This window comes from Gordionus sp. m RMFG-2023, chromosome 2 (assembly GCF_954871325.1).
Source record: "Gordionus sp. m RMFG-2023 chromosome 2, tfGorSpeb1-WG-v2, whole genome shotgun sequence".
Taxonomy (NCBI): domain Eukaryota; kingdom Metazoa; phylum Nematomorpha; class Gordioida; order Chordodea; family Parachordodidae; genus Gordionus; species Gordionus sp. m RMFG-2023.
The window spans coordinates 53,423,466-53,495,554 of NC_088776.1; the positions used below are offsets into that span (position 1 = coordinate 53,423,466).

The 72,089-nt window shown below is 23.6% G+C and overlaps 1 protein-coding gene across 1 annotated transcript; it reads left to right on the top strand.

Moving 5' to 3' along the window:
• Positions 1-7,707: 7,707 nt before the first annotated feature.
• LOC135924463 (uncharacterized) lies at positions 7,708-56,095 on the top strand. Its single transcript, XM_065459519.1, has 28 exons — positions 7,708-7,905; positions 12,281-12,420; positions 12,580-12,706; positions 13,923-13,943; positions 15,591-15,736; positions 17,226-17,346; positions 17,752-17,778; positions 21,276-21,362; positions 22,377-22,448; positions 22,540-22,635; positions 23,266-23,295; positions 23,363-23,395; positions 23,565-23,591; positions 23,669-23,692; positions 23,754-23,798; positions 29,318-29,335; positions 31,032-31,049; positions 31,106-31,126; positions 32,437-32,457; positions 33,686-33,706; positions 35,678-35,698; positions 36,359-36,379; positions 40,803-40,820; positions 41,332-41,352; positions 45,938-45,958; positions 46,514-46,534; positions 47,899-47,913; positions 55,890-56,095. Exons 1-28 carry the CDS (start codon positions 7,794-7,796, stop codon positions 56,093-56,095), a joined length of 1,551 nt encoding a protein of 516 aa, XP_065315591.1. The 5' UTR covers positions 7,708-7,793.
• Positions 56,096-72,089: the final 15,994 nt, after the last annotated feature.

A 72,089-nucleotide genomic window follows, 5' to 3' on the forward strand; every position in this document is an offset into this window, starting at 1 on the left:
TTGGTTAATTTATTAAAAATCAAAATTACATTAGGCACATATAATATAGAGATAAATTTTTTATTTTATTTGTTGATGGTTTCTTCCATTTTAGAAATTCTTTAGAAAAATCAAATATGTATTTTTTGCTATAATAGCAATAAATATTTATTTTATTTTAATTAATAAAATGTAATTTTTCTTTTATAATATATTTGTGTAACTTTAAAATTTATTTTTGCATATACTGCTAGAAATCAAAAACATATTCTCTATTATGTTATCAATACCATATTTAATATTTTATTTGGTGATGGATTATTAAGTTATTGGTTTAATATTCATTGATTTATAATGATAAATAATTCATGATTTATTTGTAGATTTATTTCATATACTATTTTGTATTTTTTTAAAAATATCTAGCATATTATAATTATAATAATTAAAATATATCTATTGAGATAAATTTCTTAAATATAACAAATTTATTCATATTTATATTACCATGAAAAACATTTGTCACCTAAGACTTATATATTTCCAAAAATTAGTAACTTCAAATTGTGAATCGTGACTTTAGACAAACTAATAGCTACTGGTATTCTTATAAATACCGATTTTTATTGTTAAAAATAAATTCCTGCTTCACATTAATTTAAATCTAATTTTAATAAATATCTCTCAACTTCTGATGTGAGTATACAACAAGAGACCTTTTTCGGTCATCTCATATTTAGCTTAGCCTTAATAACCTAGTTAATTCTTTAAAAACTCTTTTTAACTTTAAACATATGATATATGGATGATGTCACCTTTGTCACATACCCTAATTCTCCAATCTTTATTTTTATGAATTCCATAATAATAACATCATAATAATTAGTCCTATAAACGTTACTACAAAAATGAAACTCGTTACCATTACTCATTATGTCTAAAAAGGGAACGTCATACCGTTACTCATTACCTTTTTAAAAAAGGAACGCGCGTTACTTTCTATTCAAAAAGTAAAAGGTTACTCTTTACTTAAAAAATTAAATAAAATATACAAAAAAATTATTTATTTTGTTCCTACAAAATATAATATAAATAAAACTATGCGAAAAAATATATAATAAGATAAGATCTTTTTGTGAAAAAAATTATCATTAAATAAAATTATACATAATATATTATATAGATGACATCTTTTTGTAACAATTTTTTAATTATTTTTACTAACAATTGATTTTCAATTTATCAGACAAACAAGAGCGCTAAGTGCTCAACAAAGCTTTAATCATGCTAAACACTAGAGATCTGCAAAGTTAGGCCCGGAATTCTTTTTAAAATAATCGGGTTCCGGTTGGGCTTAATATTTTTATAAGAATTTCTGGCTGGGTCGAATCGGACCTTGGAAATTTTATTAAATATATCTAAATTTATCAATTTTATCAATTTTATATTGAATTTTTAAAATAAAAATTTTTGATTTAATTTATTGAAACTAAACGCTATATAACATATGTCTTTTATTTTAAGTAATTATAAAAATTAATTTCTATATTTAAATAAATTCGGGCTTGGCCGGGCCTATAATTTTTTTTAAAATAAATTTCGGGTTCGGGCTGGGCCGGCAAAACTTTTTAAAAAAATTTCGAGTTCGAGACGGGCCGGCAAAACTTTTTTAAAAAAAATTTCGGACCTGGCTTGAAAAATTAGTCCCGATGCAGATCATTACTAAACACACTTTCAATTGGAAGCAGAGGATGGGAGAATTGCATTATATTTGATTAATAAAAGTTTTAATCGGGGAATTTATTAAATATTTAAAGAATTATTTTTATTTCGAAACAAGCTTAATAGATGAGTTTCACAATTATCTTCATTCATTTCCTCATCAAAAATTTTTTTTATTTTATCAGAAAATATTCTGGTATGTGTCTTAATAAAGGAATTTAGTCTGCTCTTTTATCAAGATATTTCATCATACTGAAAATAAGTTCTATCTATCTTTCTTTGATGACCTCTAATTTTATCCAGGAATCATTTTAAATAGGGGGTGGATTATTACGGATAGTATATATTCATCTTTATAGATTAGAATCTAAAATATAAGATAATCAAAATATAAATTGTAAGCAATATTTGAAGTGTTACCTTTTATCTCTGCCTTCCAAGATTAAATTAATAAATGGCTTACAAAACTTAAATCTTTTTTATAGAATGATGGGCTTAATTGTTTTTATTATATTATAGTTTATGATTGGAATATGGTTATATAATTATAAATTAATAAATATATGAGATTGCAAAAATAAATTACTAAAAATATTGTCAGTATTTAGATGTTTGATAAAATTGAAGTTTCCTTATTATTAATTTTATAAAATTTATCTTAAAAATAAAAAATAACTTACGGACTAAACTTTAAATTTGCATTTAAAACCTTTTATTAGCATATTTATGCTAAACACTTTGAGCATCATAGAAGCATTTTATTAAAATAAATTGTCTTAAATTTAAATATCAAGGTATGTTTAGTTATATATTATATGAGATAAACTATCCTTATGATTTTTTTAAACTTTATATTAAGTAAAATTTAAATATATTTTGCACTCATTAAAAATTTATATATAACCAAATAGTTCTATAGTTACCATTAGCCTTTTGTAATTTTAGTTTATTTGAAATAATCAATTCAAGGATATAAATAACCAAACCATATGAGTTGTTTGCCTCTTAAATAAAAAAAGTTAATCTCATTTGTACTTAGTTTTTTTTAAAATTATTTTTTCCAAATAAATTGAGATACATTTCAAGGGTAAAACTTATTTAAGGTAAAATAATTAAATTTGAAATCGTTTGATTAATAGTTTAAATCTTAGCACAAGAGCAACCACTTTAATTTATATTTTCTTATTTTATCAGAGTTTAGTGTTGTTAAACGGCTCGTTTTGAGCCGATTTTAAAAAACGATTAACTCAATACTTCACTTAGAAAAATATTACGCAAGCCTGAAGATTTTGCTCATAGAAGGAACAAAGGTCCATATAGATATTATCGAAATCTCAAGGCTTAGGCTATATTTTTCTGGCTAAAATATTGAGTTAGCCGTTTTTAAAAATCGGCTCAAAACAAGCTGTAACAACACTAGTTTAAAGGGTTAGAAATAATAAATAAATATGTAAAAATGTTTTGAATTTAAATTTTTTATATGATGATAAACATTTATACAATATTTTTATATAGTCTGATTTATATAATTAGTATTATTGATAAAAATTGAAGTATTTTATAATTTAAAGTTTAAAAAATATAAATAATAAAAGGTATTTAAAATAAAGCTAGCCGTTATTTTATAGATAATTGAATCAAAAAGAAGAAAGAAGTTATATAATAGGAATATTAATAAAATAAAATATCATATATTTGTTTATTAAATAGTAATATATTTAAATTTTATATCATGCACTCATTAAATTATCTTTATTTTAATATTCTAATATGTAAGAAACTTATTTTATAGCTATTCAGATTTGACCTTACTTTTTATTTTATATTTTGTTCAACCTTTATTAAAATATTATTTTATATATAGTGTTAATACTTACAAGAAAAATAGTTATAATTTATTTTCCTAAAAAGATACAAAAACTATGGGTTTTGGCAACCAAACCATTTGATAGTATATACATAGATTATGCAGGTCAGTTTTTCACAAAAAATTGGTTGATAATAGTCCATGCCTATAGCAAATTTCCAATTATTGTTCCTATCAAAAATATTACTACCGATATCCCATTAAAATAAATTTTTAAAACCATTTCGTTATATGGAATACCTGAAACTATAGTTACTGATAACGGCACTAACTTCTCAAGTAATGATTTTCAAAAATTTTGCTATGACTATGGTATTAAACATGTACTTAAGTCCGCATACCACCAGCAATATAATGGCCAGGTAGAACGTATGGTGAGAACGTTCAAAAAACATATGAAAAGAAATATATAGATTGACTTAAATACTGCACTTGACAAATTTTTATTCAATTCTAGAAACACACGAAATATACAACAGGAGTTAACACCTTCAATTTTAACATTTTTTTGGCAGCCCCGTTATTTTATTAATTTTTATTTAAAATAATTTTTTTGTTTTTAAATCTTAACATTACCAGCAATAGAAGCTTTAATGTAGGAGATTTTGTTTGATACAAAATACAAGATGAGGACAAATGGTGGAATGGTATGGAACACAAAGAAAGTGACATGATGTTCCAAATTAGACAGACTAGGGTGTATTAAGGAGACACTTAGATCAATTAAAAATAAGAGATTTTAACACATTTATAAATTATGATTCTAACTTTAAAAATTCTTTTTGGAAGTGTGGACAAAAATAAAAATTAATTAAGATAATCTAACACCGATTTCTATACTACGAATTAAGCAAAACTTATTTAAAAGATTATATAACTTAATATATAAAAATAAAAAAAATAAATATTGGATACTCGAAAAAAAATTTAACGCTAAAAATATTATATAATAATCTTATTGATCTATCATTCCAATATTCAATTAGTCAATTTGATTCATATTCTTACATTATTCCATATTCTATATATTATTCTAAATTTATATATTAATCTGATAATTCACTTCTGATATCCAATTTTATCAATTAATATTCCTAATTATTCACGACTTATTGATGATAGTACCACAAGCAAGCCTATATGACAAAATTGCGATTGATGAAAACAATTTATGATAAGGATAACAAAAACGATTTGGACAAATCAGCGCGCAAACTCAAAGACGATTTTAACAAACCGACGTATAAACTCAAGAAACTATTTGCACAAGCTCTTAATGACAGCTTACATTAAATTAAGAAAGCTTTTTAGAAGAAGGAGAATGTTATATAATAGGAATATTAATAAATTAAAATATTACATATTTGGTTTTTAAATAGTAATATGTTTAAATTTCATTTCACGCACTCACCAAATTATCTTTATTTTTATATTCTAATATTTTTAAGAAACTTATTTTATATGTATTCAGATTTGATTTATCCTTACTTTTTATTTTATATTTTATTTAACCTTTATTCAAATATTATTTTATATATATCGTGTTAATACTAACAAGAAAATTAGTTATAATTTATTTAAGAATAAAATAATATAATTAACCTACCTTGTTTATCTTTTTGCAACAAAAGCAGGGCCGTAATCAGGAATTTTCAGCTAGGTGGCCAGCTGCTTACTTGAGCGGGCCACTATTTTTTTAAAATTAAACAAAAAATTAAGCATTCATAGAAAATCTTTGCTATTTTTATTAAAAATTTATTAACGCAATATGAATACAAAATAATACTATAATATAATATGACGATTTTTATTTTTAAATTTTAACATAAATAAAAGGAGAAATTTTGTGTTATTTTTTTTTCATAAGTTATCAATAATAAATTTTGCTTATGTTTATCTATCGACTCTATATTGCTTGATAGAACTCTCTTTATTGTAGAGAAAGAGGCCATACAAGATGTTGGTACCCTAATGATGATGGCTGCTGAGTAGCATTTATACAATTCTTTAAATGCATAAAGATATTTTTTAATACATAATATTTTGGATATTTTCAAAATTATGTGTTTCTTAAACTTCTGAAACTAATAATTCTTTAGTTATTTTCATTTCATGATGTAAAATTTCCAATTTAAGTTTATGATTCTAATACGGCCATTTTATCCGATATAGAATAATCAGGGTCTAAGTAAAACATGATAGAAGATTATAGTCATCTTGTGTTAATCTATCTAAAAAACGATAAACACAAAGTAATCAATAATTTCGTAATAATTCCTTTATAAAGAAATCCAATTTTGGTTTCGACTAAAAATCTTGAAAATTTATAGGCATTTTACGTAACCTTGATAAATTGTGGAAAGTGAGATTAAATTTTGATCAAGGGCCTTAATTATAATCAAAGATGTATAGGCCCAGCCCTAAGCCGGCCTGGCCGGGCCGTATTTTAATATTTTTAAAATATAACCGGGCCGGGCCATGCCTGAAAAATTTATACAACATGAATTATTATATTCGTCAATTACATATGGTTATAATGATTATATATAGTTATGATTAATATAATGTTTGGTAAAAGTTAACACTAGCTAACACTCATAGTATCTATTACATAATAAAATTCTAGTTTTCCTTCCATGGAATAAATACGCAAAGGATTAAATACATTATTATATAATATATAATATATGTTATATTTTTTATTAAAAATATCATTTTTATTTTTTTTATAAATACATACTATTTATAATATATTAAATATCTGTTTATATAAAAAAAAAAAAAATTAGTGTTGTTAAACGGCTCGTTTTGAGCCGATTTTTAAAAACGGCTAACTAAGTTTTTTATTAGGAAAATAATCATGCAAGCGTGAAAATTTTGCTCATAGAAGGAGCAAAAGTCTAGATATATAGTATCAAAATTTTCAAGGCTTAGTCAATATTTTTCTGGCAAAAATATTGAATTAGCCGTTTTTAAAAATCGGCTTAAAACGAGCCGTTTAACAACATTAGCTAATATACTTGCTTATTAAATGATAATAGTCGACGAAAAATATGATAAAATACGAAATGATGAATTTTTTGAATATACCAGGTCGAATATAATTTTTAAAAGAAAGACAGTGTAAATTAATAATTCTTATTAAATTTTCTTGGACTTCTCCAGGAAAAATATGGCAAATAATTATTCACAGGTTTTTACATCCTTATGCATCTTTTGCATCAGCCTTAACACAAATAAAAAACATTTCACTTTTGTTATATTTATCTGAAATGTATTCAAGCACCATATCTGCCATAATAGATATTACTTCGTTTTGAATTTGGGGTGATGTATTTTGGGCATTTTAGGGTATATATTTAAATATTTTATTTAATTCAGAATCTTTTTGAATGGTGTATGGCTATAAATAGTCCAGAAGAATAAATTATATGCAACATCCGTAATTTTTGTTGAAACAATCCCACGAAAAGGTAGAATCTGTATGCTAAGAAATAGCATCAGATCAAATATTGATTTAAGATAGTAAAAATTATATTATCTCATTTATTTTTAAAAAACTTTAATGTACAGTTATAAAAATAAAACAAAACAATGACGAAAAACTATTTAAAAGAATATTAAAATTAAATTGACTTACTATATTTATATTCTATATAAAAATATAATATTAAAAGAAGAGAAATTAAAAAAATAATTCAAATTATATATTTAGGTTAATTTGGCAGGGCTTAATGATCCATATATGGATATCCAGTTGGATCAACAAATTATTGTATTAAATGATAACAAATTTAGGGAGAAAACGGATTTTGTTATTTGTCTAAATTTTAGATAGGTCAATTAAAAAAACATTCAAAATTAAAGAGATTTTACAAAATTGAGCAAAATCAATTAATTAGTTAAATTAAAATAATAAAATCAAATGAATTCTAAAATATCTTGTTATGCAATGTTTAAACCTGTTAAAAAAAGTTAAATAATAGTAAGTTTTCAAGATTAAGTTAAATCATAATTAAAAAAATATCGTATAGAAGGTCAAAAATGTAATAACCTTGTACATATTTTTTAAAATTAATAATCTTTAAAAATCTTTGAAATTAAGATTTGGCATTTCTTTTATTTTTGAATAAAAATTTTTTAAAAAATTAATAAGTATCATAAAATAATTTTCAATTTGTTTTAATAAAAGATTATAAAATATTTTTTAATAGTAAATTATATTATGATAAGTATGTTAAGGTTCTATAACACGAGGATATATCTTGTAGCGATAAATATCTATGTGATTTTGTGGACTTGTTATGGAGAAATGGATAACACTGCTCTATTAGAAGGTTAATATTAAAAATAATCTTCTCTAATATTTCCCAGGCTTTTATAATGTAAAATAAATTAAAAAATCATTAATTAATTGAAATTCCAGAGTAATTCTATTTATCGTTTTTATAATAAAAGACAAAACGTTATTTTCCAAATGTATTTATTTATCTAGCTAAGAATTACCATGTTTATAGAAATGAGCTGATAATGTATTTATTTTTGTTAACTAATATTTTTTAAAAAATCCCCATTATTTGGTTATTGCCCTTACTAAAATGATTTTATTTAAAATTAATTCATATATGTATTGTATTTATTTAATACTGATATGGATTAGATTATAAAATAGAAAATAATCATTGTTACCTTTGAAAAATGCAGTTACCAATAAATAAATAATAGTTTTTTTTCGATAAACTCATGACATTTTTAAGTATTTAATAGAAAAAAAATTCGCCCCCACACCTGGAAAAAAATACCACGGGCCACTAATAAATTTTATATGTAATCGGTTAATATGTTTTTTTCTAGTGTTTTTACCAACTTTAAATTATTTTTTGGGTTGTCGTCAATATTGGTATGTAGTCATTGGCCAATATAATTTTAAAAAATTATAACATGGACCATGGGTGAAGCCTAGATATTATTTTAAGACTAATGGTTATTTTGCAGATCCTAATCTTCGCACTATAAAATATATTTAAGCTTTAGAGATGTTATTAATAATTACTCAGCAAATAGATGCAAGTCTAAAAATCTTTATATTATATTAATTTTGATCTGTTACTTTCAGATTTTATAAAATAGCAGCAACGTTTAAAAATAACGTCAATCCACCTAAATTTACAATTAGCAAGAAAATATTACGAAAATTATTTATTTTTATAATAAAATGTAATTTAAAACTTTAAAGGGGTCTTATACAATTATAACAAGATAAAATATTGGAAAAGGGACAAATTTTTAGGATTAATGTTGTTAAATGGCTCGATTGCAGTTAATTAATTTAAATCCACTGGATCACGGGAATTTTTTTAAAGTAAATTATTATAAATAACAAAAAATTTAATACAATAATTAGATTAGATTATTCATTTCCAGGTAGACTTTGATGATTCTGATTACTTTTCAATTTAAAGACTTCTATTATTATTTATCATAATTAATAATTCATCTAACTGCTAGTGCTTATATTATAAATAGATCAAGTTTTATTTATTTATGATTTTTTACAACATCTGAAATATCAAGTTGAAGTTTTTAGTTATCAAAAAACAATCTCAACAGTTACATGACATTATTAAGGTATAATTTATGAACTGTCATCATAGAACAAAATATAGTTTGTCGATGTTTAAAGATAAAGATATTATAATCAATATTGTAGAATATATATCTCAAATACATAAATCCAGGGATGCGAACCCGACAAAATTTTTGCCCGGATTCGGTTCGGGTTCGGTTCGGGTTCGGTTCGGGGTATAAAAAAAGGTGGGTTCGGTTCGGGTTCAAGAATTTTTGAGTTGATAAAAAAAATTCTATATTTAAATCATAATAAAAAACTAGACATAAATTTGATATAAAAAATAAATTTTTTATTTTATTTATAGGCAAATATAGTTAAAAATACAAAGCATATAGTCATGTATCAATTTTAAAAATTTTGTTTAGACGTATTAGCATAATATCTTCCAAGAGTTGGTCACTCATCCTCGATCTATGTGGTGAAAGAATGAATTTCAAATGTGAAAAAGATCTTTCAACGCTAACCTATGTTAAATGTATATTTATATGTGAAAATATGATAAATTAACTTGGGTTGCAGGAACAGCAAATAAGATTTTAGATAAAATATATAATTCAGGGTGTTCCAGCTTAGCAGACTCCCAAAAATGCAAAATATTTTCTTTTTTATCTAATCTTTTATAATCGCTAAATCCAGTAATTATTGTAAGGATTTATATTGTTTATATTTAAATATTCCATAAAATAACAATTTTAATATAAATCTAAAATAATTAATTTACTAAGCTTTTAATTAACCTTGTATCTTGGGTCCAGGTATATGGCACCTAAGAGAATTTCGTTCTTTATAAACCTTTCTTCTCTGTTCTTAAGACAAGAATATAGTAATTGAGCAAAATGGTATGGATTTTTTTCCAGTTCGATGCAGCATCTTAACCATGCTGCATAAAAATCTGTCAGTGTTAACTGTTCAGATTGGAATTGTTTGGTTGCGATTTTTAGCGGTTTTAAAATTTCAACAATCGTTATTATCTCTTTCCAATCTTCAGTCAATAAATAATCAGATTGCTCTGAAAAAAAATCTTCGATATTGGGTATTAGTAAAATCAGCCTTTCTAACATATCATGGGTTGAATGCCATCTGTGGCAATCTAACACAGGCTTAAGGAGTTTCATATTTTTTAATAACTTTTGGTAAGTGGGATGTCTTAATTTTAAATTTAGGATCCTAGCTTTGGTGATAATTTTATAGCATCTTGAAGTGCCAGCTGAAGTGTGTGAGCTGCACACCGTACACTATAAATCGGATAGGATATAATAGTTGATAAAAAAGTATTTTGTATATCATCAATATCATATTTATATACATTTACATTCATATTTTCCTCATCTGCTGATTCACTCCTTATATCATAATCAGTTTCAAGTTGCAGGAGCTTTATAGCTCTTAAAAAATTACAACCAATCAGAAGTAATTGTGTATATTTGTTGAATATTAATTTTAAATTTTAGTAAAGTTTTTAATATATTCTCTTTTATATATTCTCCTGTACATCTCTCTTTCAGCTCTACAATTCCAAGAGTCCTCAAATTTATAATGGACTTTGATATAAATTGAATATTTACACCAAGAATTGACCTATCTAGTCGTTGAACTGCATCAACTTTTAAACTTATTAATTTTCCTTCTACCTCTCTCGATATTTTGTCTCTAATTGATTGGGCTGTTTTATTAATAGTTCTGGATAAATTTTTTTTGTTTATAACCAAATTGAGCCCAGATAGGAGTGGATTTATAATTCTTTGAAATCCCGAATCTTCAATAATTGATAAAGGCCGGCCATTTACAGTAACAAGTTCTAGTATAGAACTCATCAAATCATTAGATGATATATTTATACTTATATGCTTTTTTGGAAAAAAGGTTTCTATATTAATTTTAGGTTTTTTTGCCAATAAAAATTCCTGATATTTGGTTTTTTCATTTAAATAATTTAAATATTCATTGTTGTGATTTCTTTCCAGGTGTCTTTCTAAATTTGACAAGTGATTACCAGACATTTTTACTTTGCAATATGAACATATTATTTTTTTTCTATTGCATTAAGGGTAAAATGCTTATCAAATATGACTTTATCTTTAATCTTAAATCTATAAAAAGAGAACAATTTTTTTAAATAGCAATGATTTCAGAATTAAAAAAGAGATATTTATAAATTTAATTTCATTTATAATATGCACTTCATTAATATCTTGTAAAAATTAATCTGAACCAAAAATAAATGATTAGCATATATAAATTTTAAAATCATTTTAATAAGTTCACAAAAACTGCTCTACATTTAACAATTTTTAAGTTAGATGTTTAGAATTTTTTAAATTAACAATATAATAATTTTTACTTTGATTTGTTAACCATTTTCTTCTAATTAATAATCTTTAAGAATAATAAGATAAAAATTTAAAAATAAATGGCGTAAATTAATTCAATTGTTTAATTTTTTAACACTCCAATAGGAATCGAGAATAAATTAAAAAATGGCATAAATGAATTAAGTTGTTTAAAATTTATTAACACTTCATTTAATTGGAAATTTGAAAATATAATATTTGTATTTACATATATTATTATATGATTTTAAATAATACACTGAACCCGGTTGAACCCGGGTTCAAATAAAATTCTTGGGTTCGGTTGGGGGTTTTGAAAATTTTATAAATGGGGTTCAGGTTCGGTTCGGGTTCAGAGTTTTTTTCTAAAAACCCGGGTTCACTTCTCCGGGTTCGGGTTCGGTTCGAATCCCTGCATAAATCACTTTTATTAAATTTATTATTTCGCTTCTATAAAAATACAAATAACATGATGAGTAATTGGAATTTAACTTTCTTGAATGCGTAAATCAGAAATTAGCCTATCTTGAGGTGTGAATCAGAAACTTAATTTATTTTTATGATATTTAATATTTTTTTAAAAAATTTTAAGAATATTTATAAATTTAAAAATTATCTTCTACCATAGCGAATTCCCATGTTGGTTTATGAAGATTGAATTCAAGATAGAAATTGACAATATAATTTTAGTGAAAATATATAAATTCACAATTTATTTTAAAGCATAACCATAAAAATTATTTTTTTTAAAAGGTGTAAAGGTAGGAGGTAGAGGACTTTCCAAAACTTTTGAGGTTAACGATACAATAATCCAAAGATTGGTTCGAGGAATGCCTTATACAATTTTGATGAATGTCGTTTCTAAACTTGGCAATTTTGATTACAATAAAACAGTTAGAATAATACAAAATTTACACTTTTATTAATTAAACTTAGAAAAGTAGATTGATATAAAGCTAAAAAAAGAAGGCAGGAAAAAAATATACTAGGAAATTAAAGAAATAAAGGATTAAAACTAGATGTAAATAAATAAAAAATGTATGAATTTCAAGGTCAATAATACGAATACAATAGGACTTCATTTTCCATGTGATTTCAACTCTTACAACATTTCGTTCTATTTGACGTGCTCCAACTTGGTGAATTTGTCTCTAATAGCATTCGCCTATTTGAAATTTGGTAATTATTTAGAATTATATAATAATTATTATTATTGATACTATGAATTAAAAAGAAATATTAACATTTTTCAACATTAATTAATTCAATCACATTATTTATTTGGTTAATAGTTGAGCCTGCTGCTAAGATATTAGCACACTAAATTTAAATTTTTAGTAGCTTACAATACTTATAACGCCTTTTTATAAATAAAATAATGTAAATTGGTTTTCTATATTATTGCTGTTCTCAATTTTCCAAGGCACCTTAAATTTAAAATAAATGAAAATTTTTTATAATAAAGGTCAATTTTATCGGCCTAATACCTTTGTCTAATTGTCTTCCAGTTTCTTGAGATTTTCTGTATTAAATTTTGGGCACGATCCAGTAGATGAATCTTAGCAATTAGTTTTATAGAAATCTTGAAAATAAATAAATAAGATAAATATATTTTATTATGTGAAAAATTAACATATTCCCTATTTCCAACTTTCTTATTGAAATTATAGAATTAATAAAAAACTCTTATAAATAATTGTATCAAGCCAATACTATGACAATGCAACGAAATTTAAAAAGTTCGTCAAAATTCGATGGGTACATAAAAAAATTTAGGATGGAATATAGCGATACATTTGCTTTAGCTATTTTGAAATTAAAGATACCTTCAAAATGTTGGTGCTTTAATTTTTATTTCTATAAAAATAACCTGTCATCTTCTCTTCTCTCCTCTTAAAGAAAAAAAAGTAAAATGAAAGAAAAATAATGAATTCTGCAATGACTTAATAAATTTTTTTGGCGATAAAATTGACTATTTTATAAATATATATTATATATAATAATAATAAGTATTATTTTCTAACAAAAGATTGAAAGAAATGGTAGAAATTTATCGTTTTCCAATATTATATAATAGAACTCTATCAAATCTTTATTTGGTTGGAAATTAATCATCCTGATGTTTTCGAGCTGCATCATTATTGACAAATTTTTTGATTTATATTTATAAATATTTGAACTGTGATAAAGTAGAAACAATATATTATATACCGAAAATAAAACAACTCATTCAATTTTTTAAAATTATCTCTAAATTATAATAATACCCTTTTATTTTTTATAGAAATTTGTATTTAAATTTTGTAATTTATAATAATTAAATCTATTAGTATAATATATAATATTAGAATTAAAATTTATTTATAATATTAATATATACACTTATATTTTTTAGATTACAGTATATCAAAAATTGGTAATCTTTTATTTTATTTTATTTTTACTTTATTTTTTTTTATTCATTTCTTTCTTACCCTGATTAAATATTGCATTTGAAATATATAATGAAAACCTCTAAATCACCTTAATGTCAGACTTATATAGTTTACTTTATGAAGTACTTTTGCGATATTATAATTGATTAATTTTCATTATAATCTTTAAATATAAATTAAAAATAATTATTTAAATAATATAATTTAAGAATGTAAAATTTCTTAAATTTGGCATAATTTTTAGAGAAAAATGTCAGAATTTAGGAATATTTATAAAAATGCTAAAGATTTTTTAATTTTTTTGCAAAAATTAATAATTAGAATTTTAACTGTATTGGAAAATGTAATATATATTTATTGAAATCATATTCAATTCAATGATTTGAACTACATCAATAATTATATTAGTGAAATACCTTTGAAAAGTTATTAATTATTTACAAATGACAGCCTTGAAAAGTTTTTTCATAACTAAATTCTAAAAAGTAACCAATTAAAGTTACTAGAAAGGAAACTACTTACATTATACAAAATTTAAGTTTGAATAACCAGTTATCCAAAATAATTTTGCCTTACAAATTTTGTTCAGAGTTATTTAAAAAACATTTGAATGTTTACGGGCGAAAATTATTAGATTTTAGTTATTAAGATTTTATACATATGAATTACATTTCTAGTCATTATCATATTTTTTAAATTTAAAATTTTCCTCAGTAAATAATGCATTGAGAGTTCGGATTCCCCATGGATTCCATACCTAAATACAACATATACATTATTATTATAATTTAAAAAAATAAGGGTGGTAAAAAAAATGTTTAAAATTGATACATAAAATATATTAAAAATGATTACACGAAAAAAAAATTCTCAAAAAAGTTTTTCCAATAATGAAAATAAATAGAAAAAGAAAAACAATTTCTTGAATATCTAAATTCTAAATAAAAAAAATAGTTGGGTTTGAGGTTAGGTTTTAGTTAATGTCAGGTTCAAAGTATATTGTCAAAAATATTATTTGCAAAGCCAAACAATCTTTCGACGCAATACTAGATCCTAATTCTGCAAAAAAAATTTAAATTGAAAATAATAAATGAAAACATTTTAAAATTAAATAAAATAAAAATAATCAAAATTTTAAAAGCAATAATTAACTCTTTTCAAAATTGATGTTTAATATTTTAAGTTTTTGCTGGAATAAATAAGCTCTTTAGACTAATAAATATTTTATTGGATATTGATGTAAATGGAACATTACATTTAAAATATTATTTTAAATTTAATAAAAAGTAATTTTTAAATTTAGAAATCATCATTTATAATGTAAATATTTTAAAAAATAACTAGTTACATTGTTCGTTACAATCCAAAAATAATTTTTCTATTCTTATAAAATAAATTAATTAATCAAGCTTATATAGGTGTTTCAATGATCTATGTACATCATGCATTAAATTAAACAAAAAATAAAATATTAATTTATTTCATTTTATTGATATATTATGTGAAATGCCGGAAATTCCCCAAAAATTTAAATTTTCTAGATAAATATATAGAAATTTTTTTTAATGAGAATAAAGGTAAATGTTCTTTTATTAAAAAAACTCTATTCTTACCTAACTTTCACGTAGAAAGGATTAGTTATCACAAAGAAACTCCATCTCTTGTACATTTCAATTTCTCCGTACCTTTCGAGCATATGGTCCAAACCTTTAGGATGAAACTATTAGCAATCACAACATACAATGAAACAAGGGAATTAGTAGAATTTAAAGAAGTAAGTTAAATAAATAAAAATATTTTTGGCAATTGAATTAACTTTATAATGTTACCTTGCTTTCTCAACATTAAAAATCACATTAATTAAAAAATATTGAACCATTATTATTTTGATATGAAAAGTGAATCAGTGATATTGTTCAGACAAAAATATTAAATCCTTTTTGTTCAAAAGGATTTTAATTTTATCAAAGTGAATTTATTTATTCTAACTCAAAAATTTTTAAAATATTAAGTTGAACACTCCAATTCTGAACTATATATAAAAAATGTAGATACAGTATATTAATTTGCATTTATTTATGAATTAGATTGATTAATAGCTATTTTTCAAACTTTCTATTATATTTAGAGAACTATTATCAAATTTGTTTATCTTTGCTAAATTTGTTCATTTGCAATTAAATTTATTCATCTAATTAAATGTTTGCCCATTAGGATTTAAATCTGAACTTTAGCAATTAAATTTACTCATTTGCAATTAAAATTTATCTTATTTCCCGTTAAAAGCTGGAGAAATTCAGAATTTAGAATTATAACAAATATTATGTCAATAAAAAAATAATGGTTCATGATTCAAATGATATCGTCTTGGTTTTAATCTTTAATATATGTATACCCTTAAACATTATGAATAATAGAAATGTATTTGTTATTTAAAACATTTTTTACTGTAACATTAGATCATGTTGGAAAATTATGCTTTAGTATTAAATTTTCAATTATTCTAAATATCTTTAAAAAATTATAATATCAGTTTGGTTTGTGTTATAAGATGTTTGAAAATTATTTTAAATAAACAATAACCTAAAATAATAATAAAATCTTAAATTAAGTACTTTAATAATCAATCAAATCTCTATATATTATATTATATAACTAAATTAAATGTCAAAAATATAATCTAATAAAAAATTATAAAATGAAAATATTCGACTTAAGAAAAAAAATTAAACCGAAAAACTAAAATAAAAAAAATCTTTTAAAATGGAAAAATAAAATAGAAATAGAGAATTGAAGAAAAATGAAAGGGAAAATAAAGAAATTATTTGTAACTTGAAAGAAAAATCATAAATAAGAAGAAATAAAAATTAAGAAAAGATGACAATTATAAATTAAAAATGAGTTAAAGATACCTCCAAAAGTTAGAAATAAAATATGAAGAAAATTAAAATAATCAAAAATTTAAGAAAATATTATTGAAAAGGATTATAATAATGACAATTTTTTTTAAAAAATATATAAAAATAATACGATTTTCCTTCATTTTATGGGAATTTCCTACTTTTCTGTATTTTATTGACACTTTCCTTTTTTGATGGATCTTTTTACCTTTTAGATTGGGGATTTTTTTTATGGGGAAACTTGGACTTGGCCTGGAAAATTTTTGACAAAAGAAAAATTTCTGGCGTCTGTCTATAATTATTTTATATATTATATTTATGGTTATAAACTATATTATTTTTGTTTTTCCCCATATTATTAAGTTCACCAATTTACCGTTAGAATATCATTTCAAATCAAAGGGTATTTACAAGCTGAGCTTCCAGTTTAAGATATGCGATGTGTGGTTGGACACTATTGAAAAAATTAAACATGTCAAAATAAGTATTACAATTTTTTTTACATCATTATTTTGATTTTTAGTGAGAAGATTATATAATCTAACGAATTCAATTTATTTTCTTTCATAATTAATAAGTCCTATTTTAATCATTTTTTTTGTCTTTCAAACTAAAAGAAAAGGATTTTAATGAATACGGGATGGATAACATTTTTGGATCGTAGGGTTTATAAGATAAATGGACAAAATGTTTTTTTTTATAGAAAACATTAATTAAATTTAAAAAATAAGATAAAATATGATAAATTGATAAACTGTCTATTTATTTAGTTGACAATAAAATATTTCCCTTTTATATTTTCTCATATCGATTTACATTATTGTAAAATATATTTTAATAATAGTTAATTAAATTATATGTTTTTCTTATAAAAAAATAATTTATCTAGATGACAGACCTCTCAATAAATACTATGGTAAACTCTTATTTTTTTAAAAAATTTATTTTTAAAAAATTATAAGCTATGAACCTTTCAGTTATTATTAATTTACAAAATAAAAAAAAGAAAGAAGAAAAAAAAAATTTTTTTCAATTTTTTCAAAAAGTATTGATTTTGCTTTAACTTTGAATTTAGTTCTTAAAAAATTCAATTTTTTTAATCATTATTATATTTATATATAAATTTAATAATAAATTTCTAAAATTGTAATTAAAATTTAAAAATTATTTCCATAATTTAATAAACTATAGGAGATATAAAATACTGAAAGTTTAGAATAAATGATCCACAAAATAACCAAAGTTAATTAATTTATATTTTTTTAATAAGACATAGTTGTAAAGCAAATTTCAAAAAAGGCAAACTTAAGGTGGGGGGGGGGGGTAAAAAAGATAAAAGACATGGGTATCAAATAAAAGGTAATTAAAATATCTTTTGATTTTAATAATAATTTTCACCCTAAGTTTATATTTTTATTTGATATAAATATCGATATTTTGAGTTGTTAAAAATATTCTTGCCCCCCCCCCCCCCAAGACCTAGACCCGCTTGCTTATAGTAATTATTATTATTATAATAAAAAAAATATTTTAATTACCTTTTATTTGATACCTATATCAAAATAAAAAAATTTTTACCACCCCCATCTTTATCTAACCCATTCTCTTCTCGACCAAGTATACCCATCAAGACCAATAATGAATACTTAGTCAAATAATATTTGAATTAGCTATTATTTGAAACCCATATAGATATTTTGTTTTGATAAAAATATTCTTGACCCACTAGACCTAAACTCGCTCATTATTGGTGAGATGTTGACCCTCTAGTTGATTAGATCTTTTGATTAGCTATCGATTGACACCCTATACTCGACATACTTTTATACGTCCCCCAAAATACTTAGAAAATAAATAACAATAAAATTTTTAAAAAAAACGCGCGTAAAACGCTTTTCAAATTAAGATTCTTCTTTATCATGGTTCAAACTTGACAATACCGTTATAGTTCTTTATCTTTTATAAAATTGAATTCTTAAAGGGATCCCTTAAAACCCCTTGATGATCCCTAATAGTTCTGAACCCTTTAAAGATTTAGACATATATAATACGAATAAAAATTTAAAATAGAATAAACTAAGTAATATATTTTTGACTAAAAACCTATTACTATAATATATCAGGATCGATGGCAAATTATTATATATGAAGAATGAATTATTTATGTATGAAAGTTGAGTCTTGTATAACAATAATTTAAAAAGTGCACAAGACATATTTTAGATAAGTGGAATGCATCATTTGAATGGGGCATTATGGTCTCGGGCCTCACAAAAGTTTTAGAAGAGCTTCTTAGAAATAAATGGAATCAGGAATTTCAAAATAATTGATACATTCTCATTTATAATATTTAATGAATTATGAAACTCGTTTATTTTTTTTAGCAAAATGATTCCATATATCAAAAAAATAATTAATAAATAATGTATACTTTAACTTCTTCATTAATCATTTTTCTAGTTTTTGGGTCTAGAATAAGGTAGGGGTAATATCCTTTCTAATAAAATATTTTGAGATATGTAGTAAATAATAACCAAATAAAATATTATTTTTCTTGTATTTATAACAATTACTCATAATTTTAAGATCAAACAAATAGAAAAATTCTGAATTATGATAATTATCATTTTTTAATTGTATTAATAAAAAAATTAATTGAATATTCCTCCTAGAAATGGGGGGGGGTGTCGGTGGTATGTCTTATTTTAATATAATTTATAAACAATATAATATTAAATGACAATTCATATTAAAATTCAATTTTTTTATTAAATTTCATATACAAATATAAAAAAATATTATAATTTTAAAAATTAACATTATAATATAGAGAATATAATAAAATATGTCATATATCAGTTTAAGTTAAATAAAAAAAAGATTGATACAAATGTATATTTTTATAAAAAGAAGAAAAAACATTTTTTTTTTAAAAATAGAAAAATATCAAATGGCGAGGTCGGGCCATGAACATAATGTTTTAAATATTTGATAATTAGATCTAATTATAGATATAGCGATTTTCTGCTTGAGTTTGTAAAATAGAGAAAGGTATGATTATTTTTATTGATTTGGATATTAATTTGAATGTATCTTGTACAAAAGAGCAGGTTAATGTAGCTGCTATTGGAACAAAGTGGTTATCACACATTAGTTGTAAGTATTTTGTATTTTTTAGATATTCGGTTCTGTTAATGGGATCATCGGAAATATTAGATGTAGCCATGGGATCAATGCCGGTAAAATCCCACATCAAAGCCTTTCCCATGAAAAAAGGAACGACGGTTTTGCCGTCAGGGCGTTTTTTATCTAAAAAGAATGAAGGTTTCTAAATTACAGAGAAAATTGGCTTTATTTTAAAAAGGAAGGGAAGCTATTATTGCATATATTTTATCATGTAGGCTAATTTTTGCTATAAATTTACAGTGGAGAGAGTGTCTCCCATACGCGTCTGCCGATTGATTGCATTTAATGCAAATATAATGGTTTAGGAAAGGTACGCCCAAGCGTAAATTGATTGCATAACGAAAATGGTTATTTAAAATTCTGGGATATGAATCTAACCATTCATGGACAGAGTTGTTGAAATTAAGAAATCTTAGGAGGGTTTGATCATTGAGGTGATCTAAGGAACGAGATACCAATCCTTGATCCCAATCTTTTGTTTCGTTGAATCTGGTGGGGCTGTGTCTGATAAGACATTAATAATCCAACAACGTAAGGCTTCATCTAATAAATTATTTTTATCGATGATAATAATTTGCGCGGTAATATTTTTTGCTGATAAGGTTTGATGAGATGAAAGAAAATAGGGCTATACATAATACCTATCTTAGGACTAGTCCTCCGGATTTACAAGGGAGAGTTGCTTGGTGCCATGAGTTAGAATCGAGTTTGATGTTTAATTACTCTATCATCATTTGTAGTATCTTTTGTTCATATTCTTTTAAAAGAATTTCAAAAGAGAAGGCACTAGAAGTTTTTTTAACATTACTGGATTTGTGGTAAGGGCGTTTTTGAGAATGTAATATGCTTGATAGATGGGTAATTTTTTTAAGATCGATAGTTTGGGGATTAGTTTTTTAAATTATTTCATATAATCCATTTAAATTTGTTTATATTAGTGATTATATAGGAGCCATATCAATATCAAATCCTCAAATTTATAATTTTAATTCTATGGCAATACTTAAAATGTAATTTTAAAATAAATAAAATTTTAAACTAAAGTCGTGTAAAATAGAGAATTATAAGCATTAGTAGATATTCAAGAGTAGGTAACTTCTATTTCTTGTACAATTTATTTTAGAATATTTTAAATTTTTATCTTCATGATGCTAAAATTTGTAATATTTTTTAATTAAAATTTAAAAAAATAACTAAGTTTCCGCACAATATAATAATTATTAACAGATTGCAATTCTATAATATTCGCCAATCTATCGATTTACAATACCAAACGAAGCTTACTCATAATGGTTTTTCCAAAAAGTTTAAAGGGTATGATTTAAAAATGTTCCCGTATATTATATGTTCCTTTTCTTTACAATAAAAATAAATTAATTTTTCTTATGGTTAAAATATTAATTAATTATTTAATATACCATATGACGTATCAAACTCTACATATTATATGATATATGAGAGCAGTGTCTACATGAGCGGGGGGGGGAGGGGGGGGGTAGGAACAGTTTGCATCCTAATATCTATAAAGGAGTAGGGGGTAGGTGGTAGGCATTTTGGGGGGTAGGCTATAATAATCTAGAAAATTTTCCATTACATTTTTAAATTATCTATGGATAACATTTTGGTATTTTTAGGGGGGTAGATATATATTTTTGAGGGGGGTTTGCATCCTGTGAATATACTGTCATGTAAACGCTGTATGAGAGGTTATTGTCATTAAAATTTTTCTATATTGATTTATTTAAAAACTTAGTATTAATAATAAAATATACAGTTATATATTTGCTGACAGCTATGTTTTTTTTATACCCACAAGATGATAATTTTTAAAAAAAATTTTTTTTATTTAAATGGCAGAAATCTTTAAAATTATTAAATAGGAGACCCAAACGTCTATAAGGTTTTCATCTTAGGGCTTCACATTTGGTCAAAAGGAGTATTTCTTTCATATTGTACTATATGTTTATTAGTAGCGATAGATTCATATTCAATTATCATTCAAAAACAATTATTTAGCCCATGTTACTTCAAATTTTTTGATGAAACAAGATTAAAGACTATAAATTATATTTGGTCAGAAGATTTTAGCTCATCTTTTCTAGGATCTAAAATCATTACAGAGGCAATATTTGAACAAATATATGGATTCTATTATAAAATGAATTGAATAATTTTTTTGCATACTTTATGTTTAGAATCATGTAATAAAATTTTTTGACAGCTTACACATAATTTCCAACAATATTTTAAAAGTTAGCTTTTATACAAACTTTATATCAAAATTAGGCATCCATCTATGTTGCTAAAAATATAATATATTTTAAATAGAATCTTTCAAGAATGGGAATATGTCGAAACGTAATTGTAGTTTAATCTTATTTGTGATAGCCTATGATCAAAGTCGAATTATTTTTCTTATATTATGATATGCTATAAAATAAAAAAAAATTTTCGAAAATGTTTAGTTTTGATATTTTAAAAAATCATATAGCACCAAGAAATATAACTTATATGATCACATATAAAACACCTCAAATGAATAGGCCTAAGGGTAAATATATAATCCACCAGGAAACTAGATTTAAAAGTAATATTTTATAATAATAACTTTTATTTTTTTTCATAGTTAGAACTCAAATTTATTCCAATAATCATATTTATTTATTATTCATTTAATATATAGCTTTTTGGGGAAATGATATATGACGTTGGTCTATTTTAAAACGCAATAATACCCCTTTATTTTTTTTATATATTTACATAAAATTAGTCAAATTTATTATATATCATCCCTCCAAGGACGAAATCTCCTAGTTAGATTTAAAAAAGGATGGCCCGTGCTGGATTCGAACCTAGAGTTATCGGATTGTGCTTACCACAGTGATGCGACTAGATCACAGACTCTCGAAGGCAGCCAAATTTTTTATAAATAAGGATAAAATTACAACGCTCTCTAATATTTTAATGATACCCCCCCCCCCCCCAAAAAAAAATAAATCTATAACGTTCAAGGCTATACATCATTATCCCTATTTTCTTATTGACACAATAGTTTTTCAAACTCAGAGTTTGTTTTTTTTCAAAACCATATGTCCTATTCGGATCTAAATCTATTCAATATTGTAAAAAAAACACCATGAAATTGCTAAATGTCAGTATGTGTTTAAATAAAAAAACTATACGACTTAAAAAGAATATATAATATAATATGATATAGGGCCAAGGGATATTCCTAGAGCGAATTTCGGTAAAATTTGATATTATTTAAATGTTGAACAAATTTTATCATGTACTTCTTACTATGAAAAATATAGAAAATTTAGAAGAATTTTTGCAAGGAATAGAAGGTATAAATATATACACCTCTTTTTATAAATTTTTGCTTTGATAATCTAAAGCAATTAACTTATCAACATAAATATATAATAGGTTTTTGAAAAAAGTGTGCTTTGTATTGATGAAATTTATTTTTTAAAAATAAAATATTAGAAATTATAAATTTTTTATTTATTCAAGGAGAGGCTAATGACCATTTCCCTCAAGGTATTATATTTATCATTTTTTACCATTAAAAGAAGGATACATAATATAATTTTATGATTCCCTATTTATATACGCAGTGAATAATCCTGCTTTCATTGAAGGTTTTAATAAATATTTTAATTTTCAAAAAATAGTTATAATTTATATTTGCTTAAAATTTAGATTTTTTGGGACTTGCTCAAGATGTCGGGCTCAATAATGCAATAGGTTTACGGGCGATGTATTTTCTTTTATTTACATTATATCGAATTTAGTTTTAATTCAAGTATTATATTATTCTATATTTTGTTTCTAATAAAAATTAGATATTTTTAAAACTTTAATATATTTTCATTAGACCCCTTTTATTTTTTTGTATATCAAAGACAAAAAATATCTTTAGATATCCAGATCCAATGCAGAAAGATAAATTTTTTGTCAATTTACTGGCATTTAAAATTCCAAAAAACTTAAATAATAATAGCGATTTATTATCTATTTTTAACCCATACATTTTTGAAAAGAAGTTTGTTAAGATAAATCTATATGAATTTCTTCCTCTAGAGTTAGAAATATAATTACATTGAAACCTCTCTAATTTGGGCCTTGGGACCGGGAATTTTGAATTAAGACAGTTGCTCAATTACTTAGTTAAATCTTTAAATGAGATTTTATAGGAAATATATTCAAGCATGTTTATTGTAGGGGAAAAATGGGTTAACGTGGCATGAATTAGCATTTCCAAGAAAATAGATTAAGCTTTGGTTTAGAAAAACAAATATAATATCAATGTGTAGCCCAATCTCTAACCTTTACAATATAATATGAATCAAAGCTCTATCTATAATAGTGTTTGAACTAGATAAGATTATATGAAAGTTGTTTTTATGACTAGTCAAAATGGTATGTGCTAACTGGTCGTAATATATTATTTAAAATTTTTATTATAAATATAGAGTACTTGTAAAAGGATCTAAGTTAATATTTCTTCATTCTTTAAGTATTTAAAAACTTGATTATACACAATTTAATTAATTTATACTTCTCAATTTATCATTAGACTCAGCCATTTAATTAAAATATATTATAAATTATTTACTTAATTATCGGTTTGTTAAACATGCTTACTTCAATATAAAATTAACCACTTATATATTTAATGATTTAATAAATTATTATCTTAATTATCTACAAAATTTAAATGTTATTTTAATAATTTAACCATTTATCAATTTAAAAGTTAAAATATATATTTCTTTTTTGTTTATTAGTATTTTCTATTATTATTTAATGTATATTTTCTTACATTTTTATTTTAACATTGATGGTAAGAAAATATTAAAACCAAATTTTTTTTTATTTAATTGTCTAAGAGTGCAATGATAAGATAAAGGAGACAGAATTGCTGAATAGAATTATTTTAGAGACTTTTTGTGCTGCAAGAAAAAGACTGCAAAAAGCATGCCCGGTGAGATGGATTCAACATCAAGTGTACAGAATTTTTGAATTCAGAAAAGCCTATTTTGAAAGATCATTAGGAAATATCAAAATGACATGAACCAGATATTTCAAGAAACTGTTACATTTTCAATACAACATCCGATTTTTTTTACAATGGAATGTATTACCCAAAATTTTGTGCAATATTTTCAAAAATGATATGATTTGGCTGAAGTTTTAAGAATGAAAATATTATTATTTAATACAACTTAGCAAACTAGAAGATAATATCGACTAAAACTTTAAAGAGATTTATGTGATTTTTTAGGCGAAAGGGAAATAGCTTCGACTTTTACCTAGTCTAACAAATATTTGCAATATTAAAGTGAAATTAATCCTTAAATAACCGTTATATTTCCCTTTAAATATAATTTTGACTCAAATTAATATATGATTTGTAATTCATCATCTGGCTTTATCTAATTTACAAATATTATTACCGATAAATTCTTCTGGGGATATATAATAATATTGGCAATAAAAAATAAATACTTAACTATTCAGAGTATATAAATGTATAAATGATAATCAATTTCAGAATTTAAATCTTGGTATGAAATTTTAATTTTATTGATAATTCTCTTGCCATAGAATATTGCATACTTTAAAATATATTTTGGAGTTTTTTCCTAATATATTAAAATTATACTATATTGGTAACAATATCAATTAGTGCAAACACAAATGAAAGGATCTTTTCCTCATTATGGAGATAATAACTTATCTCAAAAGTATGATATCTATAAATTAAACTGTACTCACTACTTTGAGAATTAATTCCCAATATAGAACAAATTATAGAAAAATTGTTGCAATTAAAATTAAATTTTCTTTATCAACAATATTTTTATTAACTTTTTAAATTATCATCAACGTTTAATTCCATATTTTATTGCGATTTACAACCAGTTTATATAGCTATAATATTTATAAAACAATATTATATTCGCTCTTAAATAATATTTTCTAATATTATATTATCCTGTTCGAAATTGATATTTTTTTAAATATGATTGATCATAACAAATTTTACATGATGTTATAAATATTTATAATATGCCAAATAAAATTATATCCCCCCCCCCTCTACAGAAGAAAATTCCTGGAATATTTATTTGTACAAATAAATAAATGGTATTAGCATGTTCCCTTTCTTCACAATGCATGCATTTAATCCACTCTTCCCTTTTCATATTTGAATAACTCTTCCTTCTCGTAAATTTTTTTATGATTGATGAAGTAATTTATAATGTAACTCGTTAATTTTAAAATATATAAAAAAGGAACAAATGACATTTATAGATATCTTGTCTTATTCAAATGGATAAAAAATTAATAAACTCTCCACTTTTTAAAGTGGGCAGTTTACCAATTTATAGCATTTATAGTTGCCGTAATTATTAAAGGCCCAAATTAGGCAGGTTTGACTGGTTGATTTCTTTATAAAATAAATTCTGTTGTCCTCAAGAGAGAAATTTAAAATATTTAATAGCTCAATGACAAGCCCTAGAAATATTTTAGATATTTTTGGCTTTAATTTTCCCACCAAAATTGATCTATTCTCTACATACTCCAATTTTAGCAATCATAATATAAAATTTTAAATAATGTTTATTTTTTAATAATAGTCCAATTAGGTAAATTGTTATATTTTTATAGTATTTAAAAAAATGTAAAACTTTTCTTCAAGCGGCATTTCTGATTGATCCTGCGAGTAAAAGATCCTGAATTATAAATTTATTTGTTTAAATTATATATAGTTTTTTCTTATGTTTGTAGACAGGGATGTAATTATTGCTTATTGGGAGTTCTATATTTTTTAGAATATATATGTTAATAATAAGATTTCTTATTATTATATTTGATATGTATCCCAGGTTTGAGCGGATCTGTTTTATGTATTGAAACCATAATTGATCGGGCTCAGGTTAATTTAGTTAATGTATATGAATATACAAAAATTTTTATCAGTTATTTTCATATATCTGTTAATAATTACTTATATATACAATATCTTTTATATTATATTAGTAAATGTAGAAATTCTCTTTCATTTTTCAACATAATTACTTGGTCTTCCATATGGTCCTATTATATCAGTATGCTTGTCAAAATTCTTGCCTACGGAAAATCTCTTCATGCTCTTCGACATTTTAGTGTTACGAGCATGATATATATACTCATATCTTTATCAATCTAAATATTTTGATTGCAATTTTGGTATACTTTCCTTGAGAAATATGTCTTGATCTATTTAGAAATATAGGTTGTTTCACCGTTTTATGTAATTTTCTTCTTGGCATCAAAGACAGTGTCTATTGTTATAATAAAAAGTTCAGGGCACATTTTAATAACGCATATGTGGGGAAGAAAAAATCCCAGTTTTTCAACCAAAATAATTATATATTTTGTTTGATAATTACATTATAGTGTGACTTTTGTCTCTATTTTGTATTGAATATGAATATTGGGTTAAAGAGTTAATAGTTTATGATTCTTAATTATTCATAGAGTGTAACTTCTCTTTAAAACAATCTATATACACTTACATATTTTTTTAAAAAAATGTATCTTTTAAAGAAAGACAAGATATAAGATATTTTATCTTTTGCTAAATAGAAGTAGATACAAGATGTTATAATTAAATCATTAATCTGTTTCTTCTGCACAATAAGCCGTGAGGTGTAAGAGATGGTCAATATAATACAGAGATTAACAAAAAAATCAATATATTGCCACAAACTACTAAAAAATTTATGTGACCCAACAATAAAATAGAAACGGAGATATATATAAACCAACCAACAGAAATACTTAGTTCCAATAAATGTCATCAAATTATATGGCTTCTTTCTTCTCAGATTATTTTTTAAACAAATATAATCAAGAAATATTTAAACATAATTATTTTTATACCAAGTATATTGTACACAATGGGAAAATCAAAATGTTGAACAATGAAATATGAATAATATTTTATTGCACCCTATAAAATAAGCTAATAATTATTTTTAAAATAATGAATATAAATATGGAGAAATATTCATAAAAGATGACATCAAATTTGAATACACTATTAAAGTTGGTATATCATAATAAAATATCAATGATTTTTAACTTGAAATATAAAGGTAGGAAAGAAAGGGCAACAAAATTAATGTAATCCTATTATAAAATAAATATTAAATTTTTTAAACAAAATAATAAATATATATAGCTGTTTTAATCTTTTGTCAAGATAATGAAAAAGATGCAAGATTCTTCTGAAAAGAAAAAGTTTCAGATATGTGAATCTTATTAAAAATGTGCAATCTTTTATCTAAGATGAAAGTATTTTGGGTATATCTAACTATCATTATTTTTATCAAATCTAATTAGAGTTAAATTTGTTATAAATTCTTCAAAAGAATTAAGAAAGCATTTACTTATTTATTATTAAATTTTTGTTGTATAATTATAACTATATTTTTGTTTGTATTTTGAAACAGACGCAGCTGGTAGTAAATCTATATAAAATATATTTTTAGAATTTCAAATTGATATTGGCTCGGTTTAATAATTCACGCCTTAACCATTTAGAACTCTTAATCCGAATTTTAAAATCAAAATAATATCCTTTTAAATAAATTAATTAAACAAATTTTCTTATTTAAATGTTAATTAATTGTTTAAAAATATAAACAATACATTTTGTACATAGGTAATTAAAAATACATAGAGTAACACTTTTTGAAACAGGATCAATATATTTTTTCAATAACCATAGAGATGCAATAAACAGGGATCAGAATTTAAAAACTGTCAAATATTAAGTGTAGCAATTTCATACCATAATCATCTCTATCACAACAACGTATTCATGGAAGAACATCTTCAAAAAAAAATCCTGGAAACCTTGCGAAGGCTTTTATTTAAGACAAACAAATTATGTTGTTGTATAAACTCAATTACCCCCTAATGCTTACAATTTCCAATCCTATTTTTAAATAAAATTCCTATCCTATTTTTAAATAAAATTCCTATCCTTTTAAATACTTATATTAATTTTATTTGATAAATTTGGATGTAATGTTGCATATTTAATATTAGGCCCCAGCTTCAGACCGATTTGTTGTGTTCTAATTAATTTTTGAACTAATGTTTTATATTATTTCAGATGCTAAAAAAATTTATTTTTAAATAATTTTATATTGCATATTTATATTTTAAATAATTTTATATTGCATATTTATATTTTAAATAAAAAGTTGAAGAAATTGCTCCATGTAAGAATATCTGTTTTATAAAGACTCTTATTTAATCGCTTTGGAATTTTTTTTAATAAGCTGTCCGAATAAATAGTTAACTCTAAGAAAAAATACTGAATGCCCAGAATTATTTTTTAATGTTTGGTAAAAAAAAAACTAAATTGCCCATAAAAGATAATAATTGCTTAAATATAAAACTTGAAACGTTTAGATTAAAAAATGAATCCCTAAGAAGAATATTCCAAACGCTCAGAATAATTCACTTAATTGCTAAGAAATATTTTTTCAAGTTAATGTTGGCCCTTCCGGTTTATTATTAATAAAAATATTAAATATGACTTATTTTCATTTTTTTATAAAGCAGAATCTTTATAAATGTTTTTCCTCTATATAGAATAACACTGGGCTGTAACCTAGAATGATTATTAACTTTTTAATTCAATATATCTTTTATTACACTTAACCATAATGTTTAAAAATATTGTCAATCTCCATATCGCAGATCCGAATATTAACAATGACGATTAATAAGAATTGCAATCAAAGAATATATTTATTTTATTCCATTTAAATTCTACCGCAAGATATTTTGATTAAATATATTTTTTTTTTAAATATGACTTCCCTTATAATTATAATGATGCAGATAATTAAATTTCTTTCTTTCTTTCTTTCTTTCTTTCTTTCTTTCTTTCTTTCTTTCTTTCTTTCTTTCTTTCTTTCTTTCTTTTTCTTTCTTTCTTTCTTTCTTTCTTTCTTTCTTTCTTCTTTCCTCTTTACCCAAGCTCACCTTGAAAACTTAGAGTTGAGTAACAATTTAAACAGATCATAGATTTTTGATATCCATATCGTATTATTATAGTAATAATATTTAAGATACCTAACCTTTTCACCCCCCCCCCCTCAAACTAATCACTAAGGATATAAATAAATGGTCACCATGAAGCCAACATATTTGCTTTGATAACTACCATTGTCAAGATGATTTTTTAGAAAAGTTTTTAACACCCCCACCTTTTAGGACTTAAATCAAAGGAACTTGAATTATTTTAATAACAGTTACATACTGATTTTTTAACCTTTATATTGATGCCTTTGTCGAAATACATTTTTTAAAAAAATTTAACTACCCCACCCCCCTTCCCCCCTTAATCTAGTTTTGTGAAAATGATGATTCACTCAGCTTTCATTTGATACCCTTCATAGATTTTTTTAGAAATTTTTTTTAACATTTACACCTCACGAGATTCAAAATGGTAAAGATTAATGTTAATAACGCTCAAATATTTAGTTCTCATTAGATACCTTTGATGACATATTTGTAATCAATAAGAATCCTTAGTTGTATTTTAATTCTGAGCAATTAAGGAAATTCTGAAGGTTTCAGTTTTTTTCAGAACGAAATAATATTTTTTATAAAAATAAAAAATCACTATTATACTATAATTTAAAAATTATAAAATTTAAAGAAAGATAAAACAAAAGAAATAAATATCAGGAAAGAAAAGAAATTAAGAAATTATTTCATAATGATATTAGAAAGTTATTAGCAAAATGTTATTTCAGAATTTAGAAAATTTGGAATAATTGATTAATAAAAGATAGCAAGAATTAATGACTTTTAATTATGATTTTTTAATATATTTTTATTATGTGTATACTAATATATTATATCGATTTTTCTTAATATATAATTAATTATAATTTTTTAAAGTGGTAGAAGCTGTTCCAGGTAGAATATTATTTTTAATAAAATAAAAAAATTGTTTTATAATTTTTATTAACAAGTGATAGGAGAAGTTGCTGCTGGTAAAAATATTTTATAAAAATGCACTTAAAACTTGTTTTCAAAATAAATTAAAATAAATTCGAAAAAAATATTGATTTCAAAATATTAGAGGTTCTTTAAAGTGAACCTTCTTCGGACGGTTGATTTTAACTAAAGTTTTCAGAGTTTTGCCAGGTCTTGACTGTAAATTATATAATTATTGTCTGGCCCGGCCTTAAAATTTATTATATACGTTGCCCAGGCCGGTCTGTTAAAATTTATAAATGGCCCGGCTTTCAGGCTTTCGGAGCCAATCAGGGTTTTGCACTAACTTATATTATAAAGGTTTCCATATATTTAACATATTATGTTCAATATTTTATGAAGAATCCTGATCAAGTGGAATGTCATATATTTGTTGCTTATATTTAAGTTGAAGCCCAGCTTCATTTCTGGATTGTTAATACAATCAATTAGCATTTTTAATAGTTTTGATGAGTGGCTCTCTTTTGACTCTGTTATATTTTAATCTAATTCCTAAATCGTTCACATTTATTTCAAAAAAATTTGATAGTTTTGTAACCTTTCCTAATTTTTTTTACCCTTTAAATGATGATATTATTTTTTTGATTGGGAAAAATATTTGGTGTCCAAATGATATTTCCAGCAATTTATGTGGAAAGATAAAATTTTCTTGTTCGGCTTATAAAATTAGATTTTTATTGTTGTAATTTTAAAACTTTATAAATCAATCAATATCGAACTAATATCGGCCATTAACAAAAAATCACTAGTAGAGATCATTACTAAAAATCTGACGATTCCTGAATAATTTTACCGTTCTATATATAATAAATTTTTAAAATTTTATGAACAAGTTTCTGGGAACTAGTTTGCTTCTAATTAACAATCAGTTTTAAAGGGATTGCAAACATTTAACAACCTGTTTGGACCATGCGTAGACCGTGACCAGCCTAGCGCTGATAGTAAGTTTAAAAAAGCAAAATTTTTCTTAGTACATGGTTGCTCAAAATATAAATGATTCAATGTATTATCTATAGAAAGATTCACATTTAGCAATGAAGAGGCTGGAATATATTTTAGAATTCGTAGAACACTTACCTATAAATTCAGAAAATTTAGCATTTGAAACATTTTTCATTTACAATTTTTTTTTTTAAATTACTCGAAGATTCTTAATAAATCAAATTTAAGATATATATTTTAAACATATTTGCATTTCAAACAAAATATTACTTTTCTTAACTTACACAATAAATTTCAAAATATGACTGGTCAGTTGAAGTACGAATATAATTCTTACAAGATTATAATTTATATTATAAACAAGTTATGGAAGATATTGCTCCAGGTAAGAATATGTTTAATAAAAATCATAATATTTTAATTAAGATAGATCAATTATACAAGATATAAATCATTAATGCAGGCTCAATTTACACACTGTATATTATACATTTATTTCTCACATCATTAAAAAGTGAAAATAAGAAATATGATTCTGATACTTAGCTAGTGATATTTGGTTTTTGAGCTAGGACAGTTTTAAACAATGATTAAGACTTTATAAATATTTTTTTCCGGATCCTGTCATTTTCCTCATTTTTTAAAAAAGAAGAATAAAATTTTTAATTAGCATGAAATGTTTTAAATTAATTGTTAACTTAAAAAAATTAAATTGCAAGACACTATTTTAACAAATAAATTAAAGAAAAGGAGAATAGAAATATATAAAGCTCATTAAAATAAAGTAGATCTAATTTTTTTATCCTATTCAATCATTCAATTGGCACATTATAGATTTGGTCATTTATTTTTTTAAAAGTCATAATCGATGCCAACCTTTTAAATCAGAATTAGGAAATTTTTTTATGAGAATTGAGATTGATTCTAAAGATTTAATAAAAATATAATTGTTTTAGTGCTGAATTTATACCAATTTTTTGGCAAGGATGATATTAAAAAAATTACCAATTACGCATATGTGTAACCAAATTTATAACCATGGAAGCTGTAATGATTTTTCTTTGCACAAAAAAATTTGTATGATTAATTATAATGTCATTGCTACATAAAACTGGAAAAAAATATCAACTCACTATTCTTAATTAGGATTGCTTGTAACGCTTAGAAATTTTATTTAAATGGTTTATCTTAGAGTCCACTTCTTTTAGGGTGACCTCCCATCTACTTATTACGTTTATTTAGTCACTTTTTGGCTTCATTAAAGTTTTAAATCATTCTTTTATTAATAATTTTTCCCCTAATCATACATTTTTATAATATTTAATTCTTTATATATCAACTTTTTTATATATAAAATCTTATACATTTTTTAAATATTTATACTATTGAAATTTTTATACTATTTTTAAAAAGATATATTTATAGATCTTATACTTGTAAAATTATGAAACTATTGAATATTTTGGAAAGTAGAGTAATTGTGTTATTAAATATTTTTTATTAGTATTAAATTCGTCTTTTAAATGATCAACCCTTTTTCAGAATTTAAAAAAATAAATATGAATGAATATTAAGTAAATTAAATAATTTTATAATTTATATTTTATAACAAGTGATAGAAGAGGTTGTTCCAGGTAAGAATATTTATTATAACATAATATCTTAATGAAAATATGTGTCGTAAATGTTAAAGGATCATCAAAACGGGTTTATATAGGTCTTAATAAAATATAGGTATATTAAAATTTTTAAATACTAAAAAAAATATCCAATAAAAATTTACAAAAATAAATATCTACTAAAATTATTAAAAGGTAAAGTAAATGATTGACAAATAATTAAAATATTACCTTAAATTACAAAGTTGAATCAATTTAAGATCATCTTAACGAGCCAATGTATCCAATTCAAGAAAAAAGATTCCTAATCAAAAATGATTTTAGATAATATTTAGAAGGTAATTTTCTCCCATTTTTATCTAACCAAAAATTTAGTTTTTAAAATACGATCTAATTTATTTTGAAGTATAAATATAGATTCTAATGTTAAGAGAAAAAAATTTCTTATCTATCTATCTGACTATCTCTGGGCCTTTTATATATTTTTATGATGGATTCCTTTTAAAATTTTAGCGTTTCAGTTTTACTGAACGATTATATTATTATTTTTTCTAAGCAATTCAGTTTGTATCTGAGCATTACAAAATAATTCTTAAATTTTTCATAGAAATTTTACTGAGATTTTGAATTTATTTTGAGCTGAAGAGGATATCTTTTTTCGAATTTAAGTTTTTCTTAACCACCATTAAATAGGGGCCAAAAGAATTTTAGATAGAAAAATGGAAGAAAATAAATAAATTTCTTCTATCAGAGGATGCGCATAATCAGTCCTGAATTACGGATTGGAGTTAAATTCTATTATCCTAAATATCCATATGGCTCAGGAATAAAAGTTATTATAATTAATATAGACTAATCTTGAAAATATTTTTATAAAACCCTGGACTAGGAATGCCGAGTTTTTAAAAAATAATTTATGTACAATCATTTACTGCTCATATCTTACTTATTTACTCATCCCATTAGATCAGGTCTAACTTAGTAAAATGATGAATATTATGATTATAATCAAACGATATTTTAATTACTTTTTATAAATCTATATTAAATTTTATGTTTATAAATAATTTCCTAAATTACTGACGGCCCATGACTTAAACCAAAGTTTATGTTGATTTACATTGCAGTCAACAGATATATTAACTGTCATTTTTGACCCCATATCAAATTTATAAATCCCCCACCCCATTCCTCGTGATAAAGTTTTACTATATAAAATCAAACTGATTATCACTGCCATAACATTACATCTTAATTAACTTTTGTTGCTATTGTTTTTATATTACACATCTTTTAAAAATGCTTATGAACCCCTAAAACTTAGATTCGCTATAAATACCTGGCAAAAGATAATTCAATTACCTTTTATTTGATGCTCGTATCCAATCAATTGGTTATGAAGTTAATATAATATTTTGTTAGCCCAGAAGATCTAGACGTCCACTAAGATTATGATAAACATTAGAGTCAAAAGATATTTTAATTTTCTTTTATTTCATACCCATTTCATATTATATTATATCTTTGCCACCCTTCAAACCTTCCCTCAATCAAGGTAATACTTCATATCAGTAAAAAGATATTTCGATTGTATTTATTTGATAGAATATCCCCCTCCCTTAAGTCTAGACTTCTTAAGAAAGAAAGGCAGACCTTGAATCGGATAGATCATTTGATGAGCTTACGATTGAATCTCTATATAAGACATACCTACAAAGGATAATCACAAAATATGTTTAAAATAATAATAACTTAAATTCTTAAATAAGAAAACCTAGTATCCATTAAAAACCCAAGAGTTATGATCTCCTTAAAAAATATGACATATATAAAATAAATAAAAGAGAAGAAAGATAAAAATAATAAAAAGAAAAAATGAAAAGGAATAAAATTATTAGTGGTTAAACTTATAATATCATTATCATATTTAAGTTACTTCCGATTTATATAATATAATTAATTTAATCTACAAATCTTCCTATTAAGCTATAGAAGGACTAGCCCCAAGTATTAAACATTTCATTTACATATCATATTAATATTAAAAATTAACAAATTGTTATAATAAAAAACTATTTAAAGTATTAAATTACATTTAGAAATAAAATAATAAACTTGATTAAAAATAGTGTAAGAAATAAGAATAATATAAAGATTTAAAAGAAAAGATAGGGATAATGACAAATGAAACGTACCTTCAGAATTTTGTACTCTTTGAACTGATAAATTCTAAATATATTTCCTCTAAAGAGCTTAATTTGTAGACCTCTAGAAGGAAAAAGAGACTAAATCTTCCAACCATGAGTCTAGGGAATCTAGTTATAAAACCAGAATAATAAGTTTATTATGAGATAGATATTTATTGATTTTACTGAATATTATTATAACGTTGAATGTTTACGAAGGAATATAGTCAATCAGCTTTCCGACTTATTTATTGTACCATCGTCGAGTCTTTCGCGATCGACGAGAGGAAGGTTATTTGGTCATACATTGGGAATTCAGCTAAGATGACTGATTTGAAACGAACTATCCTAGCTGTGTTGTGATGTTACAGCAACGAATGACTTTTAAGCAATTTAATATTAAATATTAATAATTTTATTTTATTTCAGATTTTTAAAATATAATGAATTTTACAAAATTTAATAATATTATAAAATTAAGTTGTAGAAGAAGTTGCTGCAGGTAACCAATATAGTTCCATAAAGATATTTTCTAGATATTAATTTTAAAAAAATATATATAAAAAGAATAGAAAGAAAGAAAATAAAATAAAAGGATACAGGGATGCGAACCCGACAAAATTTTTGCCCGGGTTCGGTTCGGGTTCGGTTCGGGGTATAAAAAAAAGGTGGGTTCGGTTCAGGGAAATATTTTTGAACCCGGGTTTGGTTCGGGTTCGGTTCAAGAATTTTTGAGTTGATAAAAAAAATTCTATATTTAAATCATAATAAAAAACTAGACATAAATTTGATATAAAAAATAAATTTTTTATTTTATTTATAGGCAAATATAGTTAAAAATACAAAGCATATAGTCATGTATCAATTTTAAAAATTTTGTTTAGACGTATTAGCATAATATCTTCCAAGAGTTGTTCACTCATCCTCGATCTATGTGGTGAAAGAATGAATTTCAAATGTGAAATAGATCTTTCAACGCTAACCTATGTTAAATGTATATTTATATGTGAAAATATGATAAATTAACTTGGGTTGCAGGAACAGCAAATAAGATTTTAGATAAAATATATAATTCAGGGTGTTCCAGCTTAGCAGACTCCCAAAAATGCAAAATATTTTTTTTTTATCTAATCTTTTATAATCGCTAAATCCAGTAATTATTGTAAGGATTTATATTGTTTATATTTAAATATTCCATAAAATAACAATTTTAATATAAATCTAAAATAATTAATTTACTAAGCTTTTAATTAACCTTGTATCTTGGGTCCAGGTATATGGCACCTAAGAGAATTTTGTTCTTTATAAACCTTTCTTCTCTGTTCTTAAGACAAGAATATAGTAATTGAGCAAAATGGTATGGATTTTTTTCCAGTTCGATGCAGCATCTTAACCATGCTGCATAAAAATCTGTCAGTGTTAACTGTTCAGATTGGAATTGTTTGGTTGCGATTTTTAGCGGTTTTAAAATTTCAACAATCGTTATTATCTCTTTCCAATCTTCAGTCAATAAATAATCAGATTGCTCTGAAAAAAAATCTTCGATATTGGGTTTTAGTAAAATCAGCCCTTCTAACATATCATGGGTTGAATGCCATCTGTGGCAATCTAACACAGGCTCAAAGGAGTTTCATATTTTTTAATAACTTTTGGTAAGTGGGATGTCTTAATTTTAAATTTAGGATCCTAGCTTTGGTGATAATTTTATAGCATCTTGAAGTGCCAGCTGAAGTGTGTGAGCTGCACACCGTACACTATAAATCGGATAGGATATAATAGTTGATAAAAAAGTATTTTGTATATCATCAATATCATATTTATATACATTTACATTCATATTTTCCTCATCTGCTGATTCACTCCTTATATCATAATCAGTTTCAAGTTGCAGGAGCTTTATAGCTCTTAAAAAATTACAACCATTATCAGAAGTAATTGTGTATATTTGTTGAATATTAATTTTAAATTTTAGTAAAGTTTTTAATATATTCTCTTTTATATATTCTCCTGTACATCTCACTTTCAGCTCTACAATTCCAAGAGTCCTCAAATTTATAATGGACTTTGATATAAATTGAATATTTACACCAAGAATTGACCTATCTAGTCGTTGAACTGCATCAACTTTTAAACTTATTAATTTTCCTTCTACCTCTCTCGATATTTTGTCTCTAATTGATTGGGCTGTTTTATTAATAGTTCTGGATAAATTTTTTTTGTTTATAACCAAATTGAGCCCAGATAGGAGTGGATTTATAATTCTTTGAAATCCCGAATCTTCAATAATTGATAAAGGCCGGCCATTTACAGTAACAAGTTCTAGTATAGAACTCATCAAATCATTAGATGATATATTTATACTTATATGCTTTTTTGGAAAAAAGGTTTCTATATTAATTTTAGGTTTTTTTGCCAATAAAAATTCCTGATATTTGGTTTTTTCATTTAAATAATTTAAATATTCATTGTTGTGATTTCTTTCCAGGTGTCTTTCTAAATTTGACAAGTGATTACCAGACATTTTTACTTTGCAATATGAACATATTATTTTTTTTCTATTGCATTAAGGGTAAAATGCTTATCAAATATGACTTTATCTTTAATCTTAAATCTATAAAAAGAGAACAATTTTTTTAAATAGCAATGATTTCAGAATTAAAAAAGAGATATTTATAAATTTAATTTCATTTATAATATGCACTTCATTAATATCTTGTAAAAATTAATCTGAACCAAAAATAAATGATTAGCATATATAAATTTTAAAATCATTTTAATAAGTTCACAAAAACTGCTCTACATTTAACAATTTTTAAGTTAGATGTTTAGAATTTTTTAAATTAACAATATAATAATTTTTACTTTGATTTGTTAACCATTTTCTTCTAATTAATAATCTTTAAGAATAATAAGATAAAAATTTAAAAATAAATGGCGTAAATTAATTCAATTGTTTAATTTTTTAACACTCCAATAGGAATCGAGAATAAATTAAAAAATGGCATAAATGAATTAAGTTGTTTAAAATTTATTAACACTTCATTTAATTGGAAATTTGAAAATATAATATTTGTATTTACATATATTATTATATGATTTTAAATAATACACTGAACCCGGTTGAACCCGGGTTCAAATAAAATTCTTGGGTTTGGTTCGGGGTTTTGAAAATTTTATAAATGGGGTTCAGGTTCGGTTCGGGTTCAGAGTTTTTTTCTAAAAACCCGGGTTCACTTCTCCGGGTTCGGGTTCGGTTCGAATCCCTGGATAAGAATATAAAAATAGATTATATTTAATAAAAATTTAGAAATTTAGAGGGAAATATTTCATGAACTAAATACTTCGGGATGAATATAATTATGAAATTAAATGGTATATTTTGTAAAATTTCACTAAAAGTTAGATAGGATTTTATTAGACTTAAATGATAAAAGCTTCAAATTTTCTCTATCAAAGTTCAGTTTTTTAAAACTGAGCATGTTGGAATATATTTTAGTATAAGTAAAATAGATAATATATATACCCTATAAATTTAAAAAATTTTAATATAAACAATTGAACCATTTTTAATTTAATTTTTTAAATTTTAAAATGACAGAAGTTCTTAAGATGAATAACTTAAATTTATATGGTAGATATGTATTTTATTTGCAAAAAAGGATATAATATTAGTATAAAACGAATAGGTATTATCTTTTTAATTAAAATTAAATATATAACAAGTCGGTTAATTAATTTGAGCGCCGAGAAGCTGCGTTCTGAGGATGCCGTGGTAATTGGAATGGTTAAAATAATCCATAATACAATGGAAATATTTGTAAGGTTACATTTTACCTATTAGTGTTAATATAGCTTAAAATTTCCAATGGAGATTTTATATGCATATTTAATATAGTCACTAAAATTTTATTATTATCGCTTTTTAACGTATCCTGATCTGATAATAAAACAATTAATTGATAGCATTTTTTCTTTAACTCGCTTTCAGGCACATTCTTTAATTATGCTAACTTTAATTGCTTCAAATGAATTTCTTGCTTGATCTGGTAATACATTAAAAAATTTAATCTTATATTATTTTTTAGGAATTAATATAAGTGTGTCATTTTTGTGAGAAAATTGTTTTTGATCCGTCAAGGATGTACAACTTTTCTATCCTCTATTCCAATTCGATGGCAAGCTCTTTCGCTGAGTCAAGGAAATACTGAAATGCGTTTTCCTTAAAGATATTTAAAAAATCTTGCATACTTTCTATAAGTGTATAGCTCTTTCTAATTCAATAATGTCATTTTGCATGACCTTATTTACTAGATATACCTAGGCTAATGTATCAAATTTGATGACAAAAGTTACGAAAAAAGGCAACTGTTTTAATTTTTTAGCCAATAAAATGGCTTCTGTTCAGCATTAGTTGTCATTAGTTTATTTAGGATACGTCTATTAGTACATCATAAATATCCCCAACCTTAATAACCTTTACACTCTTCAACTTACACTCACATAGCGTTTCAGGTAGAGCTTTTATCGTAAAATTATTTATATTACCCTTCAAAATTTGCCATCGATGAGTCGATACAGAAAAGAGAATATGTATTTGATAACACCAAAAAATTATTTAGAACTAATGATGCATGCCATGTCACTAAATACCAGATTTAAGCTGTGACAACCACAAGCTATAAAATGCGTTCCGCAATTAATTTGTAATTTTTGTGCTTGAACCCTTTTATTACATACTCTCATTCGATTCATTGTAACCTTGTCCACGACAATTTTTATCTTTTATCCTAATATTTTAGATAATGATAAAATTGCTTCTACCAAGACTTAACGTTTTAGTGTTTTAAAAAAATATATATTTATAGATTTTATACTTGTAAAATTAAGAAACTATCAGAACAATTTTAATCTTCATTCTTATTAAGTAGTAGAAGAAGTTCCAGGTAGTGCATATTTTATTTATGTATTTTATTAATATTTATATTAAAAATTATATAAACTATTAAAGAATTTAAAAATTAAAATAACACTTATTAAATGTGGTGTATGAATAATATAAAGATTTAAGAGAAAAGGCATGGGAAAATTATAAATAAAATGCACCTTCAATATTTCAATTTGTATTCCTTGAAGTGATAAATCTCATATAGAAGAGTCCAAATCATAGGAAAATGAGGAGGCTAAGGAAGCTAGCTATAAAACCAGTTATGATTTATCTGCTTTTTCAACTGATTTATTGTAGCATTATTGGGGCTTAAACGATCGAAGAGAAAGGTCAGATATCATACAGAAAATTGGGTAATCAGCTGAGCTGATCGATTTGAAAAGAATGATCTTCGCTGTTTTGTGATGTTACAGCAACGAGCGACCACTTAGCATTTAAATATTAATAATTATTTTTTATTTCAAATTTTGAAAATAGAATTAATTTAACAAATCTTTATAATGTTTAAGTTGCAGGAGAAGGTGCTGCAGGTAAATAATATTGGTTTCATAAATATATTTTATAGATATTAAATTTTAAAAAAAATATATAAAAAAGAAATATAGAAAGAAAAAGAAAAGAAAAGATGGAAGGATTGAAATATAAAAATAGATTAAAAGTTTTAATCTAATATTTAAAAATCAGAAACTTAGAAGGAAATATTTCATGAACGAAACGCTTTGGGGTGAAATAATTATGGAATGAGAAATAATATATTTTAGAACCTTACGGAACTTCATTATATTTTTTGGATTTAAATGATACAATATATTTTCTCCATCAAAGTTCAGATTTTAGTATTGAGCATGTTGGAATATATTTTCGAATCTGTATGACAGATAATATATATTCCCTATAAATTTAGAATTTTATTATAAACATTTGAACCATTTATAATTTACAATAGTTCATTAAGTTAAAAAAAATAACATATTGCAGTGACGAAGCGTCAAGTTCACTATTAGGGAATCAATCAAAAAAAAAATTTATTTTTATTTTGGTCAAACTCAAACCATAAAAACATTAAGATTTATAAATAAATGGTATATTCGTCTTATTTTTTGAGTAAAATGATAGTACTACATTATAAAAGTTATTGCTAGATTTTAAATTTTTTTAATAATTTTTTCTCAATCGAAAAGATAAATTCGATAATCGATTTTGGCTCATCCTGTTTCTGCAATAAGATTTGATTCTTTTTAAAAATAAAAACCTCCGTTCTGCACTTGCTGTTGTTGAAGCCAAAGTTAAGATGAATTAGCATAATTTAAAAAACTCTTTAAAACTTTTCTTCAAATCGGTGCATATTAAAATTCAAGTATTTCATTAACATTCTTTTTCTTTTAAATTCAACATCCCGAAACACTACCTTTAATTCGGTTTCCAGCTTGTGTAAGTCGAAAAATTGAGAATAATTGTCGTTTAAATTATCTCATAAATATCTTGGTAAATTTTGATTATTTGGAATTTACTAATATCTAACAATTCGACGAATTTAATATTTTGTGTAAGACATATGAAATAGAATTAATAAAATCATTTTGAATATCGCTTGATAGTCCAATAAAATCTGCACTATTTCTAAATGATGCATCAATAGTAAATTATCTTCTGCGAGCAAATAAATTAATTCAATATTATTTCCTCTATTTACTGAATTAGAAGATTCATCATCACCACGGAATACGAGCTCCTGGATTCTAAGAAAACATATAGAATTGATCAATATTTTGAATATTTCTCTATTTAATTTTACTTTAGAATTATGCTGTTCTATTGATATTTTGCGCATCGAATCTATCATTTTTTCAATATGATTTTGGCCAAATGTTTTAAATTGAATCATCGACTGCAAATGAGCGGTTGACATGCCATTTAACTGCTTTGAAAAATTAATCATATTAGAAAATCTTTTATCACACCAAACATATTTTTCCTTTGGGTATAATAGGCATGACCAACAATATTGATAATTAGAAAATTCACATCATGTGAGCCATTTATATTTTTCATATTTATCGATAGAAAAATTACGGATGCAAGTTTTGATTTCTTTTTTTAAGTTTTGGAAAATTGGTTTTGGTCTTCCATTTTCAGTAATCATTTTTTTAGCATCGAAATTTCTTGTAAATGATAATGTTAACAAATTTTCAATAATACAATTACAATTATTAAACATTTAAAAGGATTATAAAAAAGAAAAATTTTTTATTTTCAAAAAGTAAGGAAAAAAATATTTATAAAAAATTTCTTTCACTTTTATTTATTAAAAAAATAAGCATTTTTTTATTTGCTTCCCCAATGCTTATTTTTTAATGGTAAAATTACACAATACCATGGCATGATTTTATCTTTATTTATTAAAAAAATAAGCAATATTAAATTTGCTTCCCTCATGTACATTTTTTTAACGTAGTAAAAATAATAGTTAATTTTTTAACGTAGTAAAAATAATAGTTAATTTTTTAACGTAGTAAAAATAATAGTAACTTTTTTAACGTGGTAAAAATAATAGTATTTCTTGGTTAATGATGCTTACTACCAAGTGAATGTATGGAAATATTCTAATTATCAACCTAATTTGCTAAATACCGACCAAAATTTATTAAAATGTAATAAGACCCTTATTATTTAATATATTAATACGAAATCACGTGGTCGAGTCCGGCCTTCTATATATCATCCCCCCAAGGATGGAACCACCAAGTTAGAATAAGAAAAAAAACATGAACATTCCAGGGATTCGAACCCGGGAGCATGGGATCAGTAAGTCAAGCTCTTCTAGGCCATAGAGGTTTTCAAAAAATCACGATTTTTCAAATATATATTATAAATATATTTGGTAGTGCCTATCCAAATGAAAATGAACAAAATTCAAATTTGATAGGTAGTACCTTAAGGTAGTAAGCATCATTAACCGTATTTCTTAATATAGTAAAATGATATTAATTTTTTTAACGAAGTCAGTTTAGTTTATTTAGCATAGCAGAAGATTATATTAAGTTTATTTAAAATTTTGTAAAAAATTTTTCAAGGGAAGCAATGCTTCCCTTGCTTCTATGGACGCTTCGTCACTGACACATTGTTAGGGAAAACCTGAACACTAACATAAATCGTTTTGGTTAGTTGAAAAAAGATTAAAAAAATATTATTTATACAAGATTTATTAACAAGAGGTAAAATAAATATCCTATGATAGGAATATGTTAGATAATATAACATTTTTATTATAATAGATAAAATCATACAAAACATAAATAATTAATGAGCAGCACTGTGCCAAGATTTTTGGTTAAAAAGGGCAAAAAGTAATTTGGCGGCCCCTCAAAAAAACACAAATTACCTATTATTTGATAAATTTTCGCATAGTTAATTTAAAACATCACTTTATTTAATTTTATTCATAAATGAATAATGCACATTAAAAAAAAATAAATATAATTTTAAATTAATATATTGAAATTTTATTTATCTTCCTCGTCTTTTTATTTTCAAAAGAGGATATTATGTTAGTATAATCTAACGATTTAAAATTAAAGAGAGATTAACAAGTCGGTTCTGTGCCATATAGGATTGTAGATTTGTTTTAAATAATTTTAACTTTGAGAAGCTGCGTTCTGCTGATACCACGGTAATTGGAACCTTAAAATAATCCTTGATACAATGATTATAATTGGTTTTATTTAAGCTATTAGTGTTAATTACGCCTAAAATTTCAATGGAGGTTTTATGGGATACTTGTCTAATATATTCACTAAAATTTTAGGAATAATATTGCTTTCTAACTATTCTGATTTTTTAATAAGCATTTAATTGACAGCATATTTCCTATAGCTCTCTTTCAGGCACATTTATTAATTCTGGTACATTGAATAAGAATTCAAAATGATCTTTTAAACTCTTTTAATGGCTAAAAAGGTTCCCCTAAGAATTTCTTGCTTGATCTAGTAAAATTTAATTTTATATTATTTAAGAAGGTCATATATAGACGTGTCATCTACTTCATAAGAAAATTGTTTTTGAACCCTCCGTCTATCAATTGATATTATTGAAGGAAAGAACTGCTCTTCTATACTGTGCAAGCTCTTTCCCTGAGTCAAGGAAATTCTGAAAGCTCTTTTCCTTAAAGTGATCTAAAAAATCTTGAATACTTTTTATATATGTATAGCTCTTTCTAATTCAATATTGTCACTATGCATGACCTTACTTACTAAATTCACCTGGGCTAATACATCAAACCAGAATACAGGAGTTACCAGAAATGGGAACTGTTAATTATTTTCCAATGAAATGACTTCTGTGCACCATTTAAAGTCAATAGATTTTTTAATATGTCTATCAGTGCATCTTAAATATAAACAACCTGGAATCTAATTGCACAGACCTCACCTTACACTCATTGCGTTTTAGATAATGGTTTTATCGAACAATTTATATTATCCTTAAAAATTTGCTATCGCAGGGAATATATATTGGAAAATCATAATATTTTGCCCCCAAGATCACCTGCCCACTAAGATGAAGATCAACATTGTAGTCATAAGATATTTTAATTTTCTTTAATTTCATACTCATATCATATTATATTATAAAATTTCCTACCCCCGACTCAATCGTCCTTCTACCAAGTTAATACTTAATATCTACAAAACATATTTCGATTTTATTTATTTGATAGAGTATCCCCTCCCCTACTCCTAGACTTTTCTTTAAAGAGAGAAAGATTGACCTTTAATCGAAAAGATCATTTAATTAGTTTCGATTAATTCTCTTTATAGGACATACCTATTTTCGTAATGTCAGTAAAAGATATTTCATAAAATATATAAGTTAAAATAATAAGAACTTAATTTTTTTAAATAAGAAAATCTAGTATCATTTAAAATATAAGAATTTTGATCTCCTTAAAAAATATGACATATATAAAATAAATAAAAGAGAAGAAAGATAAAAATAATAAAAATAAAAAATGAAAAGGTATAAAATTATTAATGGTTAAATTTATAATATCATTATCGTTTTTATGTTACTTCCGATTTATATAATATAATTAATTCTACAAATCTTCCTTTTAAGCCATAGAAGGACTAGCCCCAAGTAATAAACATTTCATTTACAAATCATATTAACATTAAAAATAAACAAATTGTTATATAAAAAACTATATAAAGTATTCACAAGGATTTGAAAATTATAATAACAAACTTGATTAAAAATAATGTAAGAATATAAAGATATAAGAGAAAAGATATGTGAAAATGACAAATGAATCTTAGATTCGGAATTTCAATTTGTATTCTTTGAACTGAAAAATATCAAGTATATTTTCTGTAAAGAGCTTAATTTGTAGGGCTCTCGAACAAAGAAGAGGCCATGTCATTGGACAATGAAGCTAAGGTATCTAGCTATAAAAATTGGAATATTTATTGATTTTGCTGAACATTAATACATGGTTGCTATTGATTGTTAGTGTAATAATATTTACTAAAGAAGAACCCTTACGATTTATCCGCTTTCCAACTAATTTATTGAAGCAATATACGATCAAAAAGAAAGTTTAAGTTTCATATGAGTACTCAGTTGAGATGACCAAATTTAATTTTGTTTCAGCTTTATAGAATGAATTCAAAAAAAAAATGATATAATATTAAGTTGGAGAAGAAGCTGCTGCAGGTAAATACTATTTTCATAAAAATATTTTCTAGATATTATTTACAAAAATATATATAAAACAAGAGATAAGATGGATGTATAAGAATATGAAATTAGATTGAAAGGTTTAATCTAATATTTAAAAAACCAAAAATTTAGAAAGAATATTTATAAACGAAATGCCTGGGAGTATATTTATGGAATATAAGAAGTTTTAAACTTTCGAATATTTCTTAAACAGTTTATTAGGATTCTATTCCAAATATATCTAAACAGTGCTATTAAATTTAATGTTTTTAAAAATTATCTTTATCATCACTTATCACCAGTCAAAATTTCTCTTCTAGATAATAAGTTTTAAAAAAATAAAAAATCTTGTTAGTTATAAAAATTAATTTCATAACAGAATATTCAATCAACTAACTATTATTTTATCTTATTATCACCATCTCTCACTTTGTTCATCCCCTATGCGTTTAAGGATTTTGATATTGCACCGCTTGAATGTTCGGTCTAATAATTCTTTCTTTTAAACCAATAACCTGAAGATGTCACCATATTTTAAACTCATAAACATAGATTGCGAATAGGAAATCGAAAGCTCCGGCAAAATCTTAACCTCATCTTTTAGTTGAACAACTGAAAGTATCTATCATGTTCAATGCTGATTAGAAAGTATCTGTCTGTATATGCTCAACTTGTGTCACACTCAGGTTGAGAAAATGATGGCTACACTTTGAACATAAAATTCTCGTATGTAGACACTACCCAAGACACTGCACAATCAATATTATCATATCCTAGGTCTTAAAAGGAGCCACATGCGATACTTTTCATAAAATTAAACTTTGCACAATGTCTCCTAGAAAATTTCTTCCATTTACCACATTTAACATTCCAAACTTATGCTCCTTGGTTAAACGTTAAATATGTTGTACCTATAGATTTAATTAAGGAAATGAATGGCTTATAAAATATAAATCATATTTTAAAAATATATATCATATTTTACAAATAAAAATCATATTTTATATAAAATAAATAAGAATCGTTTAAAATATTAAACCTTAATTCCAATCAGCTATCTCCAACGTTTCTTAGCCACTCCATTATATTGAATATTTTAAGGTTTAAATCTAATAATCAATTTAATTAAGATATTTAGAAAATAAAATATGATATTACTTAATCTGAGCAGAAACATATATTTATTTTAAACATTTTTCAATTAATTTTTTTCTTTTTCCATTTATGGAAAACTAGTAATTATCTCATTATTATTCTTATGCATATATAAAAGTTGTATGATTTTTGGTAGGATGTTAACCATATATAAATATTTTTATTAAATACATTTCAAAATAATTTTACATAATTTTATTTAGAAATACTGTTAATGAGTAATATTATTTATATAATAAAAAAAAATAACGTTAAGAATTTAAGTACTATATATATTTACTTATTAAAAAATTTAATAAATAATCAAATATAATATTTTCCTACTCATTTTCCTTATCTATGAGTAAGAATAATTATATATTAGTTTTTTTTATATTGTCCTATTAAAAATTATTTGTATAAATTGATCAACAACTTTTAGTTTATAACGAAATCATTTGAAAAAGGATTTTTATATTAAATTTGGATACAATTTTAGAAAGTTAACGCTAATAGTGCTTAATGTTTTTAAACAATTTGGTTTTTAGCTGGATAAAAAGTTCGGTAGTAGATGACTTTAATAAAATTTTTGAGAATAGTTTAAAATTGATAGTGCTAATTTTATTTATCCACGAGGTAAAATATATTTTTTAAAAGAAATATTTATACTAGATAAAAATTTAAGGGTAAAAGGAAACTATTAAAAACTTTGGGGATATTTTGGCGTTAATATTACAATTTTCTTTACTCCATGATGGAAATAAAAGTAAAATTAAGAGAATAATATTTATCTGTATTTGTAATACCCATAAATGGTGGGTTATTTGGTTATAAATAATGTTAAGTGTTAAGATGTTCATATATATTTCATAAATCTATGGGCAAACGATTCATATATTTACATTTATATATATATATATATTGCGCAATTATGAAATATAACTAATTAAATATATCCCACACTTGCAATGATAATATTCATTCTTAATGTAAACATTTACAGAAATTTGATGTTTCTAATAGATTGAAATTATAATTCCCTCAAATTAACTAACTTATATAGAATATTAGAGTAAAAACTTAAAAGATGCTGATAATATGCATATTCAACAATTTTGTTTTTAGCAAATCTCTTTTTTTTCAATATCCGGTAAATCTAGAAAGTTTATTTCCATTTACAGTCAATAAACTGGACATTTGAAAGAATTTATTATATTTGGAAACTGTCAAAGGAATTATCTATTTACATATATTTTTAATCGGCTGAAAAGAAGTACATTACAAAATGGGAAATATACAAGTGGTGAATAATTAAAGGAATATATTTCATTCCAATTGTTAATTTAATGTGAATATATATATGGTTGTCTGGAGAGTTAAGTCTGAACTATTGACAAATCAATTAATCTATTAAAGAAAAATGGCTTAGTTCTAGTTTTGCGGTCCTTCAGCATGAGCCTTCGTATATAAAATATCTTTTCTTGTAATTTGAGAAGCAGTCTCTATCTATTTACATGATCACTAAGCGAAATCGGGAGTGAATATTTCTCAAATAAATTTTATTCTTCTGGATAATGTTATAATTCATCTGTTGAATCAGGTTAGTGTTATTAAACGGGTCGATTTGAGGGGATTTTTAAAAACCGCTAACATGCCTCATCGCTAATAGATGTCCAAACTGTTGCGCCATCGTTGAGCAAAATCTTTAGCCCTGCATAATATTATTCTGGAAAAATATTGAGTTAGTCGGTTTTAAAAATTGGCTAAAATACAACACTAGATCAGTTCTACTATTAAAACATATAAAGAAATTTAAATGAAAGTTATAATTCAAAGATATCTAAAAATAAAGTGCATTTCGCAAAAAATATCTCTATTGTCCGATTTAATAGTAAATATTAAGCAGATTTTTCATTTAGAGGGGAGACTTTTTCTTTTTAGTTATAAATTTTACAAATCTAGTAAATATTTTAAAAATAACTAATAGGGTTGGGTTGAAAATCATCTTTTTTTCTCAATTTGAAACGATAATAAATATGTATTTAATTATATCTACTCATGCCTTATTAAAATATATATAAAATGTCCTCTTTTTTAATGAGCATGATAGCATTTGATATTGAATTTTACATGTTTAATATACTAAACCTATGGTGTTGAGTATATATTCAAATCTGTATATAAAAAATACACAGATCCAATTCAGAATTTAGCCCGTAAATTCTGTTAATATGGTATGATTTAAAAAATCGGGCCCTAAAAATAAAAAAACCTAGAAATTAGAAATTTAAATTATATAAATTAACCAGTTAAAAAATTTTAAAAATTAATATTTACAGATAATATATATAATATGGCCTGGCCATGAAATAATGAATCAAAAAAAATTTAATCAAGTTGAAAAAATAATTATATTGAAAATATTGGGGCAGGTTTGAAAAGAAAAAAATCTTCAAATCTGAACTTGATTCAAAAATTCTGAATTTACAAATCTCTGATATAAACTTTAAAAAAAATAATGTATATCATCAACTTTTAACTAAAAATTATTTTCTAGTTCAAGAGGGTAATAAAATTAATATTTTATGATACTCAACCTAATGGAAATCATGTGATTCATACACAAGATTTTTGAAAATTTGAAATTTTAATTTTCACATCAATATAAATATCTCAATTCCCTATTAACACTACAATTAAGTTGATGTTTAGATATGAGTGAATCTTATTTTAGGAATGTTCATTTTAACTCCTGTCTTTATTATACCTGATATAATTATAGGTTTTTTTTATTATTTCCATCTAACTTATTTTTCATATTTAGCTGTAGAATGTAAGTTATTTGATTAAACGATTATAGAAGATATTAAAAATATATCTTCATATTAAAATCTAACATTTATAAAAAAATATGCTTATATTCTTGTAAAGACTTCTCCCGTAAGCATAAATAGAGCATGTATTTTTTTAAATAATATTTTAAAATTTTTCTATAATATATTATTTTTTTTTAGTTTTGTTTTGTAAGACAATTTAAATATAATATATCATTGACTATTTCTTGTAGTCATTATAATACTATCATTCATATTGGAAAAATGAATATTAATTTAACATTTATATAAAATATAAATATTTATTTTTTTATAAAATTATATGATTCATTATATATATTTGTTAAAATACTATGCTTTAAAATATTTTATAATTATAAAGTATAATGGAGGTAAATTCCATAATATTTTTAATATATCTTTATATAAAAAAATAAAAATTTCATAAATAATAATGTTTTTTGAGATATTTTGGTTTTAAGTTTTTAACTTTAATCAATCATGTTATTAAAATATAAAATTTTTTATAATAAACAACTTTCTTTCTTCCTCCCATTTTATTGAATCAAGTTTCATAAGAGTGGAGAAATCCCCATAAGACTTGAGAGAGCTATTTTTTGAATAAAGTCAGTGTGTTAATCAAATGAGGCCAATTTTATTAAATCAATCCAATTTAAGAGTTATACATAATTTCCTTGGTTCGTTAATTTATTAATAATCAAAAGTAAATAGTCAAAACATAGGCACATAACATATAGAGACAAACATTTTATCTGCTATTTTAAATTCAATTAAGGCCTAGAAGAACTTTCAAAGTTTAAGGGAATTTAAGTTTAAGGATGCTTTCATTATAAGGGTTATTAAAAATTATTTATTTAAATAGTACATTGACCAAGGTAGTGGTTTCTTCTAAATTTAGAAATTCTCCAGAAAAATCTAATATGTATTTTTGGTTATAACATGAATATTGATGTAAAATTTCTTTTAATTAATATCTATAATATATTTGTTAAATAATTTTAAAATTTTATTTTACATATACTAGTAGAAATCAAAAAAATATTTTCAATTATGTTATCAATACCATATTTAATTATTTTTATGATGGATTATTAAGTTTTTGGTTTATTATTCATTGATTTGTAAACATTTATTTCATATATCATTTTGTATTTTTTTTTAAATATCTGGCATCTATCATAATTATAATAATTACAATATATCTATAGTGTCAAATTTGTTATATATAGCAGATTTATTCATATTTACATCACCATGAAAAACATTTGTAACATTTTTATATAATTTACAAAAAAACAGCATCTTCATATTGTGTTTTGTGACTTACTTTAGATAAACTAGTAGCTAATGGTTGTTCTCATAAATATCAATTTTTATTGTTAAAAATAAATTTCTGCTTTGCATTTAATTAAAGTTTAATTTTAATAAATATCTCTCAAACTTAGGGATTATACAATTCCTTCGGATCATAATTTACAAAAAGGCCCTTTAGGTCCTCACATATTTAGCTTAGACATACATAACCTAGTTACTTCTTTAAAAATTTTTTTTAACTTAGGAACATCTGCGGATTATCAAAAAATATTCAGCGATAGATTATACAGAGTTGAATTCTATAAACATAGGTCTACTCTAAATAAAACTAAATCCCAAATAAGCCATTTGAATACAAAGGCCCAGGGGTTTAAAATAATTAAAGAAAGTGAAATTAATTTTATTGGTTTATCTGCATTTGCGTCTAAAAACCATAAGATGGTCTTTAGTCATCTGTTTTTGCTCAATACTCAATAGCTTGATATCGAGGTTTAATTCAGCAATAGTATTTAAATAATCTGATATGTAAAAAATTTTAATAAAATATTATTATACCATTGAGAAATAAAAATCAAGTGAAAATTAAAAATAAATAAGAAAAATAATTATCAAAAATGAAAAATAAAGATTAAGAATGACTTAAAGAGATTTAAAAGGTTAGAAATGTATGATTGGTTTGTTATGTGTGATTGAAAAAGGAAAGAATTGTTAAAAAAATGGAGTAGAGAAATGAAGAAAATAATAGAAAAATTATAAATTATTTTTATAAAGACAATTGAATTATTAAAAATGAGAAAAAAATAAATTAAGAAAAGATAGTAAGAAAAATAAAGAAGAAATCGCAAAAAGTTATTGCTGAAAAGTGTAGGTAGGCAGGGAGTTTAGGATAAGATAACAAAAAATAAAACGAAATATTCAAACAAAATTTATTTTTTAATTCATTTTGAATGCAACTATGTATCTAAAAAATTAGATCTCTATATATACTTTTTTGAATTCAATTTAGTGATACAATCAATAAAACTATTTGTTATATTATAGGAATTAATAAATTAAAATATTATATATTTTGGTTATTAAATAGTAATATGTTTAAATTTTATGTAACGCGCATTCATTTAATTAATAATTTTTATTTTAGTTTTACTTTTTGTTTTATAACTTAACCTATTAATTATATAAACAATAAAAAAGTAATAAAGTGATTTAGAACAATTTTTTATTAGTTCCAAGCTCTCTTCTTCACTATTAATATTCTGTGAAGTGAAAGAAATGATATAATAGTGAGATATAAATTAAGTTAATATAATATAAAATATGTTTGTATTGAGTTAAATATTTAATATGTTAATATCGAACACGAATGAATTAAACAAACAACAATTTATGCTACACAACACCTAGTATAAATAAAATAATTATATATTTAAATCTATATTTAACAGTTACAAATAAAATAAGAAGGAATAATAAAATTAAATAAAAATTTAAGAAAAAATAACAATTTTTGCTTTTTCGAATGGCAATCTTCTTTTTTTGATTGACATATATCCTTTCCTTTTGGGAATTTTCCTTATTAGATTGACACTTTTCCTTTTATGATTGAACCTTTTCCTTTTTTGATAGGACCTTTTCCTTTTATAATTGTAACTTTTCGTTTTTTGATTGAAACATTTTCTTTTTTGAAATCCTGTAAAAATAAAATAACTAATTTTTGATTTGATAATTAAAATATATTTAATAACTTATAATAAAAAGATATATTTGCAAAACATTGCCAATTTTGATTAATTTAAATTTACTGCAAAAAAAATCATAACCTTAATATTGTTTATAATAAAATATATTATTACAAAATAATCACTTATTAAAATTGTTATAATACAAGAATAAAATATTTCTATTATATAGCATATTAAGAAATTATCCTTTAAAATTAAAATATTATTACTTGCACACAAAATAATTCTCAATATTTTACTTTCAATTCAAAATAATCAAATTATTTTCTATTACACATATTTATAAATTATCAATTAAATTAAAATAAAATATTATTACCAAAATAATTCACTTTCAAAATAATCAATATATATTATATAGCATATTAATAAATATTTACATATTAAAATATTATCTACACTAGAAAATATTTATGATATTTTACTCTCTAAATAAAGTAGAAGTATATGGAGGAAATTGAAAGAAAAATGCGAAGATAAAAAAATAATTCCAAGAAAATAAGTTAATAAAATTTAAAAAAATTTATATTTTTAAAATTTTTTTATATTAATATTATTTAAAAAATTTTTTTGACACCTATAACCCTTGGACTAAACATAAAGGTCCTATTCCGATTCACATCTCTGGTATTTTTTGTTTTAAAATTGGGAGTTCAATTTTTTTATAAGAAGATAAAGTCTGATTTATATAATTTGTATTATTGCTAAAAATAGAAGTAATTTATAATTTAAAGTTTAAAAAATAAAGTTAATTTTTTGGATATTTGAATCAAAAAGAAAGAAAGAAACAAAATATATGTTAAAATAATTTAATACCTCTAATTCAATGTTGTTTAGATCAATGATTTTGGACGAAGTATTAAACAAAAATTATCTAATTCTTGGATATAAGTGGATAAATTAGGCTTGATTAGCTGCAAAATTATACAAAAAATAAAACTTTTTAACATTCTTTTTAAAGTAAAAAATAATATCATTTTTTTTTCAATATTTATTAAATTTTACTTATTTTTCGTTTAAAGATTGTTGGTTGTAAACATTTTTAGGGAGAGGTGCTTGTGTCGGTATTAATATTTTATTAGTTTAAAATGTCTTTTAATAAATGAATTTTTGATGAGAATTCCCTCACTCCCCCTTAAGCTAAGCCTTTGTCATTCTCTAAGAATTACTTATTTATTTTTATAACAAATAATATTTTATATTATTTAAAAATATATTAAGAAATTTTTTTATCTTTATATTTTAAAATATAATAGATTTGAATTCATTATATATTTTTTAAAGATTTTATTTAAAAATAAATTATATATAAAATTATTTACAATTAAAAAAAAATTTATGATGAATATTATATTTGAACTTGATTACGCGAAGAGTTTCTATATGATTTAAGGACACATGGAGATATGGAGTAGAAAATTGACACTGCACGAGTAAATAGTTTAAAAATACAAACATATTTTAATCGTAATTACATTTTTATCAAGTCTCCTATAATGAGAGAAACCGATTTTATATAATTTAATTATACCATTTTTTAGCCTTCTAAATATAAAAAACATATATTTCCAGCAACTTCTTTATCAAGATACTACTACTTATAAAACTAACTAACCCGTTGGCATGCTTGTAACATATATATAATTTAAATCCCGATAAAAACATCAGAAAAACCCCCAGAAAAAATATCTTGAACTCCCAGAAATTTTTCTTTATGTTTATCAAATTTACTAAAGTCCTAATTATAAAGGCATCGTATTATTTACATTTTAATAAATACACTCATCTTTATAAGGTATAGACAAATTATATTTTTCAAAACCAGAATAAGACTCATTTTAAGTGACTGCTTAGACATCAAGTTTTTATACATAGCTTGGCATCAAGCAACACTTCCCTCCAAACATGAGGGTCTTTAAGATCCTCACTCTCGATTTTAATTTTTGCCATCATTGCTAGCCACCTACAAGCATGTAGATTAATTACCACATCTGTCAGTCCACCACCTTTTTGAATACAGCTAGGACGGAGTGGTCAAAATCCATCATAACCACAACCATATTTTTGATCTCTGTAAATCAGAAGGATTGAGATCTACCACGGGAAAAACTCAGTTGATTACTTTATTTTGAGTCTTTCACCTTTGGCTAGATCCACATTCATCAAACTTATCAAGGATCGGGGATATAAATTTTTAGATGTTATTCCATCTAGTAATCACAAACTTGATTTGGACTGCCGCGAATTCAGCTATGTTCTATGTAACAGGTTATATTTTCCTTTCTCATTACTGTATAAATGCAGCAAATGTTATAATGATGATGACAATTATGGCGCTGCACCCTTTACATTCCAATCGTAATCCCGATAGGCAAACCCGACACTCGAGATGCAATCAAATCATATCTCTTTCACTTAGGTCAGCTGGTTTACCTACCTCATTGGAGCCTTCTGTTCTTTTTTCCGATGGTAGTGCAGATGGAATAACACTAATTCCATGGTCACATTAAAAGTTTATAATATGGGATTTTTCTTGTCTGTAAACGAACTCCCATTCTAATTTTAACAAAAACGATCTAAATAGAACGCAAAATTTTAAGATGGCTAAAAACATTGCTAATTCTTCTAATGTAACAATCATTTGCTCCACTTTATGATGATTTGGCTAGAAAAGAATTAAAGATGTCGTCGGCATAATCAGGAAAATTTCCGAAGAGCCTAGTGAAAGCTTTTATTTAAGGCAGAGGATCGCAGGCCATTCCTAAGCCTAATTATGTTTGTTTTATTTCCTATCTTTCCTGATGATTAGGGCTTATTTTTGAATAAACTGGTTTATGTAACTATAATATTTTCTTAACAGTATTATATTCGCTTTTATTTATTTTGTATTTTCTATTAATTTATTATTTGTGTTCGATATTGCAATTTTGTTATCATAATTTGTTCTAACCATTATATTCTTATAATAAGGTGATTATATTTATATTCATACATTTTATAAAGTATAAATGTTGCCGGGGCGGCCCAGTGGTGTAACCGAAAGTTTTAGATTCAATCCTGGTAAGGAACTAAAAATTTTGGGTTTTTCTACGATGACGGATGTGTATAGATATATGATATGATAAATTTCTGAGTTGAGAAATGCCACCTCGGTCACCGGCAGTCTTTGACAGCCGGGTAAACCAAATAAGACAGCCAGCTTAACTCGTGGGTCATTAAAGGATGATAACGATTTCATGGCCAGCACCAGTTACCAAGCTACAATGGACTTGATAACAATACTCAGGTGGGAGATCCATCGGGTTGATACTCCGGTGGGAGAAATGGAATCGATAAGAATACTCCGGTGGTATATCTGCCGATTTAATACTTCGGTAGGATATCTGTCGATATTGATATTTCGGCATGAGATCAAGATACTTTGGCATTGATAGCGATACTACGGTGAGAGATCCAAATGGAATCGATCAGAAATATAAATTAGATAAAGATAGATAACATGAGTAATAAAGTGGAGAGAGATATTGAAGGAGCTTACCACCAGAAAAAGGGAAAGCTAAAAAGAAAAAAAATTTATAAAAAATCATAATATGTAAACCAAAAAAATATTATATAAATATACTTTATTAATAAGCTAATTTTTTTAATGGCCTATATCATTGAAGGTTACTAATATATCCTAAAATATGCCTAAACAAATTAAAATGGTGTTCAAAGTATTATTGGGAAAAAAAACCCCGTAAAATTACCTTTGTAATTCTTATTTTGTGAAAAGTATTTGATATAATATAATAAATACAATATCCATCCACAATTACGATATTAAGTAAACTAAATTTACTAAATTTTATAAGATACATTTATTTTATTGGTAAATCATCATTATTTATATAGAAATTTAATTTCTAATAATTAAATAGATTGACATCGAATAATGAAAGAAATTGCTCTTATAAAATCTGAAGGCTTCGCACCTCATCTTGAAAAATATTACATAAATAGGAGAAGGAAATAAGAAAGAGTAAGTCTAGGGAAGGCACTTGAGAAGAGACTGCTGTTAAAGTGAATGATTTTTTTATTTTTAGAGAGTTTTAAATATGACAGATATTTTAAATAAAATTATAAAAAAAAATATTAAATCACTAAATTTACAAAAATCTATCGAAGAAATAGAATTTTGAACATTAATAAATGTATAATTAATATTTAATATGTTTAATGTAAAATATTTTATATATTTTATCCGAAAATTTATAATTTTTAATTATATGTAAATAGTTGTCTACAGAGTGCAAAGACCGAATAAATAATAAAATGTTATATATGAAATTTAAAATATAAATAAAATTTTTTCTAATTTTTTTTACATGTTAGCGTCAATATGTTTTACAAGCAATGTATTATTTTTTTCTAGTCTAAATCGTTTTTAGCTAGTCTTTTTAAATTTATAATGTTGATTTTACCAGAAATGTATTCCAGCATGTTTAGAATACCTATCTCATGAATTCTAGATAATTTTACCAATAACTTTAAATCATTTATAATTTATATATTCTGAAGATATAGTCATTTCTAATTAAACTGGTGCTATTGTTTAGAATAGTTATATTTTATTTTATAAATTTTGTGTTTTGGATAAAATATCGTTGATAACATGCTTCCCTTGTTCAAAATCGCAAAATATGTCGAAAGATGGTTTTGCTAAATCAAATTAAAGATTGCCTGATTAATTAGTGAAGTATAATTTAAGTTATTGTCTTGTTTTTTATCATTATTATCAATATAAACTTATTTAATTTCAAAATGATTTGATGGCTTAAAAGCCATTTTATATTCATAATTAAAATTAAAATATTTTCCAAATCATTTATTCAATCCAATTTCTTAGCAAATTATAGGGGAAAATGTAAATAGATTTGATGTATATCATGTATATCTACTTTATATAACTCTTCACAATAATAATAATTTTGGCTCCGCACATTATCAATAGCTGTTGCTAATGGATACATTACTTAAGTATCAAGATATTCTATGTCAATATCTTTATTTTATATTAATTTTTCACGCAGTTTTGTAAGATAAGATCTTAATTTTAATAAAAACACAACACTAACGTAAAGAGAATTTTTTAATAGTCTAGGATGTAAATTAAATATATGACATTAATTATATAAAATTTAATATATCATCAAATAACGAACAGATTTTCATTTAAAAGAGATATATAAGTACAGATGCAAGATACTTTTCAAAATGCATAAAATTTATCTTGTATTTAAGATGGATACTAGTTGCTATATGCCTAACCTTGTTACGAACATACTTAATATTTACAATTGTACGGAATCAACCAAGGAATAGAAAATAATACTTTAATTTTTCATATTGCATTATTATTCAAATAAGAGTTATGAAGTATTACGACACATATAGATGATAATCAGAAATTTTATTAGTGATACTTAAATAAATTTAGATATATTGTTTTCGTGATACATTTGCATAAAAATCACCAAAAATAAAAATTTGGAAATATTTAAAAAAATATGTTAATTTATCCGAATTATTTTTCAAACAACATTTTATTATTTTTTTCAATATTTTTAATTCCATATTTTAAATTTTATTATGTTGTATTTGGTTATAGAGGAACGATATGAAGTAAGTTTCAGCAGGGCTATAATATGATTCCTGACGGAACTAATACTTTAAACCAATGTCTTGAATGAGGTTAGGATAAACTCAAAATGTGAGGCATTTATGGATAGACTAGTTAATTTTTATATGATGACCCTAGGAAGTAGTGTTGTTAAACGGCTCATTTTGAGCCGATTTTTTAAAACGGCGAACTCAATATTTTAGCCAGAAAAATATTGCCTAAGTCTCGAGATTTCGATAATATATGCTTGGACCTTTGTTCCTTCTGTGAGCAAAATCTTGAGGCTTGCGTAATATTTTTCTGGACGAAATATTGAGTTAGCCGTTTTTAAAAATCGGCTCAAAACGAGCCATTTAACAACATACTAGGAGGACTAAGAGGTCAATAGCATCCATAGACTTGTTTAATAGGAACTCCAAACATCCCTTTGCTACGATTCCTTCCGCAAATGATGTTTATTAAGTCTTTTAACTAATTCATATTTGGTAGGTCTACAATAAACGAATACGTATGAATCGAATAATTTACTATATGCGGGCATAATAAAATTTGCATATTTGTAATTGATTCGAATTATTTCAAATAATTCGTTTTTTTGATATCAAAGTATCAAATATTTCACGTTTAATTTTTAAACAGAAAAAAATTATTAATTTAAACATGTGATCAATTTGCTTTGCCCCACTCTTTTTTTATCTCTGCATATAGACGTTTAAAGTACAATTATCGGACTGCTATGCATAAAAGTATGTGCGACGTGTCCACAAACCTTTATAGGATTCCTCATTCTTAATTTTTTGACAAACTATATTCTTTTAGATGGTAACCCTGAATTCACATTTAGCGCGAATACGCGTTGAAGTAAACAAAATTGATATAAATATTATAATTTTAAATACATTTTTGTATATTTAGCCGCGAATTCGCGCTAATTGTGAATTCAGTGTATTGAGAAATACCTAGTAATTCTGTTGAATCTTTAACCTTAGAGGTATTAATATTATAAACTACTTATTACGTAAATTCATATCAATTTAATGACAAGCTAGTTTTTAAGAAAAAGAGTTAAATCGTTCGTTATACATACTTTTACTTTAAAATTTTTTTTAAAAATGAGTTCATAAATAAATCAAAATTATTAAAAGATTTTATCAACTTTTATTTAAATTTGAAAGCATTTTATTAAAGTTTATAATAGGAAAGAAGTGATTAATTTATCCTTTTCTTAAAAAGGAAATGATAAAACTTGTTCAGTTTTTAAACCTTCAAAATTTTACTTTAGTTGAAAATTTGATGAAATAAAATTTCAATTCCCATTTTTAATTAAACGATTAACTTATAATAGCCTTGAGTTTAGAACTAATTAATACATTAAGTTGTCAGCAATATTTTTTTATAAAAATCAAAAAATTCATACCATTATAATTTGTATTAGAAGGACTATTTTTGAAGAAATATTTTTGAAGGATTCTTTTTACCTAATAATTTTGAAAATTTATTGATTAAAATTCACTTGCTTTAAAATAATAAATCTAATTCGCAATTAATTATAATTAAAAAATTAAAACTATTTATATAGTTATCTAACTTTTAAATATCAAACTTTATATTTATATATGAGAATTAAATGGTTATAAGAAATTTTTTTTTTAATATTGAGGGCTTAACTTTTTCAAAAGGAAGGTAAGAATTTATAAAAAAAACTCTCACCTAGTTAAAGATATCTTGATATTTTAAATAAATTTCGTTATAATAACATTCAATTTATACTTTTGGGATTAAAGTAAAGAAGCTGCAATGATTAATAAATAATAATCATTTTTATAACTATACACAAATACTTTAAAATGACATTATAATTTTTTCAGTATTGTGAGATATATTGATTCAATATATAAGATATTTATTTTTAATTAGATATGATAGGATACCTTAACCCACTAAGTTATTGACACGAAATGCTTCTCTCCAAACTCTAACCCCATATAACATTAAAATTTTAAAATTTCCTATCGATTTAAAATATTTTACCTTTGTTTCATGCCCTCCCCTCTTTTCTTTAAATGATAAACGAACCCCATAAAAGTCGACTCATTTTAAAATAACTGTAATCTTTTTTTACTTCCTAATATAGCTTTTATAAATATGCATTTAGGACAAATGTATTTTAAAACAATTAGCTATTAAAAATATCATATAAAAAAAATTCTTGTGTTTGCATGACAGAATTTTTTATTAAGTCTTAATTAACATCATTTATTCTGTCTAGATAATATTTTAAAATTAATAAAATTTAGAGTTAATGGTGCTTTTAAAACCACACAAGTCAACTAATTTAATTAATTTTTTTTGTCATTATTACATTATATTCATTGGTAAGGCCACAGTTTTAGATGTGAGTTTTATTTTTTGTTACTTTTTCAACTCTAAATAAATTTATATCATTTTTGTATTTTAAAATCAATTTGCAAGAATTATATTTTAATTTGTGTAAAAAATATATAATAGTTGTCCTACAAATTTCAAATAATTTTATAATAAACTATTGAATAGATAATAATTTATATTAATTTTTCTACAATTTTCTTAAATTTTAGTAATTATGAAAAATCCCATGACTCTGTGTTTGCGACAAAATGGATATGTTCCCTCTTCGATAATTTACCTGTTTTTGTAATATCATTTTAACCTCTCCCTCACTTTCCTCTTTTATAAATTATTTATTATTGTCACTATAAATCATATTTTTAATAGAAAAATAAGGGAAAGATAAAATTTATTTAAAATATTTGTGACTCAAAATTATTTTTTAAAAAAATGTAAAACGGTCAAGGGCTTTAAAAACCGAAAACCGGCCAATAAAATTTAGTGTGAAAAAGGCAACCTAATAATTCTTCTCTCCCCCTACCGCTCATTTAGCAAAATGTTGACTTTCCTACGAGCCTAATAATGCAACATCGTAGTTGAGCCCGCACCTTTAGTGCTCTTCATAATAAAAATTTGTATTCATCACCAAATTTGAAATTTCATTAAAATAAAATCTGGAAGAAGTCTAATTGCAGAAATTTTCTTTAGATTTATAAATAAAGCCTTAAATTTTTTCAATCTTAATTTAATTCAATTTAATTCATTTTATTTAATTATTGCTTATCAGATATTATCAATATATTTAAATTAATATCCTTTAAAGCCTCTAGTAATGTAACAAATTTTTTAAAAACGATTAATTTTATATTTAGACCTTCATTTTTTTATTGATAGACCAATAAACCTAAATTGGAATAAGGTTGTGCCATTGTTTCTATAAAATATTTATTAACTATTTAAAATAGTCTACACATTGAAGTTATAAGAAGTTTTATTTATTCAGATTAGTTTTATATTATTGAATTTATTCAGGCTTGAATAAAAGTATCCCAAACTTCCCAAGTCTCCAAAAATAATTGTGTTAAATGATAATAAATTTAAGGAGAGAATTAAAATTTTGTTGTCTAAATTTTAGATAGGTCATTAAAAAAATTCAAAATGGAAGAGATTTTACAGCATTGCGCAAAATCAACTAATTAAAATTTGAAATAATAAAATCAAATAAATTCCTATATCTTGTAATAATGTTTAAAATTGTAAAAAATAGTAAATTAATTGAATTGGTAGCAGAAGGGGGGGGGGGGTGTTAGTTAAAATGGTATGTTTTCTCTTCTAAAAATCAAAATTAATCATAATTAAAAATATTTGGTTTTGAAGGTCTTTAAAAGTATAAAACAACCTTCTTACATATTTTTTTTTAAATTTATTTTTAAAATTGAAATTAAGATACAGCATTTTCTTTTATTTTTTAATACTTATTAAAGAAATAACGAGAATATTTAAAATTTTTCTAAAAATTAATATAATTTATAACTGAAATTAGTATCATACAATAATTCTCATTAAAGAATTTGTTTTAATTAAAAAATATTTAATAAAAAAGATTTTATGCTAAGTATATTATTAAGGCTCTATAACACGAGGATATATGTTGTAGCGATAAATATCTATGTGATTTTATGGACTTGTTATGGAGATATGGATAACACTGCTATACTAGAAGGTTAAATAACACTACTATTAAATATAATCTTCTCTAAAACTTTCCAGGTCTTTTATATTGTTAAATAATTAAAAAATCATTGATTAAAATGCAATTCCAAAGTAATTCTATTTATCGTTTATTTAAAGAAAAAAAGATTCTAATTTTATTTAATTATATATCTAAGAATTAACATGATGATAATATTTATTTTTGTTAACTAATAATTTTTGAAAAATCTAAGCACATTTTACTAAATGTTTACATTCGCGAAAACTATTTCAGAGTTGTGATTTCTTTGAAAAATCACTATTATAATTTTTTATTTATCCCTTAAAAATCCAACTTTTTTTAATGAATAATAAAATATTTTTTAAATATATTCCTTATTTATATCTCCTGATGAAAAATTTCTAGTTTAAATTTTATTTGAGAATGCATTTATTAAAAAATAATTTTTCCATATGATATGGGCCACTAAATACAACTAACCTTATAATAAATATTTTCAGCTTCTATTTGTAATTCACTGATAATAGATGATACATCATAAAAGATTCTAGAAATATAAAGCTTATAATTTGGCCAAAATATAAAAATGAGAAAGTTAAAACTAAATACAAGCAAAAGCCTATATTCAGGGGCGTCGCTAGCCTTTACAATCTCAGGGGGCTCAACTAAAAAATTTTTATGGGAGGCGAAGCTCCCCATACCCCCAAATTTGCGGGCCTTCGGCCGGGTTTTATATTAATATATTAAACTTTTTTAAAATTTACTAACCCTAAATAATTATTCTGAATGTCATTTATTATATTTTGCATACAAAATAAACTATAAATAATATTTTTAATAGAAAATCAATTTATTACAGTATAAAATATTTTCGATTGTTGATGTGAAATGATTTTGCGTCTAAAGAATAATAAATGATAAAAAAGGTTAATTAATTCATATATGCCTCAATTGATAATAATTTGTGAAAACTACATAATATATTATAAATTTTAGCAATTTACTATGACAAAAGGTGAAACTAATATAACTCCCTATTACCATTTTAGACAATGTTTTATAGAATGGACTAATAAGAAAAAATTTATAGACCTTACCAAATCTACAATTCTTGAAAAAGAGAATATAAACGACCAATCCAAATCATAAAACTATATGGTGGTTAGAGCTTCCTCTTATGACATGATGGAAGCTAGACAAGTAATCGAGAAAATTATAGTATGATATTAAATTTCTAAAAGATTATCTTCCATTTTCAATGTTATATAAACGACTACACAGTTGACCTATTGCTTATCTAAAATTTGCGATCATATGCTCTCACTCTCAGCAGCTGTAGTAATAATCTTAAATAACATAGCCACGCAAATAATGGGTTATATAATAATTTAAATAATAAAAGTCAATTAAGCTTCAACTGTTAAAGCTAAATTAATATTAAGTGAGTGATATTGTTATATTTTTAACACAGAATTTGTTTGCAAGCTGACATAGTATAATTTATATGTAATAATATAATCTAATAATTAAAATAGTATTCATTTAATAAAAATTAAGATAGTCTTATTAATTTTTTAATAAAATTAAATCTATATATTACTCAATAGAATTATAAAAGAAATTATTCAGAGGGCAATTAAAAATATTTTTTTAGCTCAAGGAGATATTAAGGAGTCATTAAAAATAATTTTTTTGCTTCAGGGGGCTATTCAAATTTTTCAGGGAGCTCGAGCCCCTGCGCCCCCCCTAGCGACGCCACTGCCTATATTAGCTTATAGCGTTAAATATTGGTTAATGATGCTTACTACCAAGTGAATGTATGGAAATATTCTAAATACCAACCTAATTTGCTAAATACCGACCAAAATTTATTAAAATGTAATAAGATCCTTATTATTTAATATATTAATACGGAATCACGTGGTCGAGTCCGGCCTCCTATATATTATCCTCCCAAGGATGGAACCACCAAGTTAGAATAAGAAAAAAAACATGATCATTCCCGGGATTCGAACCCGGGAGCATGGGATAAGTAAACCAAGCTCTTGCCTACTAGGCCATAGAGCCTTTCCAAAAATTACGATTTTTCAAATATATATTATAAATATGTTTGGTAGTGCCTATCCAAATGAAAAATGAACAAAATTCAAATTTGATAGATGGTACCTTAAGGTACCAAGCATCATTAACCTTAAATATTTGTATGAGAGTTATTAAATTTAAAACACTCTAATTTATGGATTTTAACTTCTATTTTATATCAAAATTTCATTAATAAGTCTAACTAATACATTATAAAATATGACCGATATCTGTCAATAATAATTAGGCCTTTGTTGAGATTGAATTTAAATTTTAAATAAAATCTAGTAATTATTTTGACAAAATTAGGTTTAGATTTTTATAAAATGTTCTCTAAACTCTATTAAGCGGGCTGGGCATCTCTACTTTTTTCTAATCTCATTTTTTATTGCGAGGCCCGGCCCGTAAAAATTCTTCAAGGGACAGTGCAAGATATTGTAGACTGGTAAGAATTTACAAAATAATTAAACTTCCCTCTGTTAATGTAAAAAACTTAATAATTTAACTGGCAAAAAATTTAAAATACCTACCAAAATAATCTTTAAACTTTTCATTTGATTTAAATACTGCCAAAGTTAAATTAAAAATAGAAAATTAATTATTTACTAACCAAAAATTTAAAAAACCGACCAGATAATATTTCTACTATCCATTTAACTTGATTGCCAGAATAATTAAAATTTACAATTAACAAAAAACATTATGAAAATTAAATAAGAATAAACGAAATTTTAAAGATTGAAAGGAATCTTGACGAATTATATCAATATGATTAGAAAAAGGATAAATTTTTAGGATTAGTGTTGTTAAATGGTTCTAAACGATTTAATTATAATTTAGCCAAATAATAAAAAGGTGTATAACCTTGGAAATTTTGTTCATAGATGGCAGAAAGCTTATGATCTCTATTTGGTAAATCTTGAGGTTTACATATATAATTATTCTTTTTTAAAAATCTATCCAAATCGAGCGGTTTAATAATATTATTTAGGATTATTAGCATTTATTGATAAATCCTTTATCAATTGTAATACGATTTGCTAACATGAAATATATAGAAAATACAGTTAATTAGTTTAAATCCACTGAATCACTAGATTTTTTTAAAATTAATTATTTTAAATCATACAAAAATTTTAATACAATATTGTGCTGAAACAATTTATTTTAGTTAGACTTTAATTATTCCAAAGAATATAAGTCATATTATTTAGCTTCTAGTGGTTATAATATTAGCAGATCAAGTTTTTTATTTATGATTTTTTACAACATTGGGATAAGAGAATTTATCAAGGTTGAAGTTATAAGTTATCAAATCTCTTTATCAACTGTTCAATTATACGACAAGAGATTAAAGATATTATAATCAATATTTTATAAGGAGGTAAAAAGACGTAGAATAAATATTTCAAATTCATAAATCACTTTTATATAATTTATTTTTTCTCTTTTATATGAAAACGTACAAATAGCCCATCTAGAATAAAAGGAAATAAGAATACTTTTTGATGATAGATAAATCAAATATTAACTTATCTTATGGTGAATACCACCTTTATTGTGGATTATACTTAACATATTCATAACTTCAAGAATATTTGCAAATTTTTTTTATCCTCTCCCATAACAAATTTTTGCATAAGCTCAAGCTTTATGAAGAGTGTATTATAAGTGGAAATATATAATAATACAATTTATTTTATAGCATAACCATAAAAATAAATTTTTTAAAAGGTGTAAAGGTAAAAGGTAGAGGACTTTCCAAAACTTTCGAGGTTAACGATTCAATAATCCAAAATTTGATTGGAGGAATGCCTTATACAATTTTGATGAATGTCGTTTCTAAACTTGGCAGTTTTGATTATAATAAAACAGTTAGAATTTTACGAAATTTGCACTATTATTAATTAGACATAGATAAGCAGATAGATAGAAAGCTAAAGAAAGAAAGAAAGAAAGAAAGAAAGAAAGAAAGAAAGAAAGAAAGAAAGAAAGAAAGAAAGAAAGAAAGAAAGAAAGAAAGAAAGAAAGAAAGAAAGAAAGAAAGAAAGAAAGAAAACGAAAGAAAGAAAAATAGATAGAAAGAAAGAAGAAATATAGAATATAGAATATAAAGAAATTAAAAGGGAATAAATTAAAAAAAAATTACATGAATTTTTATTTCAAGGTCAATAATATTAATACAATCGGACTTATATTTCCATGTGATTTCAACTCTTACAACATTTCGTTCTATTTGACGTGCTCCAACTTTATGAATTTGTCTCTAATAGCATTCGCCTATTTGAGATTCGGTAATTATTTAGAAATATATAATAATAAAAATTATTATACCATATTTTAAATTATAATAGTTTTTACCATTAATTAGTTCAAACAATTATTTATTTGGTAATTAGTTGAGCCTGTAGCTAAGCTATAAGCCCACTAATATCTACGATTTTCAAATTTAGTTTTTGATACTTTTTACGCCATTTTATAAATAAAATAACATTCTATATTATTTTATTCATTGAGAAATTTAATGTATGCAAATTTTCTCAACTTTACAGGGGACCTTTTAAAATTTATATCAAATTTATGTTAAGTGAGAATTTTAAAAATAAAGGCAGATTTTATCAGCCTAATACCTCGGTCTGATCTTATTGAAGACACATCTGTTTCAAAAAAGTCATTACAACTATAAGTCAAAGTATTTGAATTGCTCTTCATGGTTCTTTATAGCAATTCAACTTTTTTTTAAATTTAATATTTTTTATTTAGTAATATGCTTTAATTAAAATTTTTTATATATTGCGCTATATTTTCTTATGATCGTTAATTGTTTTTTTAATAGGATTTTTGTTTTTTCTTTCATTATAATTATAAAATATTTAATATTTTTTGATATAAGTTGAGACCTAAAATAACTCCTATTTTAATCAATAAACAAATTAAATATTTTTTTATTATGTGAAAAATTAACATTTCTTCTATTTCCAATTTTTTTATTGAAATAATAGAATTAATCAAAAAACCCAAAATAATTATATCAGACCAAATAAAATGTATCGAAATTTAAAAAGTTTGTCGAATATAAATGGATATATAAAAAATATAAGGTTTATGCTTTAACAACTTTAAAAATTAGAGATACTCACAAAATTATAGTGCGTATTGTTATTTCTATAAAAAAAATCCTGTATTATCTCTTCGAAAAGTAAAAAGAAAGGAAGAACCTTAAGAATTATACCTATGTCTTAATAAATTTGGTTTATTGATAAAATTGTCTATTTTATAAATATATATTAATAAAAATAATATGTAAATATATTTTGTAAAAAAGATTGAAAATTAATAGATGAAAGTTAACTTTCCCATTATTATTTAAGAGAGCTCTATCTCATCATTATTTGGCTTTCTGATGTTTTCGAGATTCATCATTATTGGCAAATTGTTTCATTCATATTTATAAACATTTGAACTGTTATATACTGAAAAATAAAAAAACCCATTCATTTTTTTAAAATTTCCTCTTATAACATGATAAAACAATTATATTTTTTATAGAAATTTGGATTTAAATTTTGTAATTTTTAATAACTTAATGTATTAGTATAATCCATATAATATTATAATTTTTTATTATATATTAATGAGGATACATTAATTATATTATATATATTAATATATATATCTATATACCTATATATTTTAGATTACAGAATATCTAAAATTGGTAATCTTTTATATTTACTTTATTTTTTATATTTGTTATTATTCATTTCTTTCCTACCATGATATTACAATTAAAAAAAACAGTGTAACCTCTAAATAACTTTACTGTCAGACTTATAGTTTACTTTATGAATGTTTTATTGCGATATAATTAATCCATTTTTTTCGTTTTTGTAAATAATTGGTTAATTTTTATCATAATTTATAAATTTAAATAATTAATGTGATATAAATTAATCAAAATTATTTAATAATATAATTTAAAAATGTAAAATTTCTTAAATTTGGCAAGAAAATTAGGGAAAAACGACAGAATTTAGAAATATTTTATAAAAATATATAGATTTTTTAATTTTCTTATTGCAAAATGGATAATTAAAATTATAACTGTAAGTATTTGAATATATAAAATATATTAATTGAAATTATATATTCGAACAATATTGATAATTATAATAGTGATTACCTTTAAAAAATTATTAGTTAGAGTTACAAGTGACAGCCTTAAAAAGTGTTTTCATAACTAACTTCTAAAAAATATCTATTTAAAGTTAAAAGTTACATCCAGGAGACTATTACATTTTGCAAAAGTTACGTTTGATAACTAACTAGTTATCTAAAATAATTTTGCTATACAATATTCAAAGGAATTTAAAAAATACGAGCTACAATATAATGTTTATTAAATACTATCTTGTAAATTAAAGATAAATATAGTTACACATATTTTAAAAGGTATTAATCATAAGATATTATATTATAATAAGAAAATAAACATTTCATAATAATAATATAAATAAATATATTATAATAATAATATATAAATATATTATAATAATAATATATAAATATATTATAATAATAATATATAAATATATTATAATAATAATATAAATAAATATATTATAATAATAATATAAATAATATATAATAGGTTTGAAAAATATATCATAATAATAATATAAATAATATATAATAGGATTGAAAAATATATCACACAATTTAATTATTAGCATGAATAAATATTATTCACTCACATCGCGATTTAATTTAATAATTTTTTTAAAAAAAATCATGAATTAAATTAATTTAATTTTAAAGTTATTACTAAAATTATTTTTTTTATAAATAAACTCCCATAAATATGTTTTCATCATTGTTTAAATTAATGAGATATAATTAAAAATATAGCATACTAACCCTAACCCGTATATTAATACAGGATTGTGAGCCCATATTCTAAAAAGGGGTGTAAAAAATATATGGATTGGTTCGAGTTCAAGGGTTTGGAGTATTAGAGAAAAATAAGGAGTTATTTTGAGTTCAAGAGTTATGAGTATTAGAAAAAAATAAGAAGTTATTATAAAATTTATTTAAAAATAATATAAACATTATATATGGCATATTATTAATTTAATTTGAATTCCCAGAATATTTGAATGTTGGGGATAAAATTACTGTATGTTGGTTTTTTAATAAATAAGTGCATTTAAAAATTATGGCCATGCATTACAAAAATCTTTGATCCACCAGCAAGCCACTTACTTTTTTTAAGTAAAAGATAATGTTGTTTAAGATCAAGTATCTTATAAATTAAATGAATAATCCATAGATATCAAAATAAAAATATGGATCTTAGATGCCTAAAGCCCCTTTCAAGACATTAAAATAAAACGATTTTACCTAATTGATCTTCTTTTGTTCTTTTATCCTACCTTTAATAAAATTGTTAAACAATAAAAATTTCCTATTACATTATTAATTTCTAAATATGAAAAAAAACTGATTCGACGTCGTTCAAATTCAACATGTATACAGCATCCACAATGTTAGATTTAGACAATTATTTTCTAGTAGTTTAAAATTATTTCTAATTTCAATTTATAAAAAAAAATACCTAAATGTTTATGAGCAAAAATTGTTCGAAATTTTAATTATGGCAGAATATATTCTAGACAGATGAATTACATTTTCCTATTATATTTTTTAAATTTAACATTATTTCGTCAGTAAATGATGCAAAAGATTGGAGTTTGGAATCTCCAAATATCCACATCCAAATAGGACATATATATTATTATTAAAATTTTAAAAAATAAGGGTGGTAAAAAAGTTAAAGATTTATACATAAAATATGATAAAATTTTACGTATTTCTAAAATAAAAATTATTTAATAATCATATGTAGTAATCTTTTATTGGATTCTAGTCATGCCAAAAAATTTTTAATTAAAATAATTAAAAACATTTTATAGTTAAATAAAATAAAAATTATTCAAAATTTTAAAACCCCTAATTAACAATTCTCTTTTCAAAATTGGTGTTTAATTTTTTTTGGTTTATTCTCGAATAAATAAGTTTTTATAGATAAATATTTTATTGGACTCTAATGTAAATGGAACATTATTTATAACAGTAATTTTAAATTTAATAAATAGTAATTTTTAATTTGGAACATCATCTATATATAAATTTTTTTTATATATTTTAAAAAACTCCTTTAAAAATAACTAGTTACCTTTTTTGTTACAATTCAAAAAAAATAATTCTAATTAATAAATAAAATCAAGCTTAAGTAGGTGTTTCAATTATCTACTTATATTATGTATTAAATTCAAAAATAAAATATTGACCTGATATGTTATTTGTAATACCAGAAATTCCCACAAAATTTAAATTTTCTAAAGAAATATTTAGTTAAAATTTAATGAGAATAGAGGTAAAATATTCTTTTTTTATAAAAACTCTATTCATGCCTAACTCACGTAGCAAGAATTAGTTATCACAAAGAAACTGCATCTCTTGTACATTTCAATTTCTCGATACCTTTCGATCACATGGTCCAAACCTTCAGGATGAAGTTATTAGCAATTACAACACACAACGAAACAAGGGATTTAGAAGAATCTAAAGAAGTAAGTTGAATAAAATAAATGACATAAAAGTCTTTTTATAAGGATAA

Coding starts and splice junctions, on each gene's coding strand:
- LOC135924463 (XM_065459519.1), top strand. CDS start 7,794: ATGATAAGTATGTTAAGGTTCTATAACACGAGGATATATCTTGTAGCG. Junction 7,906..12,280: donor TAACACTGCTCTATTAGAAG/GTTAATATTAAA, acceptor TTTTTTTAAAAG/GTGTAAAGGTAGGAGGTAGA. Junction 23,396..23,564: donor ATTTTTGCAAGGAATAGAAG/GTATAAATATAT, acceptor TATTTATTCAAG/GAGAGGCTAATGACCATTTC.